We start from the raw sequence: 72,089 nt of genomic DNA, 5'->3' as shown, positions 1-72,089 counted from the left end.
AAATGAAGATTTTCATGTTATCACTAAATCTAAAAACAAAATTTTAATATGTCGACTAGTTTTCGAAATAATCGACTTTCAATATAAATTATAATATCAAATTACAATAGTGTAATTTATATTGAGTCGATTATTTCGAAAACTAGTCTACATAATAAAATTTTGTTTTTAGAAATAATAATATAATTGAAAATTTAATCTTCTAAATATATAATAGTCATAAATAACGTCAATTTTATTTTGGACAATTTTATACAATGTGATTTATGACAAATTTAACAAGGTATAAAAACAAAAGTATCAATCCGATTTTGATGATTCTTTTTTTATATTAAACTATTATTTCTTGACTACAAATTTACATTGTCATAAAAAATTAGTCTGTTATAGTTTGACCTGTAGCATAGTGTCTTGCGTTGGTCCCGATATTTTGTATATCTGGTCATCCTAGTTTTGTGATTTCGTGTATATTAAGTGTGGTCGATATGATATTCTTAAATGTATTTTACAGAATTAAATTATGTCTTACCGTTCAAAAGTTATTCAAAAAATACGCCGCTCAAGATCGATTGACCGCCTTCTTATATATATATATATAAATTTTATATAAATTTACAGTAAAATAAATTAAAAATAAATTAGTTAATTAAAGTTGTTATGTTTAAATTGTAATACAATTCTAATTATATTTTTAAATAAATTATATATAATTAACAACAAACAAAATAAAATAATAAAATTTAATATTAAATAACTATTATTAAGAAATTTTTGTTTTTTTTAAATAAATATAATGGATGTATCAAAACATAATTGTTTGTATTGATTTTTTTTCAATACATAATCTTTTTGTATCCAGGCAATAGCAATTATATCAAAAATTATATAACTATCTAACTAAAAAAACTACACTTAAAGTTAATTATAATAGTTTTTTTTTAAATACAACAACAACAACAACAAAAAATACATTAATAACATTTTAATTTATTAATAGGTTATAAATATATTATGCAAAAATAGATTTTATAAATCAATTAATTATAAGACGTTATAAATTGTGTGAAAACATGTATGAAATTTAATATCAATAATAAAAACTGGATATTAAATAGATTTAATATAAAATATAATTATGGGTATAGACGAACCTAAAGCTACCGGAGCTGTTGAAACCAATCATGTAGAGACAGGTGATCGGTACGGGAAATATGGCGGTCCAGAGGGTCTGAAAAGTGTACAGATATTTACAGTCGATGACAGCAATAGAGACGATCAGAAAATGGTGGCCAATTGGGATGAAATTGACAAAATATTTTCCGACAATCCCGCGGTGGCCAACAAACCACTAAAATTAGTGGTCATATGCGGCGCTCCGCGAATCGGTAAATCTACGTTTGCCAGTCTATTGTATCTAAACAATGAGCCTATCTATCAAAATAGTGATAATAATGATAATAATAATAATAATACAAAAACTATTACCAAAATATTTGAGACATCGGGTAAAACATTTCGGGCCAATACTAAAGGTGTTTGGATAACACCGGTTCCCATACCTGTTAGGGAACGACCCGATAGTGATATACTATACAATGTGTTTATTGTTGACGTCGAGGGTATATTGGGTCCCAATTCCGATCAATTTATTTATCAACAGTTATATGTATTATCATCGATGATGTCCTCGCATTTTATCTATTATCTCAGGTATTCAATCAAATTAATTAATTAATTAAATAACTATTATTTTATTATTTTGTTTATTTTTCTAGACATCCATTCAATGAATATCACGAACAAGTACTACAATTGTACACAACATTAGCCCAAACCGTACAGTCGTTAAACGATAAGCTCATACTAATGGCCAGTAATTTGATTAATCAACAGGAGTTTCGATACGGACGGGTAGATAGCGACAAATATGTGGATATTTTGAACAGCGATTCAAACATTAATCTCACAAAATTTACCAAATATTTTAAATGCATAGACTGCTATCTGATGCCCGAACCGGCTGATCGTATGCGCACCGGTATGCTTAAAGATAGCGATACATACTATACCAGCGATGATGTCGGGCACAGTTATCTTAAGTATGTACACGAGTTTCGTCAGCTAATAATGGCCACCACCGCCAATACTGGAGCTGACAATGGCCTGAAAACATCGACAACAACTGGACAGCCGATAAATGGTCGGGACTTTCATCGGGCATTGCGACCACTGTTCGACTTAATTACTACTACCAATCGATTGGAAAAGTTACCGAACGAAATGTCGTTATTGGCGGCCGATTTTGCCGACAAATTGATTCAACGATTGATTGAAAAATATCAGCAATCGATTGGCGATTGTTATGAACAATATATGTATAACGGTCTGGCCATTGATCTACTCGATAGCCGTCACACGGAACTGGTCGGCCAATTGCTGGACGATTTAGTCCATACTGATAATCCCTATTGTCATTGGTCTAAATCGGCCGACGGTTTGGACAATACGGCAGCAGTTGACAGCAGTAGACTTGAATTAATTGGCAAACTTGACAACCAATACGATAGGTTTGCCCGAAATGCACGACTCTATCGAAACTGTTTGAACTCGTATACCGATGCCATCAGTATTGGTATCCGTCAAATGATCGGCCGGTTAGCCGTTAATCCAAAACTTGATGGTTTGAATCGCGAGCTCCAGGACCTGAATTCTGTACACAGTAAACGTGTGGACAGTTGGTTTAGGGAGCAAGCGTTGAAAGCCAATCGACAACAACACGACAGTGACTACGATTTTGGTCAATTGCTGGACAAACATATAGACGGCTACTACGGTCTCAATGAGTCGAATCTATTGGCAATGGGATCGGCTGTCTATCGATACGAGTCGGAGTTATTGGCGACGAAAGCGTCAAAGGGCTGGTTGAATGGTATGCTTAACGGTTCTAATCAATGGATACACGCGCACAATGAGGTGATTCGGCGTATTGGACCCGATTTTGCCCAACGATTAGCTGCCAACAGTGCCAGATATGCCGATAAGGTTTCGGTAGGCATTCTGGCCAGTGATGTCGACTATTTGGTCGAATTTAGTACTATTATAGCTAAACGTTTTGATTCAAATTCGGGTCTGAATTGGGCACTAGAAATCGGTTCCGATTTGTTGGCCAGTAGTGTTATAATTGGTTTGGGCGCACTGGCTGTTCCCGAAATGCTGGTCATTGGCATACCTTATTCGGTATATGCTTGTATTAAGTGGGCTCGAAAACCAACTAAACAAAATTAATTAATTAATCAATTAACCTTGAACTAATTAACTAACAGCGCTAAACTATGTTAGATATATATATATATTCTATGTTAATAGTATAATTAGTTGTAATTTTTATGAATATTATTAATTTTAATCAAAAGTTATACTAATTATATATATATATATATATAGTATATATTTTAATATACACTAAACATTTTCAAAATAAACTCGATACTTTTTTATTTGTGTTACTTATGTTTTTTTTGTGCTACATTTGGTAATTATAAAAAATATCATTTTGTTATGTGTTGTTTAAAAAAATGCGACATGATTTATGTAAGTATATAATTATTAATAATAGAGATAGAGTTACACAAAAAACATATGTATAATATACATAAAAAGGGCCCGAGTTTTCGCAAGCTAAAAAGCCGTGTATTTAAAAAAAATCAAAAATAAATCTTTTATTTATTTTATTAAAAATATTTCTTATAATTTATATATAAATCTATTGTTTAACTGTTTATATTTTTTTTAGTTTAACTTTCGTTTAGTAGATTTAGTTTTGTTTTAACATTAGAATACAATTGAAAAATAACATAAAATTAGTAATAATTGAATTAATAAAAATATAATAAAAATTATATAATTTCATCAATTTACTAAACTTTTTATTAAATTATATATTATAAAGATTAAGGTTATATTTCACTATTTGTAACTTTTAATGTTGTTTATTTTGCTGTTTATAATACTGTTTGATATTAATTGTATAATTTTTATCTTTATAATACATAATTTAATATAAGCTGTAATTTTTATTTTTTTTATATAATAAATAGATAATATTTTATTGTTCATTGTATTGTAATTAAGACAAATATAATTTTTGTATTAAATACAAGTATTTTATTAATTATAAAAAATACTAATTAATACAACTATAAGTTACGACTATGGCCTCAACCGAACCTATAGCTGTTGAGACAGTTGTTGAAAATAATTGGAAATATGGCGGTCCAGTGGGTCTACAAAGTGTACAGATATTTACAGTCGATGACAGCGGCGACAATAGACATGAACCGAAACTGTTGGCCAATTGGGATGAAATTGAAAAAATATTTGCCGACAATACTCAAGTGGCCAACAAACCGCTTAAATTGGTTGTCATATGTGGTGCACCGCGAATCGGAAAGTCTACGTTTGCCAGTCTATTGTATCTAAACAATGACCCGATCTATCAAAATAGTGACAATAATAATAATAATATTAGTATTGAAATAAATACTAAAAATATTGTTAAAATATTTGAGACATCGGGTAAAACATTTCGTACAAATACTAAGGGTGTTTGGATAACACCGGTTCCCATACCTGTTAGGGAACGACCCGATAGTGATATACTATACAATGTGTTTATTGTTGACGTCGAGGGTATATTGGGTCCCAATTCCGATCAATTTATTTATCAACAGTTATATGTATTATCATCGATGATGTCCTCGCATTTTATCTATTATCTCAGGTATTAAATCTAATAAATTTATAAATAAATATATTTTAAATAACTTTTATTTTTCTAGACATCCATTCAATGAATATCACGAACAAGTACTACAATTGTACACAACATTAGCCCAAACCGTACAGTCGTTAAATGAGAAGCTCATACTAATAGCCTGTAATTGCGTTAACCAACGAGATTTTAAATACGGAAGTCTAGATAGTGATAAATATTTGAATACATTGAACAGGGATGCAAAAATTAATCTAGGAAAGTTTAGCAAATTCTTTAAAACTATTGATTGTTATCTGATGCCCGAACCGGCTGATCGTATGCGCACCGGTATGCTTGACGATATGGATACACACTATATCAGTGATGATGTTGGGGACAATTATCTTAAATATTTACTTGAGTTTCCTCAGCTGACAATGTCTACCACTATCGGTGATTATGATCTGAAAATATCGCCAACAACGGGACAGCCAATGAATAGTTCGGATTTTTATCGGGCATTGCGGCCACTGTTCGACACAATTACTAATAATAAATTGAAAAAATTGTCGAACCAGTTGAGCCTATTGGCCGACAATTTTACCAACAATCTGATAGATAATCTAATGGAAAAATATTTACAATTTATGGACGATTGCTATCAACTGTATGTGTATAACGGTCTGACTATTTCTCAACTCGATCAACGACACAGGGAACTGGTCGGCCAATTGGTCGACGAATTTCTATCTATCGAGAATCCCTATCGATACTGGTCTAAATCGGATAGTAATGTCGTAGGTCAAGTAGTTGACAGTAGCCGACGGCAATTAATTGGCAAACTTAATGGACAATACGATAGGTTTGCCAAAAAATGCACGACTCTATCGAAACTGTTTGGAATCGTATTGCGAGGCAGTCTGTATGGGTATCCGTCAATTGGTCGGCCGGTTAGCCGTTAATCCGAGATTAGAAGGCTTGGATCACGAGCTCCGGGATCTGAATTCTGAAAACAGAATAAGGGTGGACACTTTGTTTAGGGCGCAAGCATTAATTGCAGCCGCCAATGGACAACAACACGGCGACAACTATTTTGGCCAATTGCTTGATAAACATATAGACAGCTACTACGGCGTCAATGAGGCCAATCTATTGGCAATGGTATCGGCCGTCCATCGATACGAGACTGGGTTGTTAGCCGTCAAATCATCGAAAGGATTTTTGAAAAGAATGCTTAACGGGCCTAACGAATGGATACACTCACACAACGAGGTGTTTAGACCTATTGGCAGCGATTTTGCCAACCGATTAACTGCAAACTTTGATGGATATGCGGATGAGATATTGGTAGACATAGATAATGTCGACTATTTGGCAGAGTTTGAAAAAATTGTATCGAAACGTTTTGTGGCCAATTCGGTCAACACTTTGCCTATTAGATATGTCCACTTAATGTTACCGGGACCCATTGTTATTGGCTTGGCAGTAGGCCTGTCTAGTGGCCTGGCCGGTGTAATCATTAGCACAACTGGATTGGTTTTCGCTGGTATTATGTGGTTGCAAGAGCCTAAAAAAATAGAAAATGTTAAATCCTAAATGTTTTATATCTATTATATATGCATCTATATATATATATATATACAGCTTATAGGTTTGAGCATATATTATAACATAAATTATAAATTATAAATTATAAATTATAAATTATAAATTATAAATTATAAATTATAAATTATAAATTATAAATTATAAATTATAAATTATAAATTATAAATTATAAATTATAAATTATAAATTATAAATTATAAATTATAAATTATAAATTATAAATTATAAATTATAAATTATAAATTATAAATTATAAATTATAAATTATAAATTATAAATTATAAATTATAAATTATAAATTATAAATTATAAATTATAAATTATAAATTATAAATTATAAATTATAAATTATAAATTATAAATTATAAATTATAAATTAATTATAGAGATTGAGTGGGTTAATGAGTTAGCGGATGAGAAAGTGAGATGAAAAATGAGCAGGGTTAGTAAATAAACAGGTTACATAATGAACAGCAAGAGATAGATAGATAGATAGATAGATAGATAGAGAGAGAGAGAGAGAGAGAGAGAGAGAGAGAGAGAGAGAGAGAGAGAGAGAGAGAGAGAGAGTCTTATCATATATTGAATTATTATTATTACATAAATGATATAATAATTGTAATTATAATATGAAATGTTTATTACAGTTGTTTTTGTTTTATTATTATTATTATTTTATATGTGATTTTGAATTTTTTTATTTTTTTAGTACTTATTGTTTAAAAAATAATGTTATTTATAAATTTTTATTTAGTTTAATTATATGTTTCAATTTGACTTTATAGACATAAAAATTAATACTAAATATCTACGATATATTGATAGATATATTATATATATAAATATATACGATATATATATATATATATTTATATCTAAATATTAAATATCTAAGTTAAAATTATCAATTTTATTGTTTATTTAATAAAAATAATGTTGCAACTAAATGTACAGTTAAAGTTAATTATAATAAATTATATTGTTTTAATTAATAATATTAAGTTATGATTTTTTAAAAATTTAAATTATAAATAAAATTAATTTATTAAATTTTAATTATTATTGATTATAACTACAAATTGTAATAATAGGGAAAAATAATTATAAATTAATATCTAAAGTTATATATATTTAGTTTAATTTTTAAAATTTTATTATCTATAAATTAGATAATTTACTAAAAAAGCCGTTAAGAAAATTGATTAGAAATAAATAAATAGATAAAAATAATTATTATTATTATATTTTATTTTTACATAAGTAATGTATTTATATTTTAATATTTTTTTAAAAATGTATTTTAATGTCAAACAAAAACAAATATAAAATTATAATTATAGTATTAGAAAAAAAATGTTTTATTTAAAATGTTTTTATATAATCTTAATAAGATTTGTTACGACTATTATTATAGCCGACTGTAAAGCTATGGGTGCTATTATAATCAGTATAGTTAAGGCCAGTAATGTTGACACCAATAATGTTGAGACCAATACTGTTGAGACCAGTAATGATGTCGAAAGCGATGAAATTGATTGGAAATATGGCGGTCCAGAGGGTCTGAAAAGTGTACAAATATTTACAGTCGACACAAGCAATAGAGATGACCCGAAACTAGTGGCCAATTGGGATGAAATTGACAAAATATTTGCCGATAATACACAAGTGGCCAACAAACCGCTCAAATTGGTGGTCATATGCGGTGCACCGCGAATCGGAAAGTCTACGTTTGCCAGTCTATTGTATCTAAACAATGACCCGATCTATCAAAATAGTGACAATAATAATAGTATTGAAATAAATACTAAAACTATTGCTAAAATATTTGAGATATCGGGTAAAACATTTCGTACAAATACTAAGGGTGTTTGGATAACACCGGTTCCCATATAGGCCTGCCAACCCCTATTTACCAAAAACCGGAAAATTATTTTTTAAAACCGGAAAAAAACCGGACAAATTTTATTTAAAATCATATTTTGATTGGCTTTTTACAGAGTTTAGCAATTTTTGATTATTTTTAACATATGTTTTAAATGATATACAATCAAATTCAAAATTGTTTTTTATACATATTTCCGATTTAATTAATTCAATTGTCATGCAATTTCTATCAACTGTCTAAATACGAGAGAGGTGACTGAATACACGTTCTACAAAATCGTTTCCAACTGGTATGGCCATTACGGTTTCGATAATTTTTGTTAAATTAACCATATTATTATTAGTTAAAATTTTACAATATTTTTCTATTGATGTAAATGAATTTAAGGTATCATTATTTAAATAATTATTAAATAAATTTGTTTCATCAAATAAGTGATTTCTATTAATTTCAATATCTAACAGATTTGTTATATCAATTAAATTCTCGTAAATCAAATTATTATCAAGATTTAGTAACTTAAAAAGTTTATAAGGAGAATTATTAAAATCAAAATGTGATTCTAAATAATTTAATGATCGCTTATATACATCAATTGCATTATTATTAAAAATATTTATTTCATTTTCATTCAATTTGTTTAAATTTTGATTAACAATTGATCCAAAAAATTTCATATCCATTCGATTGCTTAATTGAGTTTTTAATGTTATCATTATATCGTATAAATTTGTAGCATTTGTTGAGTCTTTTTCTAATAACATAATTGAATTTTGGAAAATAGACATAAAATGTGACGTAAAATGCAAATAAAGTTCAGGTATTGTTATATCACAATAAATGTCACACCAAACAAAATCACTAATAACTTGAGGACAATTATCAGTACCTATTGCAACAAAATAGTTTTTTAATGGTAATATATTATCAATCAATCGGTCTATTGCTGGTAGCAAACTTAGCCAACGAGTTGGTACATGACGTCTCATTTGTTCAAAATTATTATCACAAAAGTCATAACAAGTTTTAAGTGATTTAACTCGTTTTGCAGATGTGGAGAAATGTGAATATATCTTTAATACAAGATTTTCCACATCAATAGGTAATTTTATCATTGAATACTTTACTGTATTATGTAAAACATGATTATTACAATTTGCTTTAATAATAAATTGGTTTAAATTTTTTAAACTTTCATATACTGAGTGATGTTTACCGTAGTTGACACTCGCATTATCACCAGAATATGCAATGATGTTATTAATATCCAAATTTTTCTCTAGCAAACAATTTTTAATTTTGCAGAATATGGCATCAGATGTTTCATCTGGATCTTCATAAAAATCTATGACACATTTAATAATTCCAATTTTCTGATCAAAGTACTGTATACCTATTGGATATAACTTTACATTGCCTTTATTAGAGGCGTCACTAGAAATTGAAAATTTTTTTGATTTTAATGATAATAAATGTTTTTCTATTGATAATGGATATAGTATTTTTTGGCAATACTTTCCATTTTTGTACGACCACATTGTAATGATTGACTTATTTTTGAATCACAAAATAACTCTTTGAGTAATTTGTTGTTACAATCCATTGAAACATAACTTAAATGATGTCTTACACAATGATATGTCAAACAAAGTTCACTTATAGCCACATCTTCTATGTCTTTAGGCGACTTTTTTGTTACAAATGCAGACATTGTTGCACTCATTTTCAAAGATATTTCATTAGATTTATGTTTTCCGGTGTTTTTGTGTGCCTTTAATGCGTTGATACCGTCGTGTTTGATTGTGATAGATATTGGACATATCTTACACTTAGCACTGAATTCATCTTTTCCTTTATCTAACCACTCTTTGAAATCATCATTTAATAACCAATTGTCTTTAAACTTAGTCCATCTCTTAGTTTTTTTACGTTCGGGTGAATTAGATTTTGATGTCATTGTTTTTGTCACAAAGTAAACACAAAACTAATATTTATACTGTATTTTCAAAACAACGTTTTGAATCACATTAAAAATTTTTGTTGAATATTTTAACATTTTATTTACTATTATGTCTACAAAATATGAATATAAATTGTACTCTTACTAAAAACTAAATAAAAATAATTTTACTTTAAAGTTACTTAATTATAATAAATATTTTTGAAAAGATTAAAACCGGGCATTTCAATGTCCGGTTTTGTAGACTAACCGGACATCATTTTGATTATCTTAAAACCGGACATTTCGGTTAAAAACCGGACGGTTGGCAGGCCTATTCCCATACCTGTTAGGGAACGACCCGATAGTGATATACTATACAATGTGTTTATTGTTGACGTCGAGGGTATATTGGGTCCCAATTCCGATCAATTTATTTATCAACAGTTATATGTATTATCATCGATGATGTCCTCGCATTTCATCTATTATTTCAGGTATTGAAACAAATTAATTGTTAATTAATTATTTTTTGAATAACTTTTATTTTTCTAGACATCCATTCAATGAATATCACGAACAAGTACTACAACTGTACACAACATTAGCCCAAACCGTACAGTCGTTGAACGATAAGCTCATATTAATGGCCAGTAATTTGGTTAACGATCGGGAGTTTCGATACGGACGGTTAGATAGCGATAAATATATGGACAGTTTGAACAGGGATTCAAATATTAATCTCAAAAAGTTTAGCAAATATTTTGATTACATAGACTGCTATCTGATGCCCGAACCGGCTGATCGTATGCGCACCGGTATGCTTACGGATAACGATACACACTATACCATCGATGATGTCGGGGACAGTTATATGAAGTATATAAGCGAGTTTCGTCAGCTAATAATGGCCACCACCACCACCACTACTACCACCAGTGATCTGAAAATATCGGCAACAACTGGTCAGCCGATGAATGGTCGGGACTTTCAGCGGGCACTGCGACCACTGTTCGACGTAATTACTACTACTACTACCAATCGATTGGAAAAGTTACCGAATCAGATGTCCCTATTGGCCGCCGATTTTGCCGACAAATTAACTGAACGATTGATTAAAAAATATCAGCAATCGTTGGGCGATTGTTATGAACAGTATATGTATACCGATCAGGACATTGATGTACTACAACACCGACACACGGAACTGGTCGGTCAATTGCTGGACGATTTAGCCAATACTGACAATCCCTATTGTCATTGGTCTAAAAAATCGGACAACAATACCGATGCGCAAGCAGTTGACAATAGCCGACGGGAATTGATTGGCAAACTTAACGACCAATACGATAGGTTTGCCCGAAATGCACGACTCTATCGACATTGTTTGGACTCGTATACCGATGCCGTCCGGACAGGTATTCGTCAACTGATCTGACGGTTAGCCGTCGATCCGAAACTCGATGGTCTGGACCGTCAGTTTCGTAATCTGAATGCTAGACATAGAAAACGTGTTGACATATGGTTTCGGGAAAAAGTATCGATAGACCCGACGGTTTCGGCATTCAATCGACAATACGGTGACTACGATTTTGGCCAATTACTACATAAACATTTGGACGGTTACTCGGGTCTGAATGAGGCCAACCTATTGGCAACGGTAACGGCTGTCTATCGATACGATACCGAGTTGTTGGCCGCGAAATCAACGTCCAATAACTGGTTTAGTTGGCCGATAATCGGATCACACCAATGGACACACGCGCACAACCAAGTGTTTGGCCGTATTGGCCGCGATCTGGCCGACCAATTGACTGCCAATTCCGAGAGATATACGGATGATATGGTTTTGGTTGGCAACCATCCGGTTATTATCGATTATTTGGCCGAATTCAAGACAATTATATCGAAACGTTTTGCGTACAATTCGGGCCACAGTTGGCTAATAGAAATTGTTGGCCATTTGTTGGTCCTGTGTCTAGCAATTGGTTTGATGTTACCCCTGATGGCTATTCCCCTGATTGTCATACTATATCCATTAATTAGGTGGGCGCTGAAACCTACTAAACTATCTACTATTTAAATTAAACTAAAAAATTATCCGCAACTGTGTGTGTGTGTGTGTGTGTGTGTGTGTGTGTGTATGACCTCTATTTAATTATGTTTAGACTAATTGTTTGATATGTATAAATAAATAGGGGATGATGGTAGATTAGGAGATATAAGATAGACAGTTGACCCCATCCCCACCCCACACCCAGTGTATTTTACTAGACCAATAAAAACATGCTCAACCCTAATATATATATATATATATAGTAGAGAGTTATTAATTTTATTTAAAAAAAATTATAATTTATTTGATTGTTAACTAAAATTGCATAGCTTAACATAAATATTATTAACAATTATTCATATTAATTAATAGTTAATTATTTTTTCAAAACATTAATATTTTATTATTAATAATAAATATGTTTTATTTGCAAATAAATAAAAAATCTTTTAATTATTATAACTTGAAAAATAAAATAAAAATAAAACCACAAATACTAATATTATATCTAAAAAATTAGTAAAAACTGAATTTAATTCACTTTAATGTGTTACTTGATAATAAACTATACTGTATTAAATGTTAATATATAGGTACTTGACTGTATAACTGTTAATGCATTGAATACATGTACCCATAGTGAATATATTATATTACAATTGTTTTATATATTATATTATATTACAATAAAATTCTTATATATATATCAATGTTTATAAAAAATTTAATATTTTATATATTTCATTAGTTTATAAGTTTAAAGATAAATATTATCAATTTTTTTTGTAGTTGTTAAGCACATAAATGTGGTACAGTTAAAGTTAATTATAATAAATTATTTTATTATTTTAAATAATAAAGCATAATCTTAAAGATTATTATAATTCAATTAATTTAAAAGCCGTTAGAAAATTGATTATAAAAATAATAAATATAATATATAATTAAGTTATAAATAACAAATATAATATATATATATATAATTAAGATAAAAAATTGTAATTATAATTAAACTTATTTCGAGTATATTTAGTAATATTATATATTATACAGTATAATAATTGTGTGTATATATAAAAATCAAATATATATAATATAAAAATGTCTGTATTTAAATTATACTATTTAATACTACTATCACTATTAGTTATATTGGCTGCACCTAAAGCTACCGGTGCTGCTGCAGCTGATCCTATCAATAATGTTGTTACAGTTGAAACCTATTGGAAATATGGCGGTCCAGAGGGTCTGAAAAGTGTACAGATATTTACAGTCGATGACAAAAGCAATAGAGATGACCCGAAACTGGTGGCCAATTGGGATGAAATTGACAAAATATTTGCCGACAATACCCAAGTGGCCAACAAACCTCTCAAATTGGTGGTCATATGTGGTGCACCGCGAATCGGTAAATCAACGTTTGCCAGTCTATTGTATTTAAACAATGAGCCTATCTATCAAAATAGTAACAATAATGATAATAATAATATTAGTATTGAAATAAATACTAAAAATATTGTTAAAATATTTGAGACATCGGGTAAAACATTTCGGGCTAATACTAAAGGTGTTTGGATAACACCGGTTCCCATACCTGTTAGGGAACGACCCGATAGTGATATACTATATAATGTGTTTATTGTTGACGTCGAGGGTATATTGGGTCCCAATTCCGATCAATTTATTTATCAACAGTTATATGTATTATCATCGATGATGTCCTCGCATTTTATCTATTATCTCAGGTATTCAATCAAATAAATTGTTAATTTATTTAATTATTAATAACTTTTAACTTTTTCTAGACATCCATTCAATGAATATCACGAACAAGTACTACAAGTGTACACAACATTAGCCCAAACCGTACAGTCGTTGAACGATAAGTTAATACTAATGCCCAGTAATTTGGTTAACGACCGGGAGTTTCGATACGGACGGGTAGATAGCGATAAATATATGGATACATTGAACAGGGATGCAAAAATTAACCTAGAAAAGTTTACTAAATATTTTAAAAGTATAGACAGCTATCTGATGCCCGAACCGGCTGAACCAATGCGCACCGGTATGCTTGACGATAGGGATACACACTATACTATCGATGATGTCGGTCACCGTTATCTGATGTACATAAACGATTTTCGGCGGCTATCTATGGCCACCGAAGATGGCCTAAAAACATCGGCCAATGGTTTTACAATGAGAGGACTGGACTTTCATCAGTCGCTGAGACCATTGTTCGACTTGATTTCAACCAATCGGTTAACAAAATTACCGAATCAAATGGAATTGTTGGCCACCGATCATAACCGAAATCTGGCCAATAATATCTTCAAACAATATTTGGATCAATCGGATGTTTATGACGTATATAACGGTTTGAATGACAAACAACTTCAGGATAATCATCGAAAATTATCGGCAAAATTGTTGACAAAATTTACCGAAACTGCTAATCCATATAAACATTGGCTTAAATCAGTTGATAATATAAACACCGATAATAGTGCCGACGGCGGCGGTAATAATAACGGGCAACAATCACGTGATAAACTTGAACATCAATTGACAGCAATCTACCGAAATGGTATATTTTATCGGCAATGTTTCGCTGATTATAGGACTGGTATGAGTGAAAAAATATTGGATTTTTTCAACAAACTATACGATAAAAACGATACTTATATTGAATTAAATGGTCAGAAACTACTGATAGATTTGCAGGTCTACAGTCATAATCTATTGGAAACCCTAAATAGGAAGTATAGCAGGAATACCGATAAATTAGGTCTACCTATAGACCATATTAGACTATCCGATCAGTTAACCGAAATTATGTCCGATTATTTCATGGCTAACCAGCTAATTGTTGAACAACTTATGAAACATGTCAGTGACTATGAGTCCGAGCTCAGGTCGATTATGTCGTATAAACCTATTGTATTGATGCAATATAATCAATGGCTTACAGCGCACAATATGGTCTACCCGGCCATAGACACAAGCTTTAGCAAAATGGTTAACAATTATCGGGTAAAATATGAGCATCAAATCGATCCGGTTATCGACTATATCGATGAGTTTACAAAAATTGTTTAAAAAAACGATTTACATGGGCCTCGAGTAAAGCCTTAAATAGCTGAAACCCTAGTCGACACTGTAGTCGCCGGGGGGGGGGAACTATATTGGCCTATACTGCCGGTGCTGTTAGCTTACCAGTTGCCATACCTATTACCGGTGCCTACGGTATCTATACTTGGATAAGGAAATCACAAAAATCAGATAACGTTTTTAAAGTTTATAATAATAATTAATTGATTAAATAAATTATTATTATTATAATTACTAAATAAATTACTATTTATAGTATTAATCGGATATTTAAAAAAAATAAATTATTATTATTATTATAATTTATTACACTTATTAGTAAAGTTATTAAAATTTATTTTCAAAATATATCTAATTATTATTATTAAATAATTACTTTTTTTTTAATTAGTAATTTATTTAGTAATTATATCAATTTATATAGTTATTAAATACCTAATAAAAAAATATCATAGAATTCATTAACTATTAATAGTATAACTTATCTCCTAAAACTAATTAATATATTATTTTAAATGTTTTCTAATATAAAAATAAAAACATAAATTTTATATAACTATAAATATTTAGTATTTTGATAAAAAAAAATGTTATCTCATGTTGTATACTATTATTTGTAATACTAATTAATTGTAATAATTGTAATACTATATTAAATATATATATACTTATATTATAAATTGTATCTATGAAGCTATGAATTTTTTTTAATAACAATTAAAATAAAATATATTATATAATATAAATGATATTACAGTTAAAGTTAAAATTTTTAATAATAAATAAGTTTATTTAATTAATAACATATTATTTTATTAAACAATAAATAAATTAACTAATTAATTAAGATTATTATTATTATCGATAATATTTATATACAACTATATTTGTCTAATTAAACAATCAAAAATAATTTAATTAAATAATTTATTAAGTAATTAATTTAATTTATTTGAAACACAAATTAATAATTAGATTGACTAATAGTTTTTATTAGTAATTTTTACTTATTATATAATTTAATACTATTATATATATATGCAATACAAATGGGAAATAATAATTAATATTTATTTTTAGTTACATTGTTCAATTATATATTTATTTTTTAATTAATTAACTAGATAATATAATTAAATGTATAGGTAGATTTTAAAATTAATTAATAAGATATCACAAAAATTTGACATATTTAATTTACATATATCAATTAATTTTGTTAAATCAATTTTGACACTTTTATATTTTGTTTTTTTTATTTTAAATCTACATTATATATATATATTGTGTAAAATGTTTAGTAAATTTGTGATATACATGACATTTAATTAAAAGCAATTTTCCAAAATAATTAATTAAATATAAATTAATAATTAAATAAGATTTATTTATTTTTTAAATTATATAATTACACTATTAAAAAAATTGACAGTTTCAGACAAAAAAAACAATAAAAAGAAAACTATTATTTAATATTTAATTATTATTTTAAAAAATATTTTTTAATCAATCATTCATTTAATAAGTAATTACATATTACATAAGTATTTGAGTTGTTTTTACAACACTATAACTAATAATTAATTTTTTGTTTGGATAAATAAATATATAAAAAGATACATAATATATAGTTTTAGAATTATTGAATTAGCTAGAATAGATATAAAAATTTAAAATTATTTTTTTAATTAAATTATTATTAATTAAATAATAATAATAATAAATAGTGTAACTAATAATGCAACAAAAATCATTAATAAGTGAATATTTTAATGGAAAGTCAGTTTTTATTACCGGTGTCACCGGATTTATCGGAAAGGTATTGTATTTTTTATATTTATATTATTATTTAAAAATAGTTTTAAAAATTTATATATAGTATTTAAATAGACTGCTTAAATAGAAATTATTTATATTATTATTATTTGAAAGTTAGTTAAATTTTGATAATAAAAATCTATATATAATTGAAATCTATTTTTACTAAATTATATATATATTATATAAAAAAATACAATTATGTGTGACTATGAAAAATATAATTTAAAGATTAATTAATATTAATTAAGTTTACAAAATAAGTAAAATATTATCTAAAAAATAGCTTATTACTATTCAAGTAAAAGTAGTAAATAAATTATTCATGTAATATATTGTTAAGTATACTATTATATTATAAATAATAATATCACATAAATAATTTTAATTACAAAACTTAAATTAAAAATTTGTTTTTATTTATAATTATAGTTTAATGAGATATAATAAACTAAATTTATTTTTATATATTTCAAAAAAAAACTAAAACATAATAAATAGTCAGTAGTTTATATATATTATAAAACATAACTATGATATAATAATTAGTAAATATTAATTAATATTAATTAATTATAAAAATTAAATATGATAAAAAACCTAATAATATTTGAATAAAACATTTTTTTTAATTAAAAAAATTTAACCCAGGTACTATTGGAAAAATTATTACGATCCTGTCCAGGCATTGACAAAATCTATGTATTGATACGTGAGAAAAAAGGACTGTTGGTTAGTGAACGGTTAGATAAGGTATTGGAGGCCAAGTTGTTTAGCTTTTGTCTGGATGTCGATACCATACGTAAGAAAGTGGTGGCCATTGATGGCGATCTATCAGTGGAAGGAATGGGACTTAAGGTATAGCCTACAGACTAAACAAACAATAAAACTATTTAAAAATCCTAGTAATACTTATATATTTTTTTTCGGATCGGGTATGTGTGGGTTGTCGGTGTGGGTGACTGTAGGAGTCAGATAGACAACTACTTGTCCAGAAAGTGGCCATCGTTTTTCATGTGGCCGGCGATGTCAAGTTCAACGAAACAATTCGAGATGCCGTTACCAATAACCTGATCGGTACAAAATATATTACCCAACTGTGCCGCCAGTGTCTGGCCCTCGAAGCACTGGTACATGTATCGACTGCCTATGCTTTTTGCCAGCACTCGGACTTAGAGGAACGTATATATCCGATGACAGTGTCGCCCGAGGAGGTTATCAATGCCGTAGAAACTATGAACGATAAAGAACTTACCAGGTTTAGATTTTTTTAAAATAAAATAATTAATTTTTTATTAACAATTTTTACTTATAATGAATAATTTATTTTATTTTTATTTATTTAAAAATGTTTGCTTAATTTAATTAGATTTTATTTGTTTTTTATTGTTGTAAATATTTCTATAGTATTAACTAAATATTTGTTTTATTAATTTTGTTTAATTAATTAGCTAGTTAGACCAGGTTTAGATTTTTTTAATATATAAATAATTTAATTTTTAATTAACAATTTTTTTTAGCTTATAATGTAGAATTTATTTTATTATTTTTAAAAATTTAAGTTTATTTATCTATTTAAAAATGTTTGCTAAATTTTAATTAAATTATCAATGCTATCGAAACTATAACAGTTGAAAAAATTAAATTAATTATTTTAATAAGTTTTTTATTATTATTATATATTTATCTATTTTATTTTTGAAAAGAAAATATTTAAATAGAAATTTTAATTTGTTTTTTTTTAAATATACTGTTTTAAAATTTAATTGTTTTATTCTTTTTTTAATTAATAATAATTTAATTTTTTTGACATAAAACTAAAAACTAATTTAATTGTTAATTAATACATAAATATCTAATTTAAGGAAAATTATTTTTATTTAATTAATTATAATGTACTATAAGATTTTTAATAAAAAGTAGTTAATTATTTGATGGGAAAATTGATTTAGAAACTATTAGTCATACTATAATTAATTACAACAATAATAATAATAAAATTTATTTATTTTATTGATACATAAATAAATAAATAAATTTTGTCTCAATTAAATATAATTTTGAACATAAATTATTTTTATATTAAAAATATTTTTGATTAATAATTAAAATAATATATATATATATATATATATCTAAATAAAAAATAACAAACAAATATACCGAATCACTAAATATTATTAGTTTTAGTTTATATAACTTATTTTTATATAAAAAAAATTTTATATTTAAAACTATATTTTTATTTAAAAAAATATACATAAAAATTACAATCATTTTTAAATATTAGATATTTTTAAAAAAATAATTATTAATAAAATTAGTAAAATAAAATATTATTAGTTTATATAACTTATATAATACTAAATTTTGTTATATATATATATATATATATATATATATATATATATATATATATATATATATTTATAGATATACCGAACCACTACTAGAGGGACGACCCAATTGCTATACATTTGCCAAAGCACTGGCCGAACATATCGTTCATCGTGACCGACCCGACCGCTTGCCAGTAGCCATAGTCCGGCCATCGATAGTCCTGCCCACCTATCAGGACCCGACTCCCGGTTGGATCGACTGTTTTAACGGTGCTACTGGTATCGGAGTAGTAGGTTCACTGGGTATTATGCGTATTGCCGACTACGATGGCCAAAAACATACCAGTTTTATACCGGCCGATATGATTGCCAATGCACTGGTAGCCGCTGCCTGGCATCTGGTAGCTACCCGTCCCACGGATGTCCAGATCTATCATTTGGCTTCGGAACCACATAATACACCAGCTGTTGGCAAAATAATCGCAGCGTTTGTATTGGCCCAACAGGACAGTCCATCCATCAAAGTGGTCCGACCGCATGCCGGTATACCCCAGTACCGACCCTCACGGTTACGTGTTTGGCTGACAGTAATGGTATCGCACCTGATGTTTGCCTATCTGGTCGATGCTATTATCTGGCTATTGGGTCATAAACCCATGTATGTATTCAATTTGTTTTATCAATATATTTTTATTATAAATATATAGATTTATATTTAATTTATTATTTTTTTAAAAAAATAGATTTAATAATTTAGCATATTTTAGTTGTTTAAAAAAAATTATATTTTTAATAAAAACATTTTTTTTTGTTTTTTGTAAACATTAATTATTAGAAACTGTTTTTACTATATAATTGTGATTTTTTTAATAGTAGATATGTTTAGTATAATATAATATTTTATATATAGTATAATATGATTCAACAATTTTTAACATAATTATAAAAAAATATAGAAATATTTTTTCAAATTATATTATTTAAATACATTTTATTATTATAGCATAAGGTAACTATAGTTGTTTAGTAATAATAAATATTTAGATTAATATTAATTTAATGTATATACAAAATTACAGTTTATATTATTTATATTAAAATTATCTTAATATTTATATTTAATTTATTATTTTAAAAAAATAGTTTTAATAATTTAGCATTAATTTAGTTGTTTTTAAAATTAAATTTTAATAATTTTTTTGTTTTGTTTAGTATCATTAATTGTTAGAAACTGTTTACTAAATAATTTATTATTATTATAAACATAAACAGTATAAAGTTGTTATTTTTAATTAAAATTAATTATAATAATAGAAAAAATATAACAAAAATTTTATTAAAGTTTGAATAATAGATAATATTAGTTAATTTTTGTTTGAATAATATTTATGAATTAATTAATGTATATTTCAACTTTTAAATATAATATAAATTTATAATATATAAAAATTTACAGTTTTTAATTGAATTTTATCAAAAATTATTTGTATAAAATGTACAAATAATTTTTTTTTAATTTTTTTTAATTATTTTTAATTCAATTTATTAAAAAAATTATTTTTTGTTAATATAAAATTCAATGCTAGTTATTATATTGTAAATTATTTTTAAACATTAAGCATTAATTTTATAAAGTAGTCAAAAAAATTATTTTTTTGTTAAAATTTATTAGTTATTTTATTTAAAATAATTATTATATTTTTTTTTTGTATTTAATTACTACAACAACAACAACAACATAATAATAATAATATTAACTAAATAAATACAGTTTAGTTTCGGTAACCAATCGTATGCACAATGGTTTTGAAATGTTATCCTATTTCTGGATGAAAGAGTGGACTTTCCGGTCGCAAAATACCCGATCATTACTTGACTGGTTAGCCCAGAGATCACCAAAAGATTTTAATGATTACCCGTTTGATGTATCGGTTGTCAATTGGCAAGTGCTTGCATATAACTCATGGTTAGGTGGGCGCCGGTATCTATTGAAAGAGGACGACAGTAATATACCGATAGCCAAGCGCCGGCTCACTAAGTATTATAAAGTTATCATTATATATATATATATATATATACTAATATATATAATAATATATATACTAATATCAGGGTTAAGTAAGGGGGGGGGGGTAAGGCCAAAATACCCCCCCCCCTAAGATCGAAAAATTGGGATTTTACCCCCCCCAGACTTTTTGACCAAATTGAAAAAATTGTCGCTTAAAAACGAGGAGAAATGACCCCTCCCCTAAAATTTCGGCGCCGAAGGCGCCGAAAATTTTTTTGAAATTTATAAAAATTTTAATTTTAGTTGATACTATTTTAGTAAGTGTTTTTATGTTTTTAATATTTATAAAAATCTAATTATTGATTAAAAATAGTTAAAATAACGTTAAAAGTCATCAAAAAATAACATTATTTTAATTAAAATAAACTAAAAAATTAAAAATTACCTATTTGTTGAAAAGAGTAATCATATTACAATTTAAATATAAGTTTAAGAAGTTAATAAAACAATAAATACTTATGTTTTTATTAATAATTTTTAAATTTTAAATAAAAAATTAAAAAATATTTTCAATTTTGTACTTAATATAATTAAACTTTAACGAAATTTGAGTTAAATAAGTAGTATTCAGTCAGTATTTGTATAAAAATAAAAATATATAACAAACTATAAACATTAAGTATTGTTTAAAAAATTAATTATGTTAAAAGTTAAAAATTATTAAAATACTAAAAATAACTCATAGTGTATCATTAATGCTTTTATCAACTATTTTTAAATCTTAAATACATTATTTTATTTTTTTTTTGTTAAAATTTAAGTTTTTATTAATTTAAAAAAAAATTTTTAAAAAATATTTATTTTTTGTTAAAATTTAAATTTTTGTTAATTTTTAAGTTTTTTAAGTTTTTTTTTATATTTTTGGAAATTTTACCTATTTTCCCGGGAATTTATACGGGAACTTGTGGGAATTTTATTGAATTTACATGGGAATATTCGGGAACTTAAGGAATTTTTAGGGAATTTTCTCTAGACCCCCCCCCCCCCCCATTTTGGATTTTTGAAAAAATTGCCGTTTAAAAATGCAATAAAAATCTTACCCCACCCAATACCCCCCCCCCCCCCAAGATTTTTTGAGAATTTTGTAAATTTTACCCCGGTCTACCCCTCCCTAAAATCCAAAACCTTGCTTAACCCTGACTAATATATATACTAATATATATACTAATATATACTAATATATATATATATATATAATATAATATACTATAGTATTATTACAATAGTAAAGCTAATTAGTTAATTAATTAATTAATTATTTAATAGAAATTGATTAATATTTACAACTAATCATAGATAATTAAAAATTAAAAATAATATATAAAATTTTTAAAAATTATATTAATATTAATTATTTTTTTTACTATTGTTTGTTATTAGGATTATCTATGGCTATAAAATATTTTTGTTTCTATGGTATTCATCGCTTTTATATTTAGTATATTTAATTGTAATGAAAATGATTTAATTGTATTATATATATATTATTAGATAATTATTAAAATTGTTTTAAATTTTCTTTTTATCCAATATATTTGAAATGTAATAGTTTTTAATTAATTTTTTTTCTATTTTATCAATTGCTAAATATATATATAACGTTAATTAGATAAATTAAAAATATATATATAAATTATTATTAATATTTAATATATAAATTATAAATTAAAGTATTAATCAGATATTTAATTAAAAAAAATTGTTTAAAAAATATAATTTGTTAAATTTATTAGTAGATAAAAAATCATAAAATTTTTATTTTCAAATATAAGTAATTGTCCGAAAAACAAAATTATTATTATATTTTAATATACAGTTAAATATATCAAACTATTAGATTATACAAACAAACAAAATTATAGTAAAAATTATTAAACAAAAATTATTACAAATAAAAAAATTTACAAAAACAACAAAAAATAATACAAAAATAATACAAATTTTTATTTAAAAAAATATTTATATAACATATAATCATAAAATACAATTAAAACTTTTCATTGCAATTAGATAAACAATATATAAAAGCGATGAATACCATAGAAACAAAAATATTTTATAGCCATAGATAATCCTAATAAAAAAATAAATTTAAAAAATTAAATATAATTATGAATTAAATATTTATTTTAATCAATAACTTTTAGTTGAAAAATATTAATTAATTAGTTTCTAGTATTACTATAGTATAAAATAGTATATATACTGCATATATTAAATACAGTATATATATAGTTTATATACTGTATATATACTGTATATATATAGTTTATATACAGTATATATATATAGTTTATATACAGTATATATATATATAGTTTATATACAGTATATATATATATATATAGTTTATATACAGTATATATATATAGTTTATATACAGTATAATTTATATACAGTATAATTTATATACAGTATATATATTGATATAAATATATTAATACTTAGTTAGCCGGCGCTTGGCTTTCGGTATATTACTGTCGTCCTCTTTCAATAGATACCGGCGCCCACCAAACCATGAGGCCCGGGTCATTGCTGCCCAGTCGACAAGTGATACATCAAACTGGTAGTCATTAAAATCTTGGGGTGACCTCTGGGCTAACCAGTCTATTAACGATCGGGTATTTTGCGACCGAAATGTCCACTCTTTCATCCAGAAATAGGATAACATTTCAAAGCCATTGTGCATACGATTGGTTACCGAAACTAAACTGTATTTTTAATTATTATTATTATTATGTTATTGTTGTTGTAATAAATATAAAATAAAAATTTTTAAACTTTTAATTTTAAGTTTTTATCTAAATTAGATTATAAATTTCTATTTTTTATATATATAGTTAAAGTTTTTAATTATTTAGTTTTTAAATATTCTGAATAAATCTATTTTTAGAGTAATAATAATAATAATAATAATAATAAATTTAAATATTTAAATAATTTTAATATAAATAATACAAGCTGTAATTTTTTATATACACTAAATTAATATTAATCTTATATTATTATTAAGCAACTTATAGGTAGTTTCAGAATTTTTATTTATTTTTATAATTATGTTATAGTTTGTTGAAAGTAACTAAACATATCTATACTTTAAAAAACACAATTATTTAGTAAACAGTTTCTAACAATTAATGTTACTAAATAAGAAAAAATGTTTTTTTTATTAAAAACTTGAATTTTTTTTTAAACTACTAAATTATTAAATCTATTTTTTAAAATTAAATATAAATCTTTATATATATATATATATATAATAAAAATCTTATTAAAACAAATTAAATACATACATTGGTTTATGACCCAATAGCCAGATAATAGCATCGACCAGATAGGCAAACATCAGGTGCGATATCATCACTGTTAGCCAAACACGTAACCGGGAGGGTCTGGACTGGGGTATACCGGCATGCGGTCGGACCACTTTGATGGATGGACTGTCCTGTTGGGCCAATACAAACGATTCGACTACTTCGACTACTGCCGGTGTATTATGCGGTTCCGATGCCAAATGATAGATCTGTACATCCCGGGGACGGGTAGCTACCAGATGCCAAGCAGCGGCTACCAGTGCATTGGCAGTCATATCGGCCGGTATAAAACTGATATGTTTGTCGGCATCGTAGTCGGCAATACGCATAATCCCCAGCGAACCTAACAGTGCAATACCGGTAGCACCGTTAAAGTTGTCGATCCAACCGGGGGTCGGGTCCTGATAGGTAGGCAGGACTACCGATGGCCGGACTATGGCTACTGGCAGACCGTCGGGTCGGTCACGATGAACGATATGTTCGGCCAGTGCTTTGGCAAATGTATAGCAATTGGGTCGTCCCTCTAGTAGTGGTTCGGTATATCTATAAAATATATTTATATTTTATATAAAAAAATTTTATATTATATAAGTTATATAAACGAAAACTGATAATAATTTATTTGCTAATTTTTATTAATATCAATCAATAAAAAAATATCTAATATTTAAAAATTATTGTAAAAAATATATATTTTTAATAACAATATATTAATAGATTTAAATATATTATAATTTTTTAAAAATAAGTAGTGTTTGATTAGCAACTATTCATAGATAACTATTAGGATAATAAACTTATAATTTATTATATTTAATAAATAGTTTACAGTCTTATTAATTAAAATTTTTATAAATGTATAAAATAAAAATTATAGTTATTATCAAATATTAATTAACTAGCTAATTAATTAAACAAAAAAACAAATAAAATTTAATTAAATTAAGCAAACATTTTTAAATAAATAAAATTTTTAAAAAAATAAAATAAATTCTAAATAAATTATAAGTAAAAATTGTTAATTAAAAATTAAATTATTTATAACAAAAAAATTAACCTGGTAAGTTCTTTATCGTTCATAGTTTCTACGGCATTGATGACCTCCTCGGGCGACACTTTCATCGGATATATACGTTCCTCTAAGTCCGAGTGCTGGCAAAAAGCATAGGCAGTCGACACATGTACCAGTGCTTCAAGGGCTAGACACTGGCGGCACAGTTGGGTCATATATTTTGTACCGATCAGGTTATGTGTAACGGCATCCCTAATTGTCTCGTTGAACTTGACATCGCCGGCCACATGAAAAATGATGGCCACTTTCTGGACAAGTAGTTGTCTATCTGACTCCTACAGTCACCCACACCGACAACCCACACACACCCGACCCGAAAAAAAATATATAAGTATTACTAGGATTTTGATAGTTTTATTGTATGTTTAGTCTGTAGTCTATACCTTAAGTCCCATTCCTTCAACTGATAGATCGCCATCAATGGCCACCACTTTCTTACGTATGGTATCGACATCCAGACAAAAGCTAAACAACTTGGCCTCCAGAACCCTATCTAACCGTTCACTAACCGACAGTCCTTTTTTCGTACGTATTAATACATAGATTTTGTCAATGCCTGGACAGGATCGTAATAACTTTTCCAATAGTACCTGGGTTAATTTTTATTATTTAAAAAATAAATAAAAGTTTTCATGTAAATATTTAATGTTTTTAATTAATTAATATTATTTAATATTTACTAATTATTATATGATAGACTATCATTGATATTCATGTTTTATAATACATATATATAAATATATAAAGTATACTAATATATATATATTAATAAAATGTGACATTAAACTAATTATAACAGATTAATAATAAATTTTATTTAATTTTTTGTTGATTATATTATAGATTATTATTTTATTTTATATTTGTTTTGCAATTACTGTATTGGATATGATATATACTGTATATATATAATAGTTTAAGTAATCCTATACTAAATAATAATAAAAACAACACATGAACTTAAATGACCCACTATTTAATGTTAGTTAATAAAATTATAATAAATATTTTAAAATATATTTTATATATATATATACCACTTTCACTTAAATAGCCATTAGCTATTTTATTTGTAGATAATATTTTATTATATATATATTATTTTATAATTATTTATTTGATTAGATTTTATTTTTTTTAAGTGAACTAAATTAATATAAATTGCTATTTAATATTTATATATATATATATATATATATATATATATATATATATGCATAGTTTTCATTGTCAAACATATAATCTAATTTTTTTTCATGAATATTAATTTTTTTAAAGTAAATAAACAAAATAGAAAAAAATATTATAGATTTCTATTATTTAAAAAAATACAAATAAATTTTAGATAATAATAAATAATTTTTATTTAATACTTAGATAAATCTATTGAAAAATCTATAAATATATAATATTTTAAGCTAATTTTAATACAAATTATAATAGCAATTTTTTAAGATAATATTTTACTTATTTTGTAAACTTAATTAATATTAATTCATATTTAAATTATATTTTTCATAGTCACACATAATTGTATTTTTTATATAATATATATATATATATATATTTAGTAAAAATAGATTTCAATAAATTATAGATTTTTATTATCAAAATTTAACTAACTTTCAAATAATAATAATATAAATAATTTCTATTTAAGCAGTCTATTTAAATACTATATATAAATTTTTAAAACTATTTTTAAATAATAATATAAATATAAAAAATACAATACCTTTCCGATAAATCCGGTGACACCGGTAATAAAAACTGACTTTCCATTAAAATATTCACTTATTAATGATTTTTGTTGCATTTTATTAGTAATTTATATTATTAATAATTAATTAATCAAAAAAAATTTTAAAATAATAATATTAAAATTATTTAACTATTCAAAAATTTAAAAAAAAAACTATATTATATGATATATATATATTTAAATCAAAAAATAATATTATTATTTATAGTGTATATATATATATATTTATATAAATAATTTTGTAATTCATATAAATCTTGACTAAATAAATAAATTTAATTAAAAAAAACTTTAACCACAATTCAAATATAATTATAATCACATATTTATTGATTAAATAATAGAGTTAATAATAGCAATAGTCATACATTAATAAACACACATTAATTATAAACAAAAATTAGAGACCAGTTATCATAAAAACATATACAATAATAGTTTTGACAAAAATATTTATTTATTTAATTACGTCATAATAAATTTATTATAACAATTAATAATATAGTCCATTGATTTTTTTTAATAAAACAATTTTATTTTCAATTACTTATATTAAATGATAAATTATTATTATTATTATTAAAATTATTAATAAACTCAAAATTTAGATCAAATAAATTAATTTTGTATAATTATTATTAAACGATTATTATTACTAAATAAGTTTATTATTATAATAATGATAACATTTTTTAAAAAAGTTAAAAGCTTTTTTAATTGTGTATTATTTAGTAAATATTTTTAACAAAATAAAAAAACTGATCACATTATGACAAATAAATTTTATTAATTAATTTTTTCTCTTTATATAAAACTTATATTAAATGTAAATATGATTTTAAAAAACTGTTTAAAAAAAAGTTATTTAAGTAGTAAAACATTTTTAAAAAACATCCACAAAAAAATCACACAACAAACTAATTGTTGACTTTGTTTAGTGTAAATAAAATATTATTATTATTTTGGAGGAAAAATTCACAACAAAAATACGTGATTTAATTATCGATGAAAATTTTTTTTTATATAATACAAAAATATTTATTTTATTTTTTTTAAATATCAAAAAAGAGAGGATTATGTGTTTTACTTACAGTTGTAGTATATTGTAGTTATAATATAAACATGTATTACTAGATTTTCAGATAAATAAATAAATATTTTTTAAAACATTGTTAATAATAATAATAATAATAATAATAATAATATATTACTATTACATAAAAAGATCAAAAAATACTGTAATATATTATAGTAGAAAATACATACAAAATATTTTGATGTCATATCTTATTTTATGTAGAGTTTTACGATAAAATAAAATATAAATTATTAGTAAAAATAATAATTTAAATGCATATTAGTTGCGAAATTTTGCTACAAAAATGATACATAAATCTAATGACATGTAAAATATGGGTCAAACTCTCTCTCTCTCTCTCTCTCTCTCTTTCTCTCTCTCTCTCTCTCTCTCTATCTCTCTCTCTCTCTCTCTCTCTCTCTCTCTCTCTCTCTCTCTCTCTCTCTCATAACATTCACTTTCTTTAAAAAAATTAAAAATTATTTAATGTTATTATCAAATAAAAAACCAGTTTTTTAATTTGTCGACTCATTAGTGTTGAATTAATTTTTATTTTAAATAATTTTGTTGTTGTTTTGTTTGTTTATTTAATTATATATTAAATATTTTTGCCCATAAAATCATCGACAAAAAATGTGATTCAATAATAATAAAAAAACAAATCAAATAATTAATTGAATTAAATAAATAAAAAATGACATTAATTTCATTAAGCAATTTAGACAATAATAAATATTTAAAACCAAAGTCTAATATACTTTATAAATAATAATAATAATAATTTTGTAACAGTTTTTTGTGTGTTTTAGTTAATTCAATACATACTTATATGATAATACAATAATAGTTTTAATATTTTTTTTTGTTAAACAATATACAAAATTTATATATACTGGTATATATATATATTTATATTATTTTTATATGTAATAGTGTATATACAGTATATGTAAAATATTTTTAAATAGCTAATATTGTATTATATATATATATATATATATATATAACTAATAATAAATATCTATTGAGTGGATTGAACTAAAATTTTTATTTTTTTAAAACATTAACCTAGACATTTTTGATAATAATAATAATAATATTTTATCCTAATAAAATTTGTTTTAATAAATTCTAGTTTTTATGTTTTAGTTTTTTTTATAGTTGTTATTAATATGTGTTAGTTTTTTAGTAATTTAGTAAAAATAATTAATAAAAAATTCATTGTCATAAAAATTAGTTGACACATTTTTATGTTAAATGCATAAAATATTTATACATATATTTATGTAGATATAATTAATATATATATATAGTATATTATTATAGATTTTAAAATACTATAAATTTTTAATATGAAAGTAAATAAATTCATAAATAATAAAATTTAGAATAATATCAAATATTATTAATTTTTTAAAAGTATATAAATATAATTTTAAAGTATAACATTTATTAATGAAAATTTCTATAAAAAAATAATACAATATAATTTATTTTTTAACTTTAAAATAACTTTAAAAATTAAAAAACATAGACTTATTAAAAAAATTTTTGTTCAATTTAAAATAATAATTTAGATTTAAATTATAAAACATAAAATTAAAAACTTTACTAACAATTTTGATATAATATTGTAAATAATAATAATAATAAAAATTATTTAAATAATTTACTAAATAATAAAATCAAACAATAAGTTTAAATACTGTTATAATATCTTATATTAACTATTCATACGATACATTGGCAACAATATCTCCGCCGTCGGCCACAACAATACTGCCGGTTATAAACCCGGCCTCACTATCACTGGCCAAATAGGCAACAGTATAGGCAATATCCTGACTCTGGCCAACCCTACCGACCGGATATTTCTGGCCAATATTACTGTATATTTGGCCGATTAAATCTTTCGGCAAATCAAATATAGTCATAAAGTTGGTGTCAACAGCTCCGGGACTAATTAGTTCAACAAAAATAAAAATTAATTAATTAAAATTGTATTTAAAAAATAATATTTATATTAATCTATATAAATAAGTTATTATTAAATACAGTATTGCGTTAACTCTGATACGTTTGGGTCCCAACTCTGCGGCCATACATTTGGTAAACATATTGATCCCGGCTTTGGACATACAGTACGGGGAACTACCAGTAGATCCCTGTAAAATAATATTGCCGTTTGAAATAACTGATTATTTCTATGTATTTCTAGTATATACTGATATTTACTGATTTTTTTGATGCAATACTCGATATATTGATAATATTGCCCCGAGTTTTGGCCAAATATGGCACACATTTGTGTGTCATATATACCACTGAATTCAAATTGGTTTTCAATGCCAGCGAAAACTTTTCCATATAATCTGTGGCATCAATTGGCGCCATAATACCAGCGCCGGCATTGTTGACCAATATATCAATTTTGCCAAACGTTTGGACAGTTGTCTCAATCAGTCGATTGCAGTCCTCATCGTTAGTCAGATCGCCGACAACTTCCAGTGCTGGCAACTGTTTCGGCGAAACAACTGAACATTGTTTGGCCACTTTGGCCACAGCGTCAGCATTACGACCGGTAACTACAACATTGGCACCCGATTTGGCAAACAGTTGAGCAGTGGCCGCACCGATACCCGAACTCGAACCAGTTATCAGAGCTACCTTTCCGGTGAAATCATATTTAAGCGACATTTTGTTTTTAAATATAAATACTGTTTAGATATTAAATAAATATTTTTAAAAAAAATATTTGTGTTTTCTATTAAAACTTACTACAAATACTAAAATTAATATTGTAATAAAAATATTTGTTATTTTTTAAAATAATTTTTATGACATTGCAAATTTTTTTTAATTAATTAATACTGTATTAACATTAATACTAAATACTATTACTAAAAACAACATTATTAAAAAAAATTTAACTAACAAAAAATAAAATATAAAATTATAAACAAATAAATACATAGACTCTTAAATATTATTTATTTTATAATAATAATTTTTTTCATTTACATCAACCAAAAAAATATAATATAAAAAAATTTTAATAATTATTTTGTTAACATATTTGTAAATAATGTGTTTAACTATATTGTAAATTAAAAATTAAAATTATCTGTCATCTAAAGCTTTTTATTTAAAAAAAATTTAAATCTAATTATAATTTTTAAAAAAATTTTAGATTATAAAATTATTATTTAACATTTTATTAAATAAATTTAATTTTATTATCAAATAGTTTGTAATTTATAAATAAATAGTTTTTAATTAAATAATTAATTAAACAATTAATAATAATAATAATTATTATTTTGATATTAATATTCTAATATAAAATACAAACAAAAAAATATTTAAATATTTGCTAAATAATAAAACCAAACAACAAAACTAAAACAAAACAACAATAAGTTTTAATAATGTTTTTATTTTTAAATCCTAACTATTCGTATGACACGTTAGCGGCAATATCTCCGCCGTCGACCACAACCAGACTGCCGGTCATAAATCCGGCCGCCGTATCACTGGCCAAATAGGCAACAGTATTGACAATTTCCTGGGGCTGGGCAATCCTACCGATCGGTAATTTCAGGCCAAATGCTTTGTTTGTTTGATCGATCAACTCTTTCGGTAAATCAAATACAGTCATAAAGTTGGTGTCAACAGCTCCGGGACTAATTAGTCAAAAATAATTTTAAATTTAAATATATGATATATATCTGTATATATATTTATCAGTATATATATATATATATTTATCTGTATATATATATATATATTTATCTGTATATATATTATCTGTATATATATATCTGTATATATATACTATATCTGTATAAATATATTTATCTGTATAAATATATTTATCTGTATATATTATATCTGTATATATTCTAACTATATATATTATATCTGTATATATATCTATATATATATATATATATCTGTATATATATTTATCTGTATATATATTTATCTGTATATATATAACTGTATATATATATCTGTATATATTATAAGTAATTAATTAAATACAGTATTGCATTGACTCTGATATGATGTTTGGGTCCCAACTCTGCGGCCATACATTTGGTAAACATATCCAGTGCTGCTTTGGATACACAGTAAGGAGATTCAACTGTAGACTAGATATTTATAAATTTTATTTTTTTACAAAAATATAAAAATTAGTATAACTTATATATTGTTTACTGATTTTTTTGATGCAACACTAGATATATTGATAACATTGTACATTGTTTGGCCACTTTGGCCACACGATCGGCATTACGACCGGTAATTACAACATTGGCACCCGATTTGGCAAACAGTTGAGCAGTGGCCGCACCGATACCCGAACTCGAACCAGTTATCAGAGCTACCTTTCCGGTAAAATCATACTTAAGTGACATTTTTATGTATAAATACTGTTTAGATATTAAATATTTATTTATTTAATATTCTTGTTTTCTATTAAAACTTTCTACAAATACTAAATAATAATATTGTATTAAAAATATTTAAAATTATCATATAATTTCTATGAGATTGCAAATTTTTTTAGTAAATTAATATTAACATTAAGACAACATTATTTATTAATTTAATTGTAATAAAATCAAACAACAATAAGATAAACAAAATTTAATATTATTTTATCCTAACTAAAAAAAATATCTATAAAATTATAATTTATTTTTTAAACATAATTTTAAATAAAAACATACTTATTAAAAAAAATTTGTTCAATTTAAAGATAATAATTTTTTAATTTAATTAATAAAATATAAAATTAAAACTTTACTAATAATTTTGATATAATGTTGTAAATAATAATAATAATAATTATTATTATAATTTAAATGTTTGCTTAACTAAATAAAAACCAAACAATAAGTTTAATACTGTTTTTAATATACGATATATTAACTAATCATACGAAACATTGGCCGCAATATCTCCGCCGTCGGCTACAACCAGACTGCCGGTCAGAAACCCGGCGGCCGTATCACTGGCCAAATAGGCAACAGTATTGGCAATGTCCTCGGGTTGGCCAACCCGACCGACCGGATATTTCTGGCCAATAGATTTGTTTATTTCATCGATAAGCTCTTTCGATATCTCAAATACAGTGTTAAAGTTGGTGTCAACAACTCCGGAACTAATTAGTAAAAAAATTAAAATAAATAAATAAATAATTATTAATATATATATATATATATACACAGTATATACTGTATATATATATATATATAATTAAATTAAGAAATACAGTATTGCGTTAACTCTGATACGTTTGGGTCCCAACTCTGCGGCCATACATTTGGTAAACATATTGACCGCGGCTTTGGACACACAGTAAGGAGATTCACCGCTAGACTAGATATTTATAAATTTTTTACAAAAAAAATAAATAAATATTATTATAACTTAATTTACTTATATTATTCAATGAAATAATATATATATATATATATTGTTTACTGATTTTTTTGATGAAACACTCGATATATTGATAATATTGCCCCGAGTTTTGGCCAAATGCGGGACACATTTGTGTGTCATATATACCAATGAATTCAAATTGGTTTTCAATGCCAGCGAAAACTTTTCCATAAAATCTGTGGCATCAATATTAAAATAAAAACCACTGCCAGCACTGTTGACCAATATATCGATTTTGCCAAACGTTTGGACAGTTGTCTCAATCAGTCGATTGCAGTCCTCATCGTTAGTCAGATCGCCGACAACTTCCAGTGCTGGCAACTGTTTCGGTGAAACATCTGTACATTGTTTGGCCACTTTGGCCACACTGTCAGCATTACGGCCGGTAACTACAACATTGGCACCCGATTTGGCAAACAGTTGAGCAGTGGCCGCACCGATACCCGAACTCGAACCAGTTATCAGAGCTACCTTTCCGGTGAAATCATATTTAATTGACATTTTTTAGTATAAATACTGTTTTTTTAGATATTTAATCTGAAATACAAGTGTTTTAGATTAATATTCCTGTTTTCTATTTAAAACTTTCACTAATATATATATACGAAATTAATATTATAATTGAAATTAAAATATTTGTTATTTTATTACCAATTTCTATGACATAGCAATTAAATACAATAAAAAACAACAAAATTATATGATATAGCATTTACAGTTAATATTGAAATAAATTTATTTTTTATTATGTTTTTTAATAGCATATAATCATAACTAATATATATAAATATTTATATTTATTATTATTACATATATTTTTTTCGAATATATATGTATATATACAAAAAAAACGATTACAAAGATAATAGTATATATATATAGTCTGTAAAATTGATAAATAATAATAATTATTATTATTATATTAATAATAATAAATTAAAATTATCGTTTATATTATATATTTTGTAAAAATAATGATATTTTATCTCATTATTATTATTATTAACAATTAAATTAACATTTTATGATAATCATCACCAGTAATCAAAACACTATTAAATGCTATCTCATTAAAAAATATTTTATAATTAATTAATTAATTAAATTAAATTTAGTACTTAAATATCAATAGTTTATAAAATAATATTGTTTGCTATTTAATAGATAATTATTATTTAGTTTATCCATTATTATCAATAATTAATGTTTTAATTATTTTTTTTTAAAAAAAACAAATATAAATTATGAAATTTGATAAAATAATAAAAAAAAGTTTAATATAAATAAATATCTGTATGTTTCAGTAGTTGTCTTAAATATTATAATATTTATAAAGTTTTATTATATAATTAATTTTTTTTAATTAAATTATATTTACATTTTATAAAATATATTGTATTTACTTATCAAAAAAAACAATAGTTATTATTATTATTAAATTACAAATAAATAGTAAAATATTATAATAAATTTAATTTTGTTATTATTATTATTATTATTATTTACTTTTTCACAGATGATGATGATTTCTATACAGAAAAAAAATATTTATTAAATTATCAATTTATATCATCAAAAAATAAAACTATAATATAATTATTATTATTATTACATACAATATTAGCGGGAAAAACAATTTCAACATTTTTCAGCTCTAGTTTCGTTTTTCTCGGATGATTACCATAGTATATGACCCGACCCTTACACGAGTGTCTCTAATAATAATAATAATTATTATTTAATAAAATTTTAAATTAATTTAAAAAAAAATAGATTTCCTAAATACATACTCTAACCGGACAGTCCTCATGACTGTATGGTATGAATACTTTTTTACGAAAATTATTACTCAGCAGGAGTTCCTCGGGAACCGATATCGGAGATAATTTTTCCGATAAATCAATTGAATAGTTATCGGTCTGTAAATTAATTTAAACAATAAATATATTACCCCAAAAAAATATGTAAAAATAATTATATTGTAATTTTGTAAAAAAAATTTAAATAAATAAAAAACTAACTAACCTCGGTTAGATAATGTGTACTTGATAATTTTGGTTTATTATTATTATGATTATGATTATTATTACTACTAGTAGTATTATTATCATGATGATTAAAATTATTATTATCAACTTGATTCCAGGCAATTTTTAGTTGACTATTATTATTACCTTGATAATTTTTATAATAATCATCATTATCATTATTATATTCTACTATACTACTACTACTATTAACATCACTAACTAAATCATCATCATCATCATTGATTGTTTCAATTGTAGCTAGTGAATTTTGTGAATCTAATTTATGAGATAATTGACCATGATCATTATTAAATAAATTGTCCAAGTTCATATCACTTATTGTTGTTGTAGTACTAGATGATGATGATAATAAACTTAGATCCATATCAGTAGCACAACTATCTATATCATCCTCATTATTATTACCGGAAATTTTGCTCAAATTTTTCTGGGAATATTCCCGGGAATTATTCATATTATTGTTATTATTATTATCTGAAATATCTACTGAATTACTTAGCGATTGACGTAACAGTGCTATTGTTTTATCTTTATCCCGATTAGCCGATTGTTGTATATCTAGCTCTGACCTAATTTTTTCCATTAGTCCACGTTGTTGTTCGACCAGTTCCCTCCAGGCTCTCAGCTCATCATTCAGATACTGTTCCTTAAAACTGTTAGTAGTAGTAGTACTAGTAGTAGTGTCTGTACCAGTAATTATGTTATTATTATCAATAGTATTATCAATAGTTTGTTGGTATAGTTGTTGTGTAGGTTGTTGACTATCCTAATAGAAACATAAAAAAAATCAAAAATAATTTTAATTAATTAATTAATTAATAAAATAGAAATATATATTTGATATTAATTTTGTTTATATAAAAATAAAAATAATTTTTTAAACAAAAATTATTAATCCATATTTTATACTATAAGTTATAGTTATATATTATAGTTATATATACAGTATATATATAATAAATAATAATAATTTTATTTAAAAATAATTACTTGAATTATGATTGCATCGGATTGTTGGCCACCAATAGTCGACTGTTTGCCAGACATTATCATTACAGGACTTGTTGGCTGACTATTGATAATAATGATGTTGTCTTCGGATGAGACAAAATCTGAATCAATTGGCGACTGTTGTTGTTGTTTGGTATTGTCGTTGTCATTGTCATCATCGCTGATAGACCTGCTGTGTCGGTGATGATGACGATCGGACACTGTCGTCGCCGATGATGATTGAGATAGCGATTGTTTATCATCAATGCAATCATGATTATGACTATCAGTAGTATTATCTACTAGTCTATGGCCATCACTGTCCTCCATATAGCTATAGTCATCATCATTATTATGTTGATTATTATTATTATCGTTATTATTATTATTATTATTTACATGTATATCACTAGTAGTAATATCGGCAACTATTTTATCTATAATATCATTAAGCAATTGTTCGACAATTGCATATAAATTTATATCATCATTATTATCATCAATAATATTAGTGGTATTATTAATGCAGATATTTTCTGCAGTTTTCAATTGAATGTCATTATTATTATTATTATTGGGATTATCTTCAAAAACTTCGTCGTCGTCGTTGTCGTCGTAGTCATAATCGTTGTCTACAGAGTCGTTGGCATTGCTATAGTCAGCCATTTTATCTTCAATCTCCAGTTCCTCCTCAACCACCCCTTCCTCCTCCTCTTCCTCCTCCTCTTCCTCGACCTCTTCAACCACTTCCAGATGTGATTTCAAACTAAACGGATTAGCCATTAGTATATAGTTGAGTGTTTCGATGTCAAAGTGATGATCGCCTCCTCCGCCATCAGTAGTCGGACTGTCCATCACTTTGTCGTCATAATCGTTAGCATCTAACTGGACATCCCTTTCCTTTCTAACTAATGGACTGTTTGGTTGGTTATGGCTAATGGCTATGTCATCGCTTGTCATCATCACATGTTGCCGACCACTACCACCAGTGTCTTCGCTGAAAACATCAGGTATGAGCTGATCATCATTGGAGGATAAGATGCCGTCCTTATTAAGTGATAGGCCAACAATGTCATTGACGGCAGCACTGGTAGTTATTTTACTACTACTACTACTAGTATTTAATTGGTGACACCATTTCAATTGATTACGATATGACTGGACGACACTGTTTTTCAAGGCTTCAAAATACTGGGAATACTCCGGTAGTCGATAGTTGTATAGACAATCGTATCGTTGGCTAAATTTGTCGACAACACGTTCAATACTGCGCTCATCCCTACCCAATAACTCCAGTTCCACTTCAATATCACCGATCAATTCGATTAGTTCCATAATATAGTCTTCATCGGCAGCCAACCGTTCCCGGAGCTGATTGGTATCGCCAGTCAATCGCAAATTACTTGATATAATATGGGATATCCTATGCTTTATCCGATCAACAATACTGTCCTCATTATTGCTGCTATTATTACTATTATCGGGCACAGGTATGTCATTTACTATACACAGTTCCTCTAAATATGTTATCTAAAAAAAAATCAATAATTAAAAATAACTTTTAGTTAATATTTTAAAAATTAAAGAAAATAAATTAATTAAAATACAATTTTTGTAAATTTTTGATTTTCATCAATTAGTTTATCGCATGTTTCCTGCAATTGACTATATTTTGTGCTCAACTCCCGGTGCTTGATATCCATGTCCACCATATTATTATCAGTACTACTACTACTAGTTTGAACAATATTTTCCTGTAATAGTAGTATATGTTGATTATCATTGAGATATTGATTGATTTGTTTAACCAATTGAACAAATTGTAGTAAATATTTGCCAAAATTATCGGCAAATTCGACAAATAATTGTTGAGAATTTTGGGAATATTCCCAATACTTTGATTGTAATATTTCGGAAACTTTTCTGGATTTTTCCAGTATATCTTCAAATTCATTGTTCAACACTTTTGAATCAGTCTGTACTTTAATATCATTATTATTATCACTAAATCTAGTATTAGTTTTGTCATTACAGGCATCACCAGTACTACCACTACTACTACTACTACTACCACTATTGTCTACAGAGAGCACCGATATCTTGGGTGATGTGATCATCATTGATGGCAAGGAAGAGGAGGTACTGGTAGTGGACAGCCGTTCCTGTAGTCTAACAATTAGGTCATCCTTTCGGCACATCAGTCGACTATGTTTTTGCAAAACACGTGTCAACTGTAGATAATTGTCTTTCAATATTTGGTTTTCAATTTGCAATTTCTTATTGTCATCGCTTTGCTGGGAATTATTTATGTAGGCATTGAGCACCGGTACCATTGATGATGATGATGATGATGATGATGGTAAGCTACATAAGCCACTACTACTACTACTATTACCAGCTCCCGGTTGCTGATGTCGGCTATCATTAGCACTGGTAGTGATGAATAACGACTAAAATAATATACACACAAAAAATAATAATATTTTTTTAGTAAAATTTTTAAAACTGATAATAATATACCTCATTGTTGGACAACAAGTTATCACCACTTGTTGTTGTTGATGATGATTGAAATAACCTATTATTTTCTCTACCATTACTAGTAGTAGTAGTAGTAGTAGTTGTAGTATTGTTACCATAATTGTTACCAATAGATGATAATTCATTTAATAATAATAAAGATTTTTGTTGACTAACTTTCCTATCAATTACTAATTGAGGTGTTGTTGTCGATGGTATAGTAAATGAATAATCAAATGATGAACTTCGCTGAAACAGTTGGGATCTGCTATTACCACCACTACTACTACTACTACTACTACTACCAGCACCGGTAGCTGATGTTGTTGTTGTAGATAATAATGGAGGAAATCGTGATGAACTTGGTCTGGGATTACTACTAATAATGTTGTGGTTATCCATTATTATCTAGATTTTTATAATAATAAAAATAATAATTATTTTAAAAAAAAATTTACATAAAATAATAATTATTGTAGAATTTTTTTTCAGATATTAAAATTTATAAAAAAATAAATAATTTTTTGTTCACTTATAATATTATTATCATATTGTTATTGTAGATGTAAAACATTTTTTTTGTTGTATAAATATTGATTTTTTTCTAATATTAAAATAATAAAACTAATTATTTAAAAAATAGTAAATTATTGTTTATTTTTATACTACTACTACTACTACTACTACTACTACTACTACTACTACTACTACTACTACTACTACTACTACTACTACTACTACTACTACTACTACTACTACTACTACTACTACTAATACTACTACTAATACTACTACCACTACTACTACTACTACTACTACTAATAATAATAATAATAACTAGTATAATATTACCTATAAATATTGTTGTCATATTAATTTATTTTGTAAAAAAACAACAACAACAATATCATTAACTTATTTTTATAAAAAAATCATTAATATATATACAGTATATACGATATATAGTTTATAGTAATAATAACAATAAGTTATATAATAATTACACTATTTTTAGTATTATTATTATTACAATATTAGGAATCAAATAAATAACTATAATTAGAAAATACTAAATACTTAAATGCAATATTAAATTATTTTTAAAAGCATTTTTTATTTGATTATATTATATATTAAAAAAAATTGCTTTTAGTGTTCAAAATATGAATAAAAAACATTTATTATTATAGCGAATATATATTTATTTATTTATAAATTGTAAATAACTATTAATAAATATTAATGTAAAATATATTAAGTACTATATATTTATTTATTTTTCGTTTTGTATTTATATATAAAACAATAATAATAAAAAATACTAAGTATACTAAAAATAGCAATTTTTTTGTTATCATTATTATCATCATCATCACTGTTAACTATTGTTTTGTTGACTACAACCCTGTAATCAACAAAATAAATAAAAAAGAATATTTTTAATGTAAAAATACAATTTAAGTAAATTACATATAAAATATAAAGTGTTATATAATATTCATCTATAATAGTATAAAATGTCATCAACAAAAAAAAAACAATTCAATTTGTAATACATAACTGTATTAATGCTAAAAATAGATGGAAAATATATATATAAATTATATTATTATTAAAAGACTAACTCATATATAATATATACAATTTTGCTGTCAATAACTATAGGGAAAAAAATGTTAGATTTTTAATATACAGGTATATTATACAGTATTGTTATGTGATATATATATATATATATATATATATATGATATATGACATCATTGACTTCAATATATATATATAAATTATATATATATATATGATTATTATTATTATTAGTATTGGGCTAACAATTCTAAGTATACTTTAATAAACTTTTTTTTTGTTATATAAAGAATATTCTGTAATTTAATGGAAACAAAAAAATAATAATCATATATATATAAATATATGAAATAATAAAATTCAAATTAATTATATGTTAATCCAATTTCCTCTCATATATTAGTTTATAAATACTGTATATAATGTAATAAAAAAATTGTTATATATAACTTTTAGCATAAAATAATTTTAAAAACAAATTACAGGAAATATAATATATATATTAATATGAAATCATGAAATATATATTAATAATTTTATTTAAGTTTCACACCCAAAACTATATACATTATATATATGCTGTATATATATATATATATATATATACTGATAATGTATTTAATAATTTAATACACAAACACAATGATATACAACAGTACAGTAATGTTTTGATTTCATGTAATTTTTTTTGAAAACACCTAATAATATATTCAATATATATATATAAATTTTTAATATTGATTTTTTATGATTACACAAAAAAAATAACATACTGTAATATATATATATAATCATAAAAATTGACATAAAAAAAATATTATCACTCAAACAAAATATATTATTGTACAATAATTTATCAAAATAATAATTATTAATTATTTGTTTTATAATTTTTATTTTATTTTTATTGTTTTAATTTCTAATGGCATTTAAAAAAATACATTTAAACATATATTAAATCTATAGTAAATTATATATCATTATTGATTTAAGTTTTATATAATAATCATTATTTTTATTTTTTAAACAAGTTTATTTTTATATATATTGTTATCTATTATTATATTTTTTTTGTAAAATATAATAAATAGATATTTTTTTCTGATATATTATATTTTTATTTTTCATAGAAAAATCTCATTAAATATTAATCTATTTAACATAATAATTTATTAATTTTGACATATTTACATTTTTTAAATAATAATAATAATGCTAAAATAAATAAATAAAATATTTTTAGAGAAAATTGTCTATTAAAAAAAACATTTTATAAACTACATTAAAATAATAGAAAAATAATTAAATAGAGTATATAAATTATTAATAATATATATTATTAACTAATTATTATAGTATTAATTAATTAACAGTTAATTTATAATAATTATTAAATAACTTTTTTTTTTAAAATCAAATTAATTAAATACATACCGGTTTTATAATTAGATTTTTTATTTAAATAATAAACTTGATATTTACACTATAATAATAATAATAATAATAATAATAATAATAATAATAATAATAATAATTTTGATGATAGTTTTAAAAATAAATAAATATTTTTGTTTGTAGTTGTTGTATACAGCATTATATAATAATAACAATTAATAAATTTTTATTTTTTTTTAAATTCAATATAATAAATACAATTTTGAATGTTAATCATATACTAGTTTTATATGTTAAGTGATGATTGGATATATATACTAGTATATATATATATAACTACTATAATACACATGAGATACCGGTGCCGGACAATACTGTCAATACCATCAAAACAAAAATATGGCAATAGGTATGTGCACTTAGGTATAATGTTTACTGTAAGTGTGTGTGTGTGTGTGTGTGTGTGTGTGTGTTTGAAATGTGTATGTCCTAATAAATGTGTGCACATGTAGTCTAATAAATATATAGTATATATATATATATTTTAATACTGTAGGTTAGGTTGTATTTTTGCACAGTTATAGTACAGTGTAGTAGAGATGGTAGTCAATGGCAATCATATTGATCAATGACTTACTGTATATGTTAAACATGTTTATCATTATTATTATTATTATTATTAGAAATATGGATATAGTATATTGAATATATACTGTAGGTATACATTATTAGGAATATATATACATTATATATATAACAATATTTATTTTAATTATATGTATTTAAGATATTGTAAAATTGTTAACTTTATTATACAATATTAACAAATAAGTTATATATATATTGATAGTTTATAATATTAGGTTAATTATTATGATACACATAATTGTTGTAATAAAAATAAGATTATAAGTATTTATTTATTTATTTTTTTGGATAAATTAATATTACATTGTTTAAATAAAATATAATAATAATTATTATTATTATAAATTTAATTCAAAATTACTTTTATTTATTTTAATTATTTATTTATTTTTATCATAAATTATTATCCAAGATATTTCCATTAAATTTAAAAATATTAATATTCCCATTAATGATATAATCTATATATAATAGATTTATTATAATCTAATAATATTTGTATTAATTATAATAATAATAATAATTTATAACAATATATCCATACAATATACCATGTAAATTTATTAAAATAAAATAATTTTTTAAAAAATATTTAACATAAATAAACTATAATAGATAATGTCTATTTATAATTAATATTGTTAGAATTATTATTTAAATTATTTAAATTATTAATTTTAGATAATTTTATAAAAATTTAATATTTAATAGCTTGAACAATTTAAATATAGCTACAAATTAATTGATTATTTTAAAATCACAGATATTATAGATTACAATATTAGTGTTAAAATTATTTATGAATAAAAAAAGTTTTTACATTAATGTTTGATTTAAAAAAAATAATAAAATAAAATATATTAAGTAAAGTAAATTTTTGTAAAACCCTAAATGAAAAAATCTTTTACATTAAATAAACTAAATTTACTTTATTTTATTTTTGTTTAAAATATAGACTTTATATTTGTTTTCAATTTGCACTTTATTATTAAACATAAAATCATTTAACATTTTTATAATATATAAAAAAATAAATAAATTATTAATTATTTCTATAAATTTATTTCAGTTAAAAAAATAATTGTAGTAAATGTCAAAATATTTTGTTTAACTCAATAGTTTTGTTATTGCAAATCAAATGTTTAAAAAATAAAATAAATCAAATATTAAATAAACTAAAATAAAAGTGAAAAATTAAAAAAAAACTTAAAAATATATGATATAATATAAATTGATGTCATTTTAAAAATATCTAATTTTAGATTTGTTTGTTAACCATTAATAACTTTAATAATCCAGTCCATATGCATTGATACCGATTCACCGCGCACCTGTAGATTACCATCTACACAGTTATTTTTGTCGGGTATGGGTCCAGTAGATGACTTATGTAGGCCAACCAAAACGGCACGATTTTGCCAATAAAGCCATAGACCAGCACCTGAGTCACCCTATTTTTTAAGTAAATACAATATCAAGTTAATTAGTATATTATAATATTAACTTAATTAAACTTAAATATTTTTTTTTAATAATTAATTATTATTTATTAAACTTTAGATTATTAAAAAAAATTATTAAAATATTATATATTATATTAGTATATATTATATATTAGTCACATACACATACACATACACATACACATACACATACACATACACATACACATACACATACACATACACATACACATACACATACACATACACATACACATACACATACACATACACATACACATACACATACACATACACATACACATACACATACACATACACATACACATACACATACACATACACATACACATACACATACACATACACATACACATACACATACACATACACATACACATACACATACACATACACATACACATACACATACACATACACATACACATACACATACACATACACATACACATACACATACACATACACATACACATACACATACACATACACATACACATACACATACACATACACATACACATACCTGTACTTACATCACACATTCTGGCTGTTTGATTTTTGGCGGCCATATGCAAAAATTCCGTACCATAGGTATCAAAGTAGGGTTGAATATCGCGCCTGCCTACCTGCAAGCCCTTGCCATGTATATCGCTGGCTCCGTAACCGGCAACATAGGCCGGCCACACATTGTCGCCATTGGTTACGTTAACGGGTGGCAAACACAGTGCGTTCACATCATAGTCACCTTTGTTGGCCGGTTGGTGCCGTCCAAACCGTATAGGAGTGTTCAATTTGATTAGTCCTATATCGTTGACGATTGTACTACCTTGCTGGTGGTATAGTGGATGCTGATAGATATGGCTAGAATTATAGCCAGTACCGTTTTCGGTCAATAGGGTCCAGTTCAATGGGAATCCCGATCCCGTATAGACGGTAACGTATTGTACATCACTAGAACAATTGGGTTAGTTTTTTAATTAATTAAAAAATAAATCGTGTTTTTTTAAAACTTACGAACTAACACAATGGCCAGCCGTAATAATCCACAGGTGCCCGATAATTGAGCCAGAACAATAATCAATAGCCGTTTGATTATCTCTAAAAAAATTAAGTTTTTTAATTATACGCATACACATGCGCGCGCGTGCGTACAGTTAAAATAATTATTTTTGTTTTGTTTTTTAAAAAAAACGTATTACAATAATTACGTTGACAATAATAACAAATTACGTTAATAATAATAAATTACGTCAACAATAATAAATTACGTCAACAATAATATTAAATTACGTACTGATCTAAATAGTATAATTTGAGCAGGACTGCCCATGGTGCATCGCCGGCACTGGCATTGTGTGCCTGGGACAGTTGACTACCACCACCACCACCGAGGCTATGGTTAAGGTGCAATGGGAAGCAACCGTTGTCATCGACACGCTGGTTACCGGCTCTACCGCATTCCTGGACGGTTAGGTTATGGATGTACGGTATGGATGGCCACCATTGACTTGAAATTATTGTCACAAATAGTAATTGTATGGACAAACAAATAGATATTGATTTTACTAGATTAACAAGCATTATATTTTTTTAATAGATTTAATTTTTTAAAATTATTATTATTATTATAAATTGTTAACACATATATTTTAATAAAAAAAATATTTTTATTAAATTTATTGTATCTTATTGTACACTTAATTTTATATATATAATAGTATTGATTACATGTAGAAATTCAATATTATTTTGAATTATTATTTTTTCAGATACCTTTATAAATAATTTTTAATACAGTTGTTATTTTATAAATAAAAAATATTTAATACATAATAATATAAAATATCTAATTTCAAGTATTATTTTTTTAAAAAAAACAATAATTTTTATTTTCCTAAATTACTTATTAATTTTATTATTAAAGTAATATCAATTATAGTTGATATAAAATATTTTTCGATAATTTAATACTATTAATAAACAATACAGTATAGAGTATAAGTGCCTAAAATTTTTTAAAAAATAATTAAAAATTATTATTATAGTAAATTATTATTTTTTTAAAAAAAACTTACCATGCAACTATTAAAATTATCAAGCTGAAATAATCGCCAACAAGTAAAACCCAACGATTTTTTATGAGCCCTTTCCATAGCAGTCATTAACTTTTTTGTGAAATAAAAATTAATATAAAAAAATAATTATTTTTTTAATATTTCATATATTTTTACTAATATTTATTAAAAAATAAATTAATAAAATACTAACTTTTAATTGCAATAATAAATGTTTATAATTTCTAAACAATATCGACGACAACTGATAAATATTTAACTGATTTAGTACTGTATATGACGACTGGCTATTGTTAACCTCCCGGTGCATACAGGCACCTGAGTATAGGGTGACCAAAATAATTGTGTCCACCAATAATAATAAACTAATTACCACTAACTTAGTTGGTAATTGTGATATTGTTGCAAATAATACTATATAGTGACCAATTAGACTAACAATTGTTAACAATATTAATACACCCATAATATAGGATGACCAATAAGTTAAATTATAATCGTTAATTTCCATATAAAATTTATTAGAATTTCGCAATATTTTCAACATGTTAATTTGTTGATAATTTAAACGTTTAATATTGCTATTAATATTATTATTATTACTATAACCAAAGTCAAAAATAACCATGTTCAGTTGTCTAGATTTTAATTTCAAATACAAACATTGAACTAATAGATAGGCAAGTTGCCATAGATTTTGATTGATCATATAGTAGATGGCCAGGCTAGCTAATAGTCTAGTGGACAGGTATGCAAGTACAGAGTACCAGTTTTCACTAGTAGGCATACTAAGCATTAGATTGTTGGCTACAATAAACATACCTATCGGGACTAGTAGTTTATTTATTATGGTATCGGTAAATGTAAATATCCGACGGCAAGTGGCCAGTAGTCTGCGGACAGCTGATTGGTCGGTTAGACCGATATGATTGGGTGTTAGGCCGCCAGCACTACCAGCACCACCACCACCACCGGCTAATACTTGAAATAATTGCATAAATTTTGTGTCTATTCGATACCAATTGACATAATAGTAAACTGATTGTTGCCATAGTGTAAAAATGGTCCACAATATCAATGCTAGTTTTATTAGACAATTTGTTGTTTGACCATGGTGATCATGATTATCTACTAGTTCAGCAATTGACCATGTTTGTTGAGGAAACACTAGTTGAAGTAGTAGTGATATAATAGTATGTATTAAATAGACTATTAGGACACTAGTAGTCAATATAGGTTTGAAATACCAGTGCCGTCTAATACTAGTAGTAGTAGTAGTAGTAGTTAATTGTTGTAGTCCTACACAATATAATTGATTCAATGCCGGCTTAAATCTCAATGTTTTTGGCAACACTTGATAACAATTGATGTTTAATTTTGTTGTAAGCATTGTTTGTTTGTTTGTTGTTGTTATTATTATTATTAAATATATTCACAAAATTAAAATTATTGAAAACTATTTTTTAAAAAATGTAAATTAGATGTTGTTAATTATATATATAAATAAATATATTTAATTTATTGTTAAACTAAACACATACAATATTTGATTATAAACTTAATTATAAAATATATATTTTTAATATTATAGTTCAAGCACATTTTTTGATATTTTATACAATGAACTTAATTAACATTATTGAAAAATTAATTATTAGGAAATTTATAGACAGGTTATATATATATACAATAATTAATATATATATATATATAAAGTGTACTGTACTATAGATGTACTATAATAATAATAATTATTATTATTATTAAATATATTCACAAAATAAAAACAATTGAAAACTTTTATACAGTATTTTATTTTAAAAAAAAATAAATGTAAATTAGATGTTAATTTTATATATATATATATATATAAATATATTTAATTTATTGTTAAACTAAACACATATAATATTTGATTATAAACTTAATTATAAAATATATATATTTAATATTATAGTTCAAGCACATTTTTTGACATTTTATACAATGAACTTAATTAACATTATTGAAAAATTAATTATTAGGCAATTTATAGACAGGTTATATATATACAATAATTAATATATATATATATATATAAAGTGTACTGTACTATAGATGTACTATAATAATAATAATTATTATTATTATTAAATATATTTTATTATAGCATTTTAATTATTAACTATATATATGTCTACCTGTATACTTTATAATAATTATATATATATATTTCTACATATATCCTAGATATCTAATTATTATTTAATTATTATTATTTTTTAATATAAATTATATACTGTATATTGCCAATATCGTGTACAGGTATTGTTGAAACATTGGCTAATATACTGTACAATATAATAATCAGCTAATAATAGAAAATATAATTATATATTATTTTAATTATATATAGATTTTTAATAATTACATTAAATTATATATTTATTTTTAGTTAATTAATGGCAAAAAATTTGACTGATTGTGAATATATTAGACTATATAAAAAATATATATAATTATAATTATATATATAAATGTATAATGTGCTTTAATTAAAGATTATCAAGTACAATAATTTAATTAATCTATTTATTAAAAATGTTAATGTTATAGTTAAAATTATATATAAAATTATATATAAATAGTTTAATTATATTTTTTTAATAGTTATTTAAATAAATTATTTTATTATATGAAATATTATAAATTATTTTTATTGATTATTAAATTTATATAAATATATTAATATTTCCATTTAAATATCATATTATTTGATATAATCATTAAAAAAATATCTTGTTGTAATTAATTTTAAAAATTTAATCTAATACTTTTAGTTACTGTACAATGAAAACAATATTTTTAAAAAAAATATTATTATAATATGTATAAATTGAAAATAAATATACAAAAATTAATATCATATCACATATCTTTATCATATATATATATATATATATATAATTTAATCCTATTATTATTCAATTATCATATATATATATACAGCAATAATTTAGTTAAATTTAAATAATTATATATATATATATATATATATTAGATTTCAATTTTAACAAAAAATTTCAATATACAAATTATATAGATGAACTAACAAATATAAATATATATAAATTGTGCTTGTTATTTTTTTTTAAAAATTTATTAGTTTTACACATGATTAACATTGCAGTACAATTAGCCTATCTATGGCCATGGCTATTGATGGTCGACCAGTTGATTATTATCCAGTGGTTATCAGCGCAAAAAAATATGCCGGTTTATATACCGGGTATAATACCGCAATCGTGCGGTCTGGCCGGCACCGGCCGTGTCGATGATAACGGCTGTTTTCCATTGCACCGTAACCATAGCTATGGTCAACTATCACTGGGACATAATGCCAGTTCAGGTGATGCACCATGGTCAGTATTGCTCAAATTGCAAGCTAACGATCCAAACAAGTATGTACTGTACATACATATGTTTGTAAATTATATGAATAAAATCTATAGAATAGTATTAGAAAATATTAATTAATTAATAATAATAATTAATAATAATAATTAATAATAATAATAATTAATAATAATAATAATTAATAATAATAATTAATAATAATAATTAATAATAATAATTAATAATAATAATTAATAATAATAATTAATAATAATAATTAATAATAATAATTAATAATAATAATTAATAATAATAATTAATAATAATATTTAATAATAATAATAATAATAATTAATAATAATAATTATAATAATTATAATAATTAATAATAATTAATAATTAAGTAATAATAATTAATAATTAAGTAATAATAATTAATAATTAAGTAATAATAATTAATAATTAAGTAATAATAATTAATAATTAAGTAATAATAATTAATAATTAAGTAATAATAATTAATAATAATTAATAATAAATTAATGTTAATTTTTCAAAATATATTTTAGTATTTTATTATTTTTATACATACATATAAATTTAAATATTATAAAATAAAATATTATGCCCTCTGTATTAGTGTGTATTACTAACAATAATAATATCTGTACCCTAACACCCCACCCCCAAAAAATAGCAACGAAACCTATTATGACTACTGTTCCGGCACTATTATCGGCTATCAATGGGTAATTACTGCCGGCCATTGTATGGGCGAACCAGGGTTAGTATTCAATAGTTATAAATAATAATAAAAAACAACAACGAAAAAATAATCTAATTTATATTACACACAAATACATAGACACATACACACACATACAAATACATACACACACATAAACACACACATAAACACACACATAAACACACACATACAAACATACATACACTCACACATACACAAACATAGTCACACATACACACACACACACACACATACATACATACATACAAACATACATACATACATACATACACACACACACACACACACATACACACACATACACACACATACACACACATACACACACATACACACACATATAGATAAATATAGATAAAAATTACAACAAAAATAAAATATTAAAATTATATAAAACTTTATATTGTATATTATAGTGTTAGTGACATCAAACAAATTTACGTATACACCGGTTACGGGTTTCGTTTACCCGTAAACCTAACCGATCTACAGGTCAAACCATCCAATATCGGTGGTCAACCAAAACGTTTTCTAAATCCTGATTTTCGTGAATCTGATCCGGGCGTCTACGACAATGATTTGTGTATGCTAAAATTTCCCGAACCATTTAATTTTAGTCAAAAATCATTGACCGCTAATGGTGTCCACGGTGATGATTATCTGGTCAACTCGGCATGTTTGCCACCGGAAAACTATACCGGACACACCTACCAGGCTGAACTGGCCTGGGTAGCCGGCTATGGATCATCAGATAAACAATCCAAGGGCTTGCAAATAGGCCAACGTATGATACAGGCCCACCAGGAGCTCGATGGGCGCGATCTGATTCATCTACCTGTCCATTTTAATAGGACAGCCAAAATGTGCCCGGTTAGTTTTTTTTAAATTTGTATTTAAATATCTATTTCCATATAAACTTTTTTATGTGCTAACCTTTATTGTGTGTGTGTGTGTGTGTTGGGGGATGGGTATGTATGGGTTGCTATTGAAGGGATAAAAAATTAATATAAAAATTATAGTTTAAAAACATTTATTTTAAAACTATGGGACAAGTGATCACATTATTACAGACAACACAATCATAATAATTAAATTAAAGTTACAGTTTATATATGTTAGTAAAAACTATTAAATATTTCTAGAAATGTAATTAATCTAAAAATACATATTATATGAAATCATTTACAGGAAATCATTAACAATTAATATTAGATATCTATAAACAATATAAATATATTTTTAAATTCATATTAAAAATATTGAATTTTGAATAAACATTTCAATAATTAATTTTATGTAGAAATATGTTTCTACACTATTATTAATAATAATTTATTATAGGGCGATTCAGGTGCCGGCCTATGGCAGTACTGGTACAATCGGGCCGTTTTGATTGGTGTACACAAGTATAGTAAGGGAACCATCAAACCCGACCGGTTTGGCTGTACGGATGCACCCCGTACTGGCATACGTGGGGAACGGGTATCCATGCATATAAATTGGATTATGGATACAATGACTAGTAATTAGTATCAGTTATTATTAGTTATTTTAAATTAGTATTTTTTAAAAATTTTTATTTAGTTAACTAATGGTCTAATTAATTATTTATATATTTTTTTATTTAAAAAAATTATTTTAATTTAGATTTATATTTAATAGATTTATTTTTTTGATAATTTTAATTTTAACTTAATATTTAAATAATTTTAAAAAATGTATTTTTTTTGTTCAGTTTATCATATTATATAACTATTAATAATTTAAATAAAATTAAGAAATAGTTTATATAAATACTAAATAAAATGAAAAATCTAACAAAAAAAATACTTAAATAACAAATATATTATTTTTTAAATTCTAATTTTTATTTTAAATTAGTATACAATAGTTTATTTATATTGATTAAAATATGAATTTTGAAATTGAAACTATTAAATAATTAAATAATAATAATATTAATTAAAATAAATTTAAATTTAATATTTTACTATTTATTTACAAAATTACTTAATAGTAATAAATGATTTGCACTGAAATTCACACACATTATAGCAAACTCCCAGTTATTCATTGGAAATAAATCCAAACAATAGAACCCAATGTCGGGTCCACACAAACGTTCAATCATTGACTGGAGTTTCCATTTCTGGCGATACGATAGTCGATGGGAACGACATATATAGGACTCGAGTAGATGTCGGGGTCGATGAGCCGCACGTATAATCCAAACCGACATTAGATTAATCAATAATACTAATAAAAACATTGTTATAAATAAAAAAGTTAAACATATTCTAACACCTAATGTTGTTTGATTATTAAAAATTAAAACCAACATTATTTCTAAACCAACTATCGATATATAATAACAACTAAACAGTATGTATTTAATAAGTAGATTTAGTTTACATAATAAACCGGTTAGTTGTACATGCTCAGTTAATTGTAAATTAATAATACTATAGGAATTAATATATAAACCAATGGCCAGGTGTTGACTAATTTGTCGAAATTTCAATTTTAAATAAATTGATAGTAAAAACATTATGACAAACATGGATGATATTAGTGCATAAAATAGTATAATATAGGCGATTGAATTGATTGTATCAATTAGTACAATAGCAAATAATTTAACCAACGATACCAAACCCAATGATTTGGCTGCTATTGATACCTATTCCGCATACATTCGATAGGTTAGCCATATAAGTATACAATTAGACCATAAAACCATTAGCCAATACAAATAACGTAAAATCAATCGGGTCAACCATCGGGCATGAAATATTAAATGCCTATTATTGTAACGATTTAACGATACCCGAATGGTTTGTTGGCGAAAATCTACCAAAACCCTGTACACAGTTTCCAATTGATTACTATAGCTTAGAATATGTATGGTTATATAACCATAAAGTGTAAACAATGACCAAACGGTTAGCATATAAGCCGATAGATTTGAATCAATAATCAAATGCGATAGACTGGCTACCAGTTCCCGAATCCATTGCTTGTCGACAATACTGCCTATTAGGCAACGTATGCTAAACCCAACTAATACCATATCAACCATAACTATACCCAATAAGCGCCGTTTAGGTAAACTATTATGTTGGATATAGTCATCAAATTTTGTCACTAATATATAATAATTGACAGAAAATTTTTCCAATTCATTAATTGTATTATACATTTTATTTTATTTACTAACTAATATGTATATTAATCAAAAATATATTGTAATTTGCAAATTTAATTGTTAAATATTTTAGTTATTGATAAGTTAAAAAATAATAATAATAATGTTTATTATATTAATAATAATAATGATATCTATTAAAAATATAAGGCTATCAATTTTGTTTTATACTAATATTACTAATATTGTTTATAACAGTATTATATATTTTGAATTGAAATTCAATTCAATTGAAAACAGATCTAATAAAAATTTTTTTATATATAATTATTGATTTTTTAATTAAATTATATATATTTTTATGGGACTTATACTAATTAATATATTATTGCATTATTTTCAAATATTATGAGTTTCATTTCAATTGATTTGCTTTCTAATAATAATAATAATAATTATAATTAATACTAAAAAACTAATAATATATATATTATTTTAAATAATAGTTTTATAAAATTATTTACTAGTTGTAGATTTAGAAGCATTTATTATTATTAAATTAATCATACAATACATGTTTGAAACAATATAAATATTTATTATTAAAAATAATTATATTATCAAAGTAGTACAATAAATTATCTATAAGTTATCTATAAATACTATTAACATTTTAATTATTATTATATAATAAATAATAATTAAAAAAATATTATTAATTTGATATTAAAATATTTAATATATTTAAGTTTAATGTTTAGAATTAGGTTTTTATAGCTTTAAATTAATTTGACTTTTTAATTAATTTTATAATTAATAATTATATATATATATATATAATATTACTGAAACAAATAATTGAAAATATACAGCAATCTAAAAAAATATTTTTATGATTTTTATAAAATATAATGTAAAGATAATAATATTGATTTTGTAATTTACTAAAATATTTTATATATAGTGCTGATATGATATTATTAATATTATATAAAATAATATATATATATAAATATAGATTTTTTTTAAAAATATACAATAACTTAATTTAAATATAAATAATATATATAATTAAAATTAAAACAATAATAATAAAATAAATTAAGAAATAATAACCTCTAATATTAAATAATAAAAATAAATTATTCGGTTCCTATATATTGATTTTAAAACATACTCATAATTAAAATATTATTAAATACAGTATTTATAGTAGTTTACGACAAAACTAATTAAAATAAAATAAAGTAAATAAAATATATATTACTATTTATTTTCTAAATTCCTTAATAGTAATAAATGATTTGCACTAAAATTCAGACACATTATAGCAAACTCCCAGTTATTCATTGGAAATAAATCCAAACAATAGAACCCAATGTCGGGTCCACACAAACGTTCAATCATTGACTGGAGTTTCCATTTCTGGCGATACGTTAGTCGATGGGAACGACATATATAGGACTCGAGTAGACGTCTGGGGCCGGTGTGCCTCACGGATAACCCTAACCGACATTAGATTACCCATCAATAATATAGTAAACAATATGAAAATAATACATGTCAAAAATATTAGGCCCAATAATGTTGTTTTGTTATCATAGATTAGAAATACCAAACCATTATTTCAAAACCGATTATTGCTATATAATAACCGCCAAATAAACCGTTGATTTAAATAGTTGATTCAATTTTGCTAACAATCGAGTTAATTGTACATGCTCAATTAATTGCAAATTAATAAATCGAAATAAATTTAACATGCAAACCAATATGTAGTTTTTGATTAATTTGATTTTTGTTAAATTTTCTAATTGACATAGGTACAAATTATAAACCATAATGACAAACAATGATAATATAGATGAATAGGCTAGTACTGTAAAAGGCCAGTGTATTCAATATACCTATTAGTAGTATAGCAACTAGTGATCCCAATCCCAATAGTGATTCCCGTTTTGAATACATTAAATAGGTTAGCCATATAAATATCATATTAGTCCATAATAGTATAAACCAATATAAATAATGTAAAAATAATCCGATCAACCATTTTGTTTGACTAATTAATCGCCGATTATTGTAACGGTTTAACCAACGGTTAATTAGTTTGTTGTTTGCGACAAATGTCTACAAAAAATCTGAAAAATTCGTTTTACTTAAAATAAATTATAAAAATTTTTATTATTATTATTATTATAATTGAATATACAGTATACTATATTTAATTATATGTAAATAATTATATACAATATTGATTTTGTAATTAAATTTATATAGTTTTATAAGAATTATTTATTTCAAAATAATATGAGATTAATTTAATTGATTTATTTTTTACCAATAAAATACTTTTAATTAATTTCCTTAAAAAACTAATATAAAATCAGGGACAAAATAGGCGGAACTAATATTTTTGTTATATCTCAAAAACTAAAAGACCTAGGACAAAGATATTCAATATGATACTATGGCTTCATGGAACCTACAAAATCCTATGGTGAAAAATGGAACCTAGTGTGACCAAATTTTTTATAAATTTTCTAAGATAGAAATAATATAATAACATAAAATCTATACTAGATAATGATAATCTATTAAATGTATAATAAACTAGATAGAATATAACTTGACATGTGTTTCAGCAGTTTTTATAAATTTTTGAAAGAAAAAAATAAACTACTTTAATTAAATATAAAAAATATAATATATTTTACAAATAATATATTACTTTTCTCTTTCAAAAATTGATACTAACTTTATTGATTATTTTTTTGAAAATTGCTGAAACACGTATCAAATTATTTTTTATCTAGTTTAGTAAACATTTTATAGATTTTCATTATCTATTATAGATTTTGAGATATTACATATTTTTATCATTTCTATTTTAGTAATTTTATAAAAAAATTTGGTCTCACCATTTTGTACGTTCCAAGAAACCATAGTTGTTTATTAAATATCTTTGTCCTAGGTCTTTTAGTTTTTGAGATATAATAAAAATATTAGTTCCGCCTATTTTGTCCCTGATTTTATATTATTTTAATTGACTTTTTTACAAAAATAACTAGATGTTAAATGATATAATAATATGTGTTAATAATAATAATTATTAATATTAACAAATATTACTATGTCATTGAACATCTAGTTATTTATTTTAAATAAAATTAAAAATAAATTATAACTACAATAATAATATTCATTTTAATAATAATTAAAATATATTTTATAATTATATAATATAAATATTTATAAATATAAATACTTTTAATATTAACTATAAAATTAAATGAAAATATATAATAAAGTTAGAAAAAAAATTTAAAAGTATAACTTCTTGATAATAATATCGATTCTCGTAACTAAATAAAATATTGTTTATTAAATTGATAATAACTAAAATTGAATAATTAATTATATAACTAATTAATATAATTTAAAACTTATTCAAATAATTATAACTAATTTTGTAAACTAGATATAGATATCTAATATTAAATAATAAATAATACACTCTATTGTAAATGTTTTAAAAATCTATTTTTTTTAACAATGAACTTATATATATTCAATTTTTTAAGTATCATATCAATAATATTTTTTTTTGTTATTTATTATATAATAATAATTAAAATGTTAATTGTTTTATTAACTTATAGATAATTTATTGTTCTACTATGATAATAAAAAAAAATTTTACAAATAAATATTTATATTTTTCCAAACAAGTAATGTATGATTAATTTAATTAAATAAATACTTTAATCTATTACTACTACTACTGAATGTTTTAATAAAATAAAAGTATAAAATTAACAAATACATATATTATTAAATAAAATTTATAATAAATATATAAATTTTATATTATTAATTAGTTTTTTAACTTAGTTATTTATTATTATAATACTTTATATATATATTTATACATAAATATAAATCAAGAAAAAATGAATATGCACATTTTTATTAAATAAAAATTCCTAAAAACTTTATATAAATTGACAGATATAACAACATTTTTTATTAATATCAATAATTTTATTATTTTTTTTAAAAAAATATGTCGCGATCTATACTTTTGATTACAACAATTGTCATTATTTTATGTAAGTTTTTTTTTTAAAAATGTATTAATTAATATATTTAATGAATATTTTTAAATTAATAGTAATTAATCAAAATTAAATAGAAATATTATAACTTTTTAATATATATATATTTAATTATTTATTATATATATATAGTACTAATTAGATTTTTATATATTAATATACTCTTTAATATAATAAAAATTTAACTTTTTTTAAATATAAAAAAAATCATCATCAGTAATTTATCATCAACAACATATTGTCGATTGTCAATTACAATGCAAATGTCAAATAAGTAATATGAAGCTATGCTATAATCATCAGATTGAAGAAAATGATGCATTAGATGGCTATTGTCTTAAAGATACATTATATCAATGTAAAAAATTGTTTTCGTTTGCTAAACCAATTAAAAGTTGCCCATATGGTTGCCAGTTGGGTATCAATGGCCAGGAGGATCATTGCAAACCAAAACCATAGAAAAAATATAGTAAATATTATTCTATATAATATAATATATATATATATATATATATATATAAACAATTATATTATTTTTATTAATTTCTGTTTTAAAAAAAAAAAATCTAAAATCTTATATGTAAAATTATGTAAAGTTTTTTCTAAATTGTTTTTAATATAAAATGATAATTGTATTTAAAAATTTACTAAAATTCTTTTATATAAATTTTAATTAAAATTTAAATATACAAAAAAATAATTTTAAATGTTCTTTTTATTGTAATTGTACTATTTTTATTATTGACAAAATAATAAAAAGAATAAAATCAATTACACATTAATAGACTATAATAAGTGGCAAGGAGGATAATTCCAAAATAAAACCATAAAAATTATTTTTTAACTAAATATTACTAAATTAAAATTTTAAAATTATTATTTATTAATAAACTTTCTTTTAATAAAAAAAACATTCTAAAACCCCCTACCCTCTTACTTAACCTAGAAATATATATATGTAATATTAGTTATTTGATTTTTTTATATATAAATGAACAGTACATGTAAAAAAATTTTATAAAAAAAGTTTGTCATTAATGTTTTTACAATCAATTATTGTTTATTTAATAAAGAAAAATTATTTTAATTACTATAAGTAATATTGAAAAAATAATAAAAGTATTTATACATTAATAGACTTTAGATGGTAATCATATAATAAGTCAATGTATTATTAATACTATAAAAAATAAAATAATTATTTATGTTTTAATTGTTATTTACGACATTATTATAATTAAAAAATCAATAATTTTCTACTAATTATAATTAAAGTTAATTACTAAACGTTTGATATAAATGATAATAAATAAAAAAAATGAAGGAAATTTCCCAGAAAAATAGGATTATATAAAATATAAATTAAAATATTTCTGCAAAATTTATAAAAATAATAAATCTAAATATTTATTTATTTTTAATTTTTATAAATAAAAATATAATATTAAATTATATAAAATTAATTAATCTTGAATTTATAAAATAATTAAAATAATATTTTATTTTAATTAACATTTAATATTAATGATAGTTAAATTAATTAAATTTTAATTATTTTATTTAGGGTTAAAAAAGTTTTTGAACATTAGGGGGGGTCTAGTCTAAGGTCAATTTTAAAATGAATATAAAAATTTCTAGTACTATTTGAGTATTTGCAAAATTGGCAATTTTACAATAACTTCTAATATTAATTTTAAGAACAATAAGCAATTTTTTTACTAATTTTTTTAAAAAAAATAATAAAATCTTAAATTTAAACAAAACAAAATAATGTATTTAAAATTAAAAAATAGTTGAAAATTTTATAATATAAGTATTTTTTTATTTGATAAAGTTTTTAATTATTTTAAACAAAATCTAATGGTATTTAATTTATATTATGAGTATTTAACTTAATTTTTGTTAATGTTTTAGTTATAAAAATTATAAAAATATTTGTAAATAATATTTTAAAAATTATAAATAAAACTATTTATTTAATATAAAATTATAATAAGTATTTATAGATTTACTAACTTTATTATTTTAAGCTTTTATTTAAATTGTTATATAATTACTATCTTTGTAATTTTTACTACCTACCCCCATACCCACCAATGTTTAGCTTTATATAATAAAATATTAAATAAAAAAAAACTTTCAAAAATTTTCTTAATAGAAATTTACAATTTTATTTATGTATTTACCAATAATATATAAGATAAATATTTAGTATATAAAATGTAGCTAATAGCAACAAATTATGTTTATTACAATAAAAAAAATAATGTTAATTTATTATCAATTTTATTTTATTGCATATATTATTTTGTTTTTATAAAACATTATAATACTAAATTGTAATAATTTATTTTTTATAATAAATATTATTTTATAAAACAATAATAAAAAAAATAAAGTAATTAAAGAAAATGTTTAGTAAAATAAATATTTATTTATTTGTTTGTCGTTTGATATGTTTAATTGGGTGTCTCTATCAATTGTATACATTAACTACTGTCTACATTAGTTTTGATACAAATACTAATACAAGGTATAAATTTTTATTTTAATTATATTTTAGTTTTATAAGAAAATGTGTGGGTTAAATGAGTTTTCCCTGAACCCCCCCCCCCCCACCCCCATAAAAGCAATTTTTTATATAATTAAATAGCTAATTGTTTTGTTTATTTTAGAATTGAATATAATATTAAAAAATATTTGCCTACTCTTTCAATTTGTTGGCAAAAAATGGAATTAATTAATAATAATTATACAACAATTAATAATGAATCTATATATAATAATTTAGCGTCTTTTAATAAATTATCTTATGGATCGCAATTGGATTTATTAAAACCAATTAATAGGTTAATTAAAAGTCATTTTCTTTCTAATTTACTTAAGGAAACTGATTACAAAATAGCTTTAAATAATTATTTTCTATGTGTAACATTATTTTCTAATTGGTCTATTGATAAAACTAATACATATGATATAGATGACAATATTTATAAAGTAAATAAAAAACATTCACCACTATTAATCATTACATTAAAATTATTTAATGATATTATACCAACAATTTATTTGTTTGTTGGCCAACGATTTGAAGCGGATATTAATATTTTTAGTAGTAATGGTATATTATTATCAAATATTAATAAAACATATGTAATGTATTTGAAGCGTTATCAATTAAAATTAAGTGAAAATATGTACCCAAAATGTAAATGGCAATCGTATAAGCATTGTAGAATTAATTGTATTATTAATAGATCTCTAGAATATAATAATAAATACCCATTGGATTATTTATTTTATTTTAATTTGACTAATAATTTAACACAAACAATGAATGATAGAAAAACATTCAATAAAATTGAAAACTATTGTCAAAATCAATGTCCGTATTCAGTACATTGTTGTGAAAATTATACATCAATAAATTATATTGTTGAATCAATTTATGAAAAGCAAGATGATCCTGGTGTAATTAATCAGATAGATATTTGGTTAATGTTACCCATGGAACCGGATTGGATTTATGAAACATCATTGAAAATGTCGACCGAAGAGTATCTGGGTCTAGTCGGCGGTATTATAAGCGTATGGTTTGGTTTCTCAATGTTTACATTTTTATCGGATAGTTTACTAAAAATTTTTAATGTAACTAGAAACTATTTCATAAGTAAATATCCAAATAATAATATATTTTTAATTACTAATACTAATGTTCAGTTAAATCAAACTGTTATAAAAATACCCAGGAGGCACCGTGTTAATAAAATTTTAATTGCACCAAAATAATAATAATTATTATTAAAATATGATAGTATTATTATTAATAATAAAAATAAAATTAATTAAACATTTTTATTAATAAAAAAAATCTATTGAATTAAACTCATATTATTTGAAATAATAAAGTCATAGAACACAATATAATTTAATTACAAAATCAATATTATATATAATTATTTAAATGTTTTTTTAATTAACAAAATATAATATACTGTATATTCAATTATTTTAATAATTATATTATATTATTAATAAAAATTAGATTTTTACAATTTAATTTAAGTGAAACTTTTGCTAAATATATATATATATATTTATCATTTATTAATATAATAAACATAAATTTTTGAATAATCAGACAAAAAATTTAATAATTATATAAATTTACTTAGTCTAATTATGGATAAAACAATTAGAATAACGTAATTACAAAATCAATATTCTAACTAAATTTATAGATATTTTATATACTAAAACCATATAATATACTGTAATATTTAATTAAAATAATATTTTACTTTTTTTTATTTAAAGGAAAAAACTTTTGCATAATATGATTTTTATTAACCTAATAGACATTAATTTCTAAATTATCAGAAACTAGAGTATTTAAAAAATATTTAATAATAATATTTAATTATTATTTTAATAAACAATAATTATGTATAATACAATTAATGAGCTAGAACAATTTCTAGAATACCTAAGCGGAATAAGCGGCGATTGATTAGTCAAACAAAATGGTTGAATCCATTATTTTTACATTATATATATATTGGTTTATAATATTATGAACTAATATGACATTTATTTGGCTAACCTAATTAATGTATTCAAAAGTAAGGGGCGTAGGGGGGGGGGTAAGGCCAAAATACCCCCTAAGATCGATATTTTTGGATTTTACCCTTCCCAGACTTTTTAACCAAATGAGAAAAATTGTCGCTTAAAAACGAGGAGAAATGACCCTCCCCTAAAATTTCGGCTCCGAAGTTTTTAAAAATTTTTAATTTTAGTTTTTTTTAGTGTTTAGTGTTTTTATGTTTTTAAAATTTATATGAATCTAATTAATGATCTAAATAAGTAAAATAGTTAAAATAACTTTAAAACTCATGAAAAATAACATTATTTTAATTAAAATACTAAACTAAAAAATTAAAAATTACCTATTTATTGAAAAAAGTAATCATATTACAATTTAACTATAAGTTTAAGATAGTTTAATAAGTTAATAAAATAATAAATACTTATATTAAAAGGTTTTTATTATTAATTTTTAAAATTTTAACTAAAAAATCTAAAAAAATTTTAATTTAATAATTAGTATTCAGTCAGTATTTATATAAAAGTAACATTAAAAATATAATTATATAGCTATAAACTATAAACATTAAGTATTATTTAAAAAATTAATTATTTTAAAAGTTAAAAATCACTAAAATACTAAAAAAAAACTCATAGTGTATCGTTAATGCTTTTATCAACTATTTTTAATTATTAAATAAATTATTATTTTATTTTTTGTTAAAATTTAAGTTTTTGTTAATTTTTAAGTTTTTTTGTATTTCTGGAATCTATAAAATTAATAAATCTTTCTCGGAAATTTCCTTCATTTATTTATTTATTAGCATTTATATCTATCTTTTAGTAATTAAATTTTATTATAATTATTGGAAAATTATTGATTTTTTAATTATATTAATGTCGTAAATAACAATTAAAAATACAAATAACTATTTTATTTTTCTATAATATTAATAATACATTGACTATTAATCTGATGACTAACACAATCTGATGATTATGGCATACCTTGATATTACTTATTAGACATTTGCATTGTAATTGACAATCGACAATTTGTTGTTGATGAATTACTGAATTTTTTTTAATTTAGGCAAAAACAAAAATGATAAATGTAAATTATTATTATTATATTTTTTATATTTTATTATAAGTTTTTATTCTTTATTTTTATTATAAAAATCTAATTAGTATTATATTCTATAAATAATTATATCTATCTATTTATAAGTTATATCAACTATATTTAATTTAGAATAATTTCTATTAATTTAATATATAAATATATTAAATATATTAATTAAATATATCAATTAATACATTTAAAAAAAACTTACATAAAATAAAAACAATTGCTGTAATCAAAAGTATAAATCGCGACATATTTTAAAAAATAAAATTATTGTTATTAATAAAATAATATTGTTTTATGTATAAAATGTCTGTAAATTTATATAATTTTTTAGGAATTTTATTTATTAAAAATGTGCATATTCATTTTGCTTGTTTTATATTTATGTATTTATATATAAATTATTTTAATAATAAATTACAACAGTTAACAAACTAATTAATTATATAAAATAAATTCATTTATTATAAAATTTTCTAATACAATATATGTATTTTTTTACTTTTATACTTTTATTTTATTAAAACATTCAGTAGTAGTAGTAGTAGATTAAAGTATTTATTTAATTAAATTAATCATACAATACATGTTTGGAAAAATATAAATATTTATTATAAAATAATTTATATTAACATAGTAGCACAATAAATAATTTCAATAATTTTTTAAATAGCGATAATTTTTGTTAATTATAACTATAATAATTTTAAAAATAATATATGATAATATTAATTTTATTGATTATTATCAATTTAATAAAGTTATTATTATTTAATAATTATCTAATTAACTAATAATAAAATTTTACATCTATATTATTATTTAAAGTTAATATTTTTATTACTTTTTTCTATTAAAATTATTAGTACAGTAATCTAACTTTAATATATAAAGTTTATATCATGTATTTGGATAATAGTTAAGAAAAAAAAATAAGTTATAAATAAAAACATAATACAGTGACATAAATTCAATTATATCAATTTTTAGACATTTAAATTTTTATAAGATAATTAATATTATATTGTTTAAATTATATTTAACTATAAGTTTTAAATAATTTTAGTCAATAAAATAATATCTAGAATTATATAAAAATTTAATATTTATTATTAATATTATAATACAGTACATTCAAAATTTAGAAAATGTAATAAATAATATAAATTACATTTTTTTATTTGTTTGATAATAAAATATATTATGTATTTGTTAAWTAATATTATTAATAATCATTAAAAAAAATAATAATCATAAAATAACAATTTTTATAATCATAAATTGTTTAAAATATTTAAATAAAACATTTTCATTTTAAATGACTTTATATACATGTAATAATTGTTATTTTTATTAATAAATTTCTCTTACATTTTAATAAATTTTTATTTTTCTTGTAAAAATTTTAATTAATAAAATATTTAATTTTTAAAAAACAAAAAAATTATTTAATTATATTAACGTTTTTCAATTTTCAATAACAAGTTTTCTGGACTATGGATTAAGTGTTCGACAATGGGATTGGTTTTGAATACGGTTTGGTTATTATCAAGTTTAACAAACTTGTAGCGCATCACCAAATGTGCCATGGTCAATTTGATGGCCATCAGTCCAAATTTATAGCCCGGACACATACGACGGCCCAAACCAAACGGCAGAAATGCTGAATCAATCAATTTATGTCTATTGTCTTTGAGGAACCGGTCGGGTATGAACTTGTCGGGCATTGGGTAGTAATCTGGACAACGTTGTACTGCTGGACGTGAATAATGGATCACTTTATCCTTTTTGATAGTAACACCTATTAATAATTAATTAATAGTTAATTAATAATAATTAATAATAATTAATAATTAATTAATAGTTAATTAATAATAATTAATAATAATTAATAATAATTAATAATAATTAATAATAATTGATAATAATTAATAATAATTATTAAACAATTTATAATAATTATTAAACAATTTATAATAATTATTAAACAATTTATAATAATTATTAAACAATTTATAATAATTATTAAACAATTTATAATAATTATTAAACAATTTATAATAATTATTAAACAATTTATAATAATTATTAAACAATTAATAATAATTAATAATAATTAATAATAATTAATAATAATTAATAATAATTAATAATAATTAATAATAATTAATAATAATTAATAATAATTAATAATAATTAATAATAATTAATAATAATTAATAATAATTAATAATAATTAATAATAATTAATAATAAGTAATAATAAATAATAATAATTAATAATATTTAATAATAATTATTAAACAATTTATAATAATTATTAAACAATTTATAATAATTATTAAACAATTTATAATAATTATTAAACAATTTATAATAATTATTAAACAATTTATAATAATTATTAAACAATTAATAATAATTAATAATAATTAATACCTGTTGTCAAATCAGTATAGTCTTCATTGGCTACCCGTCCGTCTCTATTGATAATATAGTGTAGTCTTAATGTTTCCGATATACAGGCATCCAAATAGTCAAGTTTGACCACTTCATCCCAATCAAACTGATCGCCCAATTTCTGTGATTTGTTATCTAATCGACGAAAACAGGTTATAATTTCGTCGTATAATTTTTGCTGACACTCGGGATTGACGGCCAACTCGTACGCCATGTATGTCAATGTCAGGTAATTGGCGTCAAATGCACCGGTAATTAACGAAAATATATTAGCTATGACTTCATTTTTGCTCAATGTTTGATCATTTTTTAAAATTTCTATATATATATAAGTTATTAAGTAAATAATGTAATTTTTGATTTATACTGTACTATAATTATTTTTTTAAAATTAAAATTAAATTTTTTTTAAAATTACCCGTTGTTTCATCAGTTTTGCCGTCGGACATGATTTCCGGACACCTATTGATCAGCCATTGAAAATAGTCATCGTATGGTTCACTGGTCGACGACATATTATTGTTCAGTCGTTTAGCTAATTCACGGTTAGTTAGTCGAGTAAATTCGTCGAGCGCTTCGGCAGATACAAGATCGGTAATATTGAGCACCCGTAGCATAAATTTTGGTAGAACTAGTTGGGCTAATATWAGCCATTTGGATGGAAAAAATAGACGTTTCATTAGTCGGGTTAGTCTATTCAGTGGATCCAGAAATGTATTTTGTTTATCCATCGAAAACATAACGCTTGCCATCAAATCAATGGACTGATTGATAAACATTTGTTTAATATCGACAACAATAGATGCCGACGACGACGACGACGACTGGCCAGTCAACTGGTTGTCCAAATAATCGACTAAATTAACTAAATTGTTATCAACTTTTCTAATCAGTTGCCGAAGTTTCTGATCGGTAAACAGTTTGCCAATAATTCCGCGCAAACGTTGCCATAACTCGGCGTTTGTATTTTCGATGACATTTATATAGATTGGATCATCGATTTGTGATTTAAGTGTTGCGGAAATATTGCGAAATTTACGGAAATCTTTTATCAAAATATTTCGGATTAGTCGGGCATCCGATGTCATTAAAATTGGTTCATAATTTGATTCAAACAAACTTTAGATACATATATATATATATATATATATATGAAATAAATATAAAATAATAATAATAATAATAATAATTAATTAATAAATTTAAAAATGTTATAATTTTTTTTAATTCTACCCATAAGTCGGTCCATATTTTTCACGTCTCTCTATATCGATGACCGAAATCGGACGAAACAACTGTACGAATGTATTTCCAAACCATATCCACGGTTTCGGTCCGTTTAGGCCTCTGTCCGACCAAAAGTTTTGGTTAAGATTACGGTTAAGATAACTAAGAATTGTTTTTTAATTTTAAATAAAAAAAATTATATTTAGTTAATACATTTAATTTCGATTATATTTTTAAAAAAATAGTTATTAATTTGATAAAATGTTTTTTTTTAAATATATAAATAACAAATATATATATTTTATTATTAAATTAAAAAACTTATTAATTACAATTAACTGGTCAACAATTTGTTGAATTACTAAAAGCTGGCCAAGGGCAATGTTGTAGATATTTTTAAACTAAATAAAATTGTAATTGAACATTTTTTAAAAAAATTAATTGTATAATTGCAGTCAACTATCATTTATATATTTTTTAAACAATCGAGTCAATTAATAAAAAAAAATAAAATCACCAATTACAATTTTATTTAGCTTAAAATTATCTAGAACATTTCAATTAGTTATTTTAAAATTACCTACAAACACATACATACAGACACATACATACAAACACATACATACAAACACATACATACAAACACATACCTACAAACACATACATACAGACACATACATACAAACACATACATACAAACACATACATACAAACACATACCTACAAACACATACATACAGACACATACATACAAACACATACATACAAACACATACATACAAACACATACCTACAAACACATACATACACACATACATACAAACACATACATACAAACACATACATACAGACACATACATACAAACACATACATACAAACACATACATACAAACACATACACAAACACATACATACAGACACATACATACAAACACATACATACAAACACATACATACAGACACATACATACAAACACATACATACAAACACATACATACAAACACATACATACAGACACATACATACAAACACATACATACAAACACATACCTACAAACACATACATACAGACACATACATACAAACACATACATACAAACACATACATACAAACACATACCTACAAACACATACATACAGACACATACATACAAACACATACATACAAACACATACATACAGACACATACATACAAACACATACATACAAACACATACATACAAACACATACATACAAACACATACATACAAACACATACATACAAACACATACCTACAAACACATACATACAAACACATACATTAAACACATACATACAAACACATACATACAAACACATACATACAAACACATTCAATACACATATACTCACTTATTATTAATATTATTAACAATACAAAATATTTAAATAATTTAAATAAATAATTTAGTTAAATATATATATATAGAGAGAGAGAGAGAGAGAGAGATAGAGATAGAGAAATTAGTAATTTTTTATACTTACTAATAAAACAATATAATAATAATAATAATTAAAATAATTAAAAGTAACATATTTTGTCGATAATTTTCCTTTTTAATATTAACAATATTATTGATTAAAATATTAATATTACAAAAAAATATATAATATTCTTTTAAACGACTGACTTAAAACACAATTAGTTTTATATTATATATATATATATATATATATTTAAGTAATAAAAATTAGTTTTCCCTTATTGGCTAAATAACATATATAACTATTAAAGCTATAAATTTTTAGTTTCACACCCAATGTACAGGTACTAGAAAATATCATTTACAATATTATTATTAAAAACTAAACTAAACATATAATACTGTAAATATAATTAATGAATCTATAAAAAAAACTTTTCATATATTTTTCAACAAAATTTTTTATATATAATTTTTTAATAATTAAAATTAGAAATTTATGTTGATAATTAATAATTTTATTTAATATAAAAAATTATAAATATATATATATTTAATTGTAATTTAGTATTTAGTTTTATTTTTATTATATTTTATAATAAAATTACTAAATTGTTTTTATTTTACGCTAGTATGATTAAGCATAAAAATAAAACTTGAAATAATATTTAATTGAAATAATAATTATAAAACTTATTAATAATACATTTGTTTGATGTCAACATGAGTATAGAAAAAATAATACAAGTTTTTAAATAAATATTAATTAATTAATGTATGATAATTATACACAACAATTAATTTATTTTATTTTTAATCATAAATTCTATTATAAAACAAATACAATACTAAAAAAAAATTTACTATAATTATTACAATAGTATTGTTATTATGATAATTAGTTTTATGATATTACTAGTATAACTATAATTGAATTATTATTATTAATATTATTGATTAATTAATTAAACTTATTTATATCAATAATAACAAAAAAAAAATTAAAAAATAATTTATATTAGAATTTACATATAAATACATTAGTTTTTATCTATAACTAGTATTATTAACTATTTAAAAATTTAATATAACTTATTTGTATTTTATTAATTATTTCTATAATTTTTTAATAATTACAGTACAATTAGAAATGATGATAAATTATTTTTGTTAATATAAAAATTATAGATTTAATATATATATAAAAAATGTAAATATATTTTTAATAAAATTAATATATTGTTGACACAATTTTTTATTTTACGCTAATATGATTAAACATAAATATAAAATAATAATAAAAACTTACTAATATAAAACAATATCTAATTGTTTGACGTCAACATGAGTATATAAAATTTTAATAAAGTTTTAAACATTAACAAATAAAAAAATTAATTACAATAGTATTATTATTATTATTATGTGATAATTACTAGTATAACTATAATTACATTATTTACATATTATACATATTTAGTTTAGCTTAGTTTAGTTTAGGTTAGGTTAGGTTAGGTTAGGTTAGGTTAGGTTAGGTTAGGTTAGGTTAGGTTAGGTTAGGTTAGGTTAGGTTAGGTTAGGTTAGGTTTTTTTTTTTACTTTGCATAAAATAATTTATTAGAGTACTTTTAAAGTGATAAATACAAAATAATAATATAATTAAATATAAATATAAATTATAAAATTGATCAAATTAATTATAAATGAAGTACTAGGAGTACTCTGTATATATAATAATAAAAATATTAAAAAAGACCTTGCTAATGATACAAGGAGTATTGAAGACATTGAGTTTAAATTGATTAATAGATAATTGATTACAAATAATAATAAAGTACTTTTTACAATGGTTTACAATTTCAATGGCGTACTTCTAAAAATAGTTTACAATAATAATAGATTTCTAGTAATAGTTACAGTTGATTATTTTGTATATTTAAAAATTAATTTATGTATTATTTATTTGTTTTAATGTATTAACAATATTATGTATGAAAATTTTAAATTCTGAGAGTACTTTGTTATTAGTTATTATTTCTAAAATATCAAATGATTTTATTATATTTTTGTCAGATACTCTATTGAAAGTACTTCTTTGTAAATTATATATAGGACATGAATGTAATAGATGATCGAGACTTTGGGTTGATTTTTCGTCACATGGACAGGCGTCAGTGGTGGTTATGTTGAATTTCTTCAAGTACTCCAAATGATATCCATGACCGCTGAGTACTTGCGTCAATTCGAACGTTGTTCCTGTTTTCTTGTGAAGTTTGAAGACATCATGTAATGTTGGAAAATGAGTTTTGAGGGTACTTCCTGTTGTTGAATTTAAGTATTGCTGGTTCCATTCGTTGATTGTTTGTTCTCGTATAATTTTCTTTAGAGTACTTAATGGCATATCTGTGTATATTGGTGCTTTGTGTGATAGTGTTGCGCTTTTAGCTAATAAGTCAGCGGTTTCGTTGCCTTCTCTTCCAACATGTGCTTTGGTCCAATAGAAGAGTACTTCTTTCGATTGTTGTTTTATAATATTGACAAGTAGTTGTATGTTGTGTATTTGAATATTGGTACTTCTGTTGCTTAGTGATTGTAATGCAGATCGAGAGTCAGAATATAAGCTAATATATTTAATATTTCTTCGTCTAGAGTACTCCAATGCCTTTTCTATTGCGCATAACTCGGCTTGAAATACAGAACAGTTATCTCCAAGTTTGTGTTTTTCATAATATTTTGGCGTACATTGTTCATAAACTTGGAATGCGCATCCAACTTTCCCATCGAGTTTACTACCATCTGTGTAGATTTTTATTTCATTTT

General features: G+C 23.1%; 9 protein-coding genes across 9 annotated transcripts; 2 read left to right on the top strand and 7 right to left on the bottom strand.

Moving 5' to 3' along the window:
* The first annotated feature begins 1,052 nt into the window (after window positions 1–1,052).
* LOC128965044 (uncharacterized) lies at window positions 1,053–3,322 on the top strand. The gene is made up of 2 exons (XM_054311697.1): window positions 1,053–1,710; window positions 1,776–3,322. The coding sequence occupies exons 1-2, from the start codon at window positions 1,136–1,138 to the stop codon at window positions 3,283–3,285; spliced, it is 2,085 nt and encodes a 694-aa protein (XP_054167672.1). The 5' UTR covers window positions 1,053–1,135; the 3' UTR covers window positions 3,286–3,322.
* Window positions 3,323–17,093: 13,771 nt separating this feature from the next.
* On the top strand, window positions 17,094–21,504 carry LOC128965052 (putative fatty acyl-CoA reductase CG5065). Its single transcript, XM_054311705.1, has 6 exons — window positions 17,094–17,174; window positions 17,825–18,031; window positions 18,142–18,431; window positions 19,607–20,170; window positions 21,284–21,437; window positions 21,484–21,504. Exons 1-6 carry the CDS (start codon window positions 17,094–17,096, stop codon window positions 21,502–21,504), a joined length of 1,317 nt encoding a protein of 438 aa, XP_054167680.1.
* A 2,513-nt stretch (window positions 21,505–24,017) lies between these two features.
* On the bottom strand, window positions 24,018–27,782 carry LOC128965051 (fatty acyl-CoA reductase 1-like). Its single transcript, XM_054311704.1, has 5 exons — window positions 27,702–27,782; window positions 26,350–26,556; window positions 25,952–26,241; window positions 24,874–25,437; window positions 24,018–24,291 (listed from the first exon to the last, which is right to left on the bottom strand). The coding sequence occupies exons 1-5, from the start codon at window positions 27,780–27,782 to the stop codon at window positions 24,018–24,020; spliced, it is 1,416 nt and encodes a 471-aa protein (XP_054167679.1).
* A 2,751-nt stretch (window positions 27,783–30,533) lies between these two features.
* Window positions 30,534–31,525, bottom strand: LOC128965050 (3-oxoacyl-[acyl-carrier-protein] reductase FabG-like). Its single transcript, XM_054311703.1, has 3 exons — window positions 31,042–31,525; window positions 30,862–30,971; window positions 30,534–30,765 (listed from the first exon to the last, which is right to left on the bottom strand). Exons 1-3 carry the CDS (start codon window positions 31,501–31,503, stop codon window positions 30,534–30,536), a joined length of 804 nt encoding a protein of 267 aa, XP_054167678.1. The 5' UTR covers window positions 31,504–31,525.
* Window positions 31,526–32,257: 732 nt separating this feature from the next.
* Window positions 32,258–33,227, bottom strand: LOC128965049 (uncharacterized oxidoreductase YmfI-like). Its single transcript, XM_054311702.1, has 3 exons — window positions 33,071–33,227; window positions 32,851–32,953; window positions 32,258–32,489 (listed from the first exon to the last, which is right to left on the bottom strand). Exons 1-3 carry the CDS (start codon window positions 33,225–33,227, stop codon window positions 32,258–32,260), a joined length of 492 nt encoding a protein of 163 aa, XP_054167677.1.
* Window positions 33,228–33,736: 509 nt separating this feature from the next.
* Window positions 33,737–34,823, bottom strand: LOC128965157 (3-oxoacyl-[acyl-carrier-protein] reductase FabG-like). The gene is made up of 3 exons (XM_054311812.1): window positions 34,300–34,823; window positions 34,088–34,194; window positions 33,737–33,976 (listed from the first exon to the last, which is right to left on the bottom strand). The coding sequence occupies exons 1-3, from the start codon at window positions 34,759–34,761 to the stop codon at window positions 33,745–33,747; spliced, it is 801 nt and encodes a 266-aa protein (XP_054167787.1). The 5' UTR covers window positions 34,762–34,823; the 3' UTR covers window positions 33,737–33,744.
* Window positions 34,824–36,413: 1,590 nt separating this feature from the next.
* LOC128965048 (protein CLEC16A homolog) lies at window positions 36,414–39,418 on the bottom strand. Its single transcript, XM_054311700.1, has 5 exons — window positions 39,011–39,418; window positions 37,701–38,831; window positions 37,302–37,625; window positions 36,511–37,077; window positions 36,414–36,434 (listed from the first exon to the last, which is right to left on the bottom strand). Exons 1-5 carry the CDS (start codon window positions 39,416–39,418, stop codon window positions 36,414–36,416), a joined length of 2,451 nt encoding a protein of 816 aa, XP_054167675.1.
* A 5,303-nt stretch (window positions 39,419–44,721) lies between these two features.
* LOC128965047 (uncharacterized) lies at window positions 44,722–48,402 on the bottom strand. The gene is made up of 5 exons (XM_054311699.1): window positions 47,676–48,402; window positions 46,232–46,502; window positions 45,952–46,035; window positions 45,471–45,888; window positions 44,722–44,901 (listed from the first exon to the last, which is right to left on the bottom strand). The coding sequence occupies exons 1-5, from the start codon at window positions 48,400–48,402 to the stop codon at window positions 44,722–44,724; spliced, it is 1,680 nt and encodes a 559-aa protein (XP_054167674.1).
* Window positions 48,403–65,588: 17,186 nt separating this feature from the next.
* Window positions 65,589–67,962, bottom strand: LOC128965103 (cytochrome P450 3A8-like). Its single transcript, XM_054311754.1, has 4 exons — window positions 67,829–67,962; window positions 67,014–67,714; window positions 66,575–66,913; window positions 65,589–65,936 (listed from the first exon to the last, which is right to left on the bottom strand). The coding sequence occupies exons 2-4, from the start codon at window positions 67,681–67,683 to the stop codon at window positions 65,593–65,595; spliced, it is 1,353 nt and encodes a 450-aa protein (XP_054167729.1). The 5' UTR covers window positions 67,684–67,714; window positions 67,829–67,962; the 3' UTR covers window positions 65,589–65,592.
* Window positions 67,963–72,089: the final 4,127 nt, after the last annotated feature.

Source organism: Oppia nitens, unplaced genomic scaffold (assembly GCF_028296485.1).
Source record: "Oppia nitens isolate AA-2021 unplaced genomic scaffold, nextdenovo-longstitch-racon4-pilon3 scaffold16_pilon_pilon_pilon, whole genome shotgun sequence".
Lineage (NCBI taxonomy): Eukaryota > Metazoa > Arthropoda > Arachnida > Sarcoptiformes > Oppiidae > Oppia > Oppia nitens.
This window is presented reverse-complemented; position numbering and strand designations above follow the sequence as displayed.

Excerpts from the sequence above, each read along its gene's own strand:
- LOC128965157 (XM_054311812.1), bottom strand. The coding sequence starts at position 34,761 with ATGTCAATTAAATATGATTTCACCGGAAAGGTAGCTCTGATAACTGGT. Across the intron at positions 34,195-34,299 it reads GTGTTTCATCAAAAAAATCA|TCTAGCGGTGAATCTCCTTA; the intron begins GTAAACAATATA and ends ATAAATATCTAG. Across the intron at positions 33,977-34,087 it reads ATCAGAGTTAACGCAATACT|TTCCGGAGTTGTTGACACCA; the intron begins GTATTTCTTAAT and ends TTTACTAATTAG.
- LOC128965047 (XM_054311699.1), bottom strand. The coding sequence starts at position 48,402 with ATGCTTACAACAAAATTAAACATCAATTGTTATCAAGTGTTGCCAAAA. Across the intron at positions 46,503-47,675 it reads TGCCTATCTATTAGTTCAAT|TAAAATCAATATCTATTTGT; the intron begins GTTTGTATTTGA and ends TTGTTAATCTAG. Across the intron at positions 46,036-46,231 it reads AAATTATACTATTTAGATCA|AGATAATCAAACGGCTATTG; the intron begins GTACGTAATTTA and ends TAATTTTTTTAG.
- LOC128965050 (XM_054311703.1), bottom strand. The coding sequence starts at position 31,503 with ATGTCGCTTAAATATGATTTCACCGGAAAGGTAGCTCTGATAACTGGT. Across the intron at positions 30,972-31,041 it reads GTATTGCATCAAAAAAATCA|GGATCTACTGGTAGTTCCCC; the intron begins GTAAATATCAGT and ends ATTATTTTACAG. Across the intron at positions 30,766-30,861 it reads ATCAGAGTTAACGCAATACT|TCCCGGAGCTGTTGACACCA; the intron begins GTATTTAATAAT and ends TGAACTAATTAG.
- LOC128965049 (XM_054311702.1), bottom strand. The coding sequence starts at position 33,227 with ATGTCACTTAAGTATGATTTTACCGGAAAGGTAGCTCTGATAACTGGT. Across the intron at positions 32,954-33,070 it reads GGCCAAAGTGGCCAAACAAT|TTGAATCTCCTTACTGTGTA; the intron begins GTACAATGTTAT and ends TCTAGTCTACAG. Across the intron at positions 32,490-32,850 it reads ATCAGAGTCAATGCAATACT|TCCCGGAGCTGTTGACACCA; the intron begins GTATTTAATTAA and ends TTGACTAATTAG.
- LOC128965044 (XM_054311697.1), top strand. The coding sequence starts at position 1,136 with ATGGGTATAGACGAACCTAAAGCTACCGGAGCTGTTGAAACCAATCAT. Across the intron at positions 1,711-1,775 it reads CATTTTATCTATTATCTCAG|ACATCCATTCAATGAATATC; the intron begins GTATTCAATCAA and ends TTATTTTTCTAG.
- LOC128965051 (XM_054311704.1), bottom strand. The coding sequence starts at position 27,782 with ATGCAACAAAAATCATTAATAAGTGAATATTTTAATGGAAAGTCAGTT. Across the intron at positions 26,242-26,349 it reads TTGAAGGAATGGGACTTAAG|GAGTCAGATAGACAACTACT; the intron begins GTATAGACTACA and ends GGGTGACTGTAG. Across the intron at positions 25,438-25,951 it reads AACGATAAAGAACTTACCAG|ATATACCGAACCACTACTAG; the intron begins GTTAATTTTTTT and ends TATATTTTATAG.
- LOC128965052 (XM_054311705.1), top strand. The coding sequence starts at position 17,094 with ATGCAACAAAAATCATTAATAAGTGAATATTTTAATGGAAAGTCAGTT. Across the intron at positions 18,032-18,141 it reads TGGAAGGAATGGGACTTAAG|GAGTCAGATAGACAACTACT; the intron begins GTATAGCCTACA and ends GGGTGACTGTAG. Across the intron at positions 20,171-21,283 it reads CTATTGGGTCATAAACCCAT|TTTAGTTTCGGTAACCAATC; the intron begins GTATGTATTCAA and ends AAATAAATACAG.
- LOC128965048 (XM_054311700.1), bottom strand. The coding sequence starts at position 39,418 with ATGATCACATCACCCAAGATATCGGTGCTCTCTGTAGACAATAGTGGT. Across the intron at positions 38,832-39,010 it reads GTAGTACTGATAATAATATG|ATAACATATTTAGAGGAACT; the intron begins GTGGACATGGAT and ends ATTTTTTTTTAG. Across the intron at positions 36,435-36,510 it reads ATGATGATGATGATGATTTA|GTAATAATAATAGTCAACTA; the intron begins GTTAGTGATGTT and ends AAAATTATCAAG.